A 72089-nucleotide genomic window follows, 5' to 3' on the forward strand; every position below is an offset into this window, starting at 1 on the left:
CCGAAGGGTGTCCCGGAATGATGGGGATATTCTTATATATATGCATCTTGTTAATGTCAGTTACCAGGTGTTCACCATATGAATGATTTTTATCTCTATGTATGGGATGTGTATTGAAATATGAAATCTTGTGGTCTATTGTTACGATTTGATATATATATAGGTTAAACCTATAACTCACCAACATTTTTGTTGACGTTTAAAGCATGTTTATTCTCTGGTGAATACTAAGAGCTTCCGCTGTTGCATACTAAAATAAGGACAAGATTTGGAGTCCATGTTTGTATGATATTGGGTAAAAACTGCATTCAAGAAACTGATTTCGATGTAACATATTTGTATTGTAAACCATTATGTAATGGTCGTGTGTAAACAAGATATTTTAGATTATCATTATTTGATAATCTACGTAAAGCTTTTTAAACCTTTATTTATGAAATAAAGGTTATGGTTTGTTTTAAAAATGAATGCAGTCTTTGAAAAACGTCTCATATAGAGGTCAAAACCTCGCAACGAAATCAATTAATATGGAACGTTTTTAATCAATAAGAACGGGACATTTCAGTTGGTATCCGAGCGTTGGTCTTAGAGAACCAGAAAATTTGCATTAGTGTGTCTTATCGAGTTTGTTAGGATGCATTAGTGAGTCTGGACTTCGACCGTGTTTTCTTTAAAAATGATTGCTTAACATTTTTGTTGGAAACTATATATTTTTAACATATGAATATTATGTGATATATTAATCTCTTAACGTGTTTGATATTATGTGATAGATGTCTACCTCTAGAACAAGTCCCATTGACTCACCTAATAATAATGAAGAGTCAAATGTAAATTGGAATGATTCGTGGACTGATTCACAAGTTCCCGAAGAGGAACCGGAAGAAGAGTCGGAACCGGAAGAAGAGTCGGAACCGGAAGAAGAATCGGAACCGGAAGAAGAATCGGAACCAGAAGAAGAAATAGAACCGGTGGGGGAAATAATAAAACGGTTAAGTAAAAGAGAATCCTCAACCAACCGACCAAGGTAAATTATGGTCAATGGTGTTTCCGCCAAAGAAGCAAAATATTGGGAGGATTACCAATTCTCCGATGAATCGGATTCCGACGAGAATTCCGATGATGTTATAGAAATTACCCCAACTGAATTTAAAAAGGCAAAAGAAAATAATAAGGGAAAGGGCATAAAAATAGAGAAATCTAATTCCAACCCCGATGAACTTTATATGTATCGTCAACCCCCGAAGTCCTTAAGTTGTAACAATGACCCGGGAACCTCTAAACCACCAGGTTTTTCTAAACCAATGTGGACAACGACGGCTCGTATTAGGGGAACATCATATATCCCTAGAAACTTGGCAAAACGAACCAAAACCGAACAAGAAGAAACGAGCGAGTCGGAATAAGATAGTTGTATTCGTGTGGTGTAATATATGTAATATAGTGTGCTTATGCTTTATGATATACGTAAAAATTGCTTGTATTAATAAGTATTTTTTTTATGAATCTAACTCTTGTCTATTTTACAGTATAAAAACACAAAATGGATAGACAACCCAATATTTTAAGAGACCTACCCGGAGACATGATTGATGAAATCTTGTCTAGAGTCGGTCAGAATTCCTCGGCACAACTATTTAAGGCGAGATCAGTTTGTAAGACATTCGAAGAACGTTCCAAGAATGCCTTGGTTTATAAAAGGCTTTCGTTCGAAAGATGGGGGATATCACATTGGGAAATCCATAAGTTACGATGTGTTTACTTTGACGCATATATTGCGGGGAACCCAAATGCTATTTTACACAACGGGTTAAGAAATTATTTTGACTCAGTATATCCGAATATAGGACTTCGTGATTTAGAAAAAGCGGCTAACATGCAACATAAAGAAGCATGTTATGCTTACGGGTTAGTAATGTTCGCTTCTCACCAAAGTGAGAACAAGAACATCGGGCTACAACTATTAAACAAAACGTTCCCACAAGTGACGGAGTCGGTAATTGGGGTAAGAAATGAGGTTTTTAGGTTATTACGAGACTGTTGGTCATTACGTAACCCTCGTCCCTTTGACGACGTTACAACACACTGTCTTATCAACGGCCATAACGGTTATGTTCCACAAGACCAAGGATGGGAAGTAGTCCTAGTAAAACCAGAATGCATGACTGGTTTCTGGACGTATGAATTACGTGTCTTTATTGCCTTTGCTGAACGACTTGTGTACTAGCTAGAATTATCTTCACAACTATCTTGTATCAAAGTTATTGTGTGCTATATTTCATGCTTTATGTAAAATAAGCGGTATTGTAAGTTTGTAAAATATTGTATAAAACTTTGAACGCGAAATATTATTACAATCAGTTTTTCATATAGAATTGTAGTAGTTGAATTGTATATTAGCTACTAAGTATGAACTTAACGGGTAGGTACTACCCAAATTTAAACTTATAAAACGCTAATATGAAGAAAAAGCTTTTATAAATGAGTTCATATTATGCTACGAAATACTATTAACTACTCTTAATATTCTATATGATTAACTTGTTCCATTTGACTATTTTGAAGGAAATGGCATCGACTACTCGACACACCGTGAATATGAATGAAGAGGAATTCTGTACTTTTCTAGCTTCAAACATAGCCGCAGTACAGGCTGCGCTACATACCAACAATAACCTTGGATCTAGCAGTACAGGAAATCGTGTAGGATGCACCTACAAAGAATTCACTGCCTGCAAACCTTTGGAATTTGATGGAACCGAAGGACCGATCAGATTGAAACGGTGGACCGAGAAGGTCGAATAGGTGTTTGCCATAAGTAAGTGTACTGAAGAGGACAAAGTGAAGTATGCTACGCATACCTTCACAGGTTCTGCGTTAACATGGTGGAATACCTATCTAGAGCAAGTGGGACAAGATGATGCGTACGCACTACCGTGGTCAGCATTCAAGCACTTGATGAATGAGAAGTACCGTCCCAGAACCGAGGTCAATAAGCTCAAGACAGAACTTAGAGGGTTACGAACCCAAGGATTTGATATTACCACGTACGAAAGACGATTCACAGAATTGTGCCTATTGTGTCCGGGAGCATTCGAAGATGAGGAAGAGAAGATCGACGCGTTTGTGAAAGGATTACCGGAAAGAATCCAAAAAGATATAAGTTCACACGAGCCCGCCTCCATACAACAGGCATGTAGAATGGCTCACAAACTAGTGAACCAGATTGAAAAAAGAATTAAAGAACAGACTGCTGAAGAGGCCAATGTGAAGCAAGTTAAAAGAAAGTGGGAGGAAAACGGTGATAAGAATCACCAATACAACAACAACAGCAATTACAACAATAATCGCAACAATTATCCCAACAATCGCAACATCAATCGCAACAACAACAAACGGCCCAACAACAACAACAACAACAACAATAACAGCAACTACAACAATCATCCCAACAACAATAATAACCGCAACAACAACAACAATCAGAAGCAGCTATGCCAAAGGTGTGAAAAGTATCACTCGGGGTTCTGCACCAAATTTTGCAATAAGTGTAAAAGAAATGGTCATAGCGCGGCGAAGTGTGAGGTCTATGGACCAGGGGTTAATAGAACGAAAGGAACAAATGGTGTCGGGACGAGTAATGGCGGAGCAAGTAGTGTCGGAGCAAGTTATGCCAATGTAGTTTGTTATAAATGTGGAAAACGGGGCCACATTATTAGAAATTTCCCGAACCAGGAGAACACGAATGGACAAGGCCGCGGAAGAGTTTTCAATATTAATGCGGCAGAGGCACAGGAAGACCCGGAGCTTGTTACGGGTACGTTTCTTATTGACAATAAATCTGCTTACGTTTTATTTGATTCGGGTGCGGATAGAAGCTATATGAGTAGAGATTTTTGTGCTAAATTAAGTTGTCCATTGACGCCTTTGGATAGTAAATTTTTACTCGAATTAGCAAATGGTAAATTAATTTCAGCAGATAATATATGTCGGAATCGAGAAATTAAACTGGTTAGCGAAACATTTAAGATTGATTTGATACCAGTAGAGTTAGGGAGTTTTGATGTGATAATCGGTATGGACTGGTTGAAAGAAGTGAAAGCAGAGATCGTTTGTTACAAAAATGCAATTCGCATTATACGAGAAAAAGGAAAACCCTTAATGGTGTACGGAGAAAAGGGCAACACGAAGCTACATATTATTAGTAATTTGAAGGCACAAAAACTAATAAGAAAAGGTTGCTATGCTGTTCTAGCACACGTCGAGAAAGTACAAACTGAAGAAAAGAGCATCAATGATGTTCCCATTGCAAAAGAATTTCCCGATGTATTTCCGAAAGAATTACCGGGATTACCCCCACAGCGATCCGTTGAATTTCAAATAGATCTTGTACCAGGAGCTGCACCAATAGCTCGTGCTCCTTACAGACTCGCACCCAACGAGATGAAAGAACTACAAAGCCAATTACAAGAACTTTTAGAGCGTGGTTTCATTCGACCAAGCACATCACCGTGGGGAGCTCCTGTTTTGTTTGTCAAGAAGAAAGATGGTACATTCAGGTTGTGTATCGACTACCGAGAGTTGAACAAACTTACCATCAAGAACCGCTACCCACTACCGAGAATCGACGACTTATTTGATCAACTACAAGGCTCGTCTGTTTATTCAAAGATTGACTTACGTTCCGGGTATCATCAAATGCGGGTGAAAGAAGATGATATTCCAAAGACTGCTTTCAGAACACGTTACGGTCATTACGAGTTTATGGTCATGCCGTTTGGTTTAACTAATGCACCAGCTGTGTTCATGGACCTTATGAACCGAGTGTGTGGACCATACCTTGACAAGTTTGTCATTGTTTTCATTGATGACATACTTATTTACTCAAAGAATGACCAAGAACACGGTGAACATTTGAGAAAGGTGTTAGAAGTATTGAGGAAGGAAGAATTGTACGCTAAGTTTTCAAAGTGTGCATTTTGGATGAAAGAAGTTCAATTCCTCGGTCACATAGTGAACAAAGAAGGTATTAAGGTGGATCCGGCAAAGATAGAAACTGTTGAAAAGTGAGAAACCCCGAAAACTCCGAAACACATACGCCAGTTTTTAGGACTAGCTGGTTACTACAGAAGGTTCATCCAAGACTTTTCCAGAATAGCAAAACCCTTGACTGCATTAACGCATAAAGGGAAGAAATTTGAATGGAATGATGAACAAGAGAAAGCGTTTCAGTTATTGAAGAAAAAGCTAACTACGGCACCTATATTGTCATTGCCTGAAGGGAATGATGATTTTGTGATTTATTGTGACGCATCAAAGCAAGGTCTCGGTTGTGTATTAATGCAATGAATGAAGGTGATTGCTTATGCGTCTAGACAATTGAAGATTCACGAACAAAATTATATGACGCATGATTTGGAATTAGGCGCGGTTGTTTTTGCATTAAAGACTTGGAAGCACTACTTATATGGGGTCAAAAGTATTATATATACCGACCACAAAAGTCTTCAACACATATTTAATCATAAACAACTGAATATGAGGCAGCGTAGGTGGATTGAATTATTGAATGATTACGACTTTGAGATTCGTTACCACCCGGGGAAGGCAAATGTGGTAGCCGATGCCTTGAGCAGGAAGGACAGAGAACCCATTCGAATAAAATCTATGAATATAATGATTCATAATAACCTTACTACTCAAATAAAGGAGGCGCAACAAGGAGTTTTAAAAGAGGGAAATTTAAAGGATGAAATACCCAAAGGATCGGAGAAACATCTTAATATTTGGGAAGACGGAACCCGGTATAGGGCTGAAAGGATTTGGGTACCAAAATTTGGAGATATGAGAGAAATGGTACTTAGAGAAGCTCATAAAACCAGATACTCAATACATCCTGGAACGGGGAAGATGTACAAGGATCTCAGGAAATATTTTTGGTGGCCGGGTATGAAAGCCGATGTTGCTAAATACGTAGGAGAATGTTTGACGTGTTCTAAGGTCAAAGCTGAGCATCAGAAACCATCAGGTCTACTTCAACAACCCGAAATCCCGGAATGGAAATGGGAAAACATTACCATGGATTTCATCACTAAATTGCCAAGGACTGCAAGTGGTTTTGATACTATTTGGGTAATAGTTGATCGTCTCACCAAATCAGCACATTTCCTGCCAATAAGAGAAGATGACAAGATGGAGAAGTTAGCACGACTGTATTTGAAGGAATTCGTCTCCAGACATGGAATACCAATCTCTATTATCTCTGATAGGGATGGCAAATTTATTTCAAGATTCTGGCAGACATTACAGCAAGCATTAGGAACTCGTCTAGACATGAGTACTTCCTATCATCCACAAACTGATGGGCAGAGCGAAAGGACGATACAAACGCTTGAAGACATGCTACGAGCATGTGTTATTGATTTCGGAAACAGTTGGGATCGACATCTACCATTAGCAGAATTTTCCTACAACAACAGCTACCATTCAAGCATTGAGATGACGCCGTTTGAAGCACTTTATGGTAGAAAGTGCAGGTCTCCGATTTGTTGGAGTGAAGTGGGGGATAGACAGATTACGGGTCCGGAGATTATACAAGAAACTACCGAGAAGATCATCCAAATTCAACAACGGTTGAAAACCGCCCAAAGTCGACAAAAGAGCTACGCTGACATTAAAAGAAAAGATATAGAATTTGAAATTGGAGAGATGGTCATGCTTAAAGTTGCACCTTGGAAAGGCGTTGTTCGATTTGGTAAACGAGGGAAATTAAATCCAAGATATATTGGACCATTCAAGATTATTGATCGTGTCGGACCAGTAGCTTACCGACTTGAGTTACCTCAACAACTCGCGGCTGTACATAACACTTTCCACGTCTCGAATTTGAAGAAATGTTTTGCTAAAGAAGATCTCACTATTCCGTTAGATGAAATCCAAATCAACGAAAAACTCCAATTCATCGAAGAACCCGTCGAAATAATGGATCGTGAGGTTAAAAGACTTAAGCAAAACAAGATACCAATTGTTAAGGTTCGATGGAATGCTCGTAGAGGACCCGAGTTCACCTGGGAGCATGAAGATCAGATGAAGAAGAAATACCCGCATCTATTTCCAGAAGATTCGTCAACACCTTCAACAGCTTAAAATTTCGGGACGAAATTTATTTAACGGGTAGGTACTGTAGTGACCCGAACTTTTCCATGTTTATATATATTAATTGAGATTGATATTTACATGATTAAATGTTTCCAACATGTTAAGCAATCAAACTTGTTAAGACTTGATTAATTGAAATATGTTTCATATAGACAATTGACCACCCAAGTTGACCGGCGATTCACGAACGTTAAAACTTGTAAAAACGACATGACGATATATATATGGATATACATATGGTTAACATGAGATTATGATAAGTAAGTATCTCCATAAGTATATTAACAATGAGTTATATACATATAAACAAGACTACTAACTTAAGGATTTCGAAACGAGACATATATGTAACGATTATCGTTGTAACGACATTTAAATGTATATATATCATATTAAGATATATTAATATATCATAATATCATGATAATATAATAATTTAACATCTCATTAGATATAATAAACAATGGGTTAACAACATTAATTGAGATCGTTAACTTAAAGGTTTCAAAACAACACTTACATGTAACGACTAACGATGACTTAACGACTCAGTTAAAATGTATATACATGTAGTGTATTTAGATGTATTAAAATACTTTTGGAAGACTTCAAGACATATATCAAAACACTCATACTTAACGAAAATGGTTACAGTTACTTTTCCATTCTTTTCTTTCATCAAGAATTCTAGTCGTATTCTTACCCGTATTATACACAGCTTCAAAACGTACTTACTATGAGTATATACCAATAGGAACTAGCATGGGATTCCACTCTTGATTATGTCATGTATGACTAATCAATTTTAACTTCTACCATGAGCTAGTCAACTAACTAGAACTCCTTTTAACCCCACTCACCACTCACCAATTACCACTCATCATTCACTCCATTCCACTTCCAATTCTCTTTCTAATTCTCTCTCAACACACACACACTATTATGAACGTATTTTTCCAGTAGTTAATCATCATCTTCATCAAAAATCACTTCAAGAATCAAGCTATAATCATCATAGGAAGAACACTTCAAGAACACTTCAAAAATCCCTTCAAGTTTACTAATTTACTTCCAAGCTTTCTAATCCATTCCAAGTAATCATCTAAGATCAAGAAACCTTTGTTATATACAGTAGGTTATCTTTCTTATTCAAGGTAATATTCATATTCAAACTTTGATTCAATTTCTATAACTATAAACTATCTTAATTCGAGTAAAAATCTTACTTGAACTTGTTTTTGTGTCATGATCCTACTTCAAGAACTTTCAAGCGATCCTTTGAAGCTAGATCATTTCTTATCACTTCCAGTAGGTTTACCTACTAAACTTGAGGTAGTAATTATGTTCATAACATCATTCGATTCATATATATAAAACTATCTTATTCGAAGGTTTAAACTCGTAATCAATAGAACATAGTTTAGTTAATTCTAAACTTGTTAGCAAACAAAAGTTAATCCTTCTAACTTGACTTTTAAAATTAACTACACACATGTTCTATATCTATATGATATGCTAACTTAATGATTTAAAACCTGGAAACATGAAAAACACCGTAAAACCGGATTTACGCCGTCGTAGTAACACCGCGGGCTGTTTTGGGTTAGTTAATTAAAAACTATGATAAACTTTGATTTAAAAGTTGTTATTCTGAGAAAATGATTTTTATTATGAACATGAAACTATATCCAAAAATTATGGTTAAACTCAAAGTGGAAGTATATTTTCTAAAATGGTCATCTAGACGTCGTTCTTTCGACTGAAATGACTACCTTTACAAAAATGACTTGTAACTTATTTTTCTGACTATAAACCTATACTTTTCTGTTTAGATTCATAAAATAGAGTTCAATATGAAACCATAGCAATTTGATTCACTCAAAACGGATTTAAAATGAAGAAGTTATGGGTAAAACAAGATTGGATAATTTTTCTCATTTTAGCTACGTGAAAATTGGTAACAAATCTATTCCAACCATAACTTAATCAACTTGTATTCTATATTATGTAATCTTGAGATACCATAGACACGTATACAATGTTTCGACCTATCATGTCGACACATCTATATATATTTCGGAACAACCATAGACACTCTATATGTGAATGTTGGAGTTAGCTATACAGGGTTGAGGTTGATTCCAAAATATATATAGTTTGAGTTGTGATCAATACTGAGATACGTATACACTGGGTCGTGGATTGATTCAAGATAATATTTATCGATTTATTTCTGTACATCTAACTGTGGACAACTAGTTGTAGGTTACTAACGAGGACAGCTGACTTAATAAACTTAAAACATCAAAATATATTAAAAGTGTTGTAAATATATTTTAAACATACTTTGATATATATGTATATATTGTTATAGGTTCGTGAATCAACCAGTGGTCAAGTCTTACTTCCCGACGAAGTAAAAATCTGTGAAAGTGAGTTATAGTCCCACTTTTAATATCTAATATTTTTGGGATGAGAATACATGCAGGTTTTATAAATGATTTACAAAATAGACACAAGTACGTGAAACTACATTCTATGGTTGAATTATCGAAATCGAATATGCCCCTTTTTATTAAGATTGGTAATCTAAGAATTAGGGAACAGACACCCTAATTGACGCGAATCCTAAAGATAGATCTATTGGGCCTAACAAACCCCATCCAAAGTACCGGATGCTTTAGTACTTTGAAATTTATATCATATCCGAAGGGTGTCCCGGAATGATGGGGATATTCTTATATATATGCATCTTGTTAATGTCGGTTACCAGGTGTTCACCATATGAATGATTTTTATCTCTATGTATGGGATGTGTATTGAAATATGAAATCTTGTGGTCTATTGTTACGATTTGATATATATAGGTTAAACCTATAACTCACCAACATTTTTGTTGACGTTTAAAGCATGTTTATTCTCAGGTGAATACTAAGAGCTTCCGTTGTTGCATACTAAAATAAGGACAAGATTTGGAGTCCATGTTTATATGATATTGTGTAAAAACTGCATTCAAGAAACTGATTTTGATGTAACATATTTGTATTGTAAACCATTATGTAATGGTCGTGTGTAAACAGGATATTTTAGATTATCATTATTTGATAATCTACGTAAAGCTTTTTAAACCTTTATTTATGAAATAAAGGTTATGGTTTGTTTTAAAAATGAATGCAGTCTTTGAAAAACGTCTCATATAGAGGTCAAAACCTCGCAACGAAATCAATTAATATGGAACGTTTTTAATCAATAAGAACGGGACATTTCAATTATTACTATTATTATAGTTATTATTGTTAATATCATTATTATTGTTAATTAATATTATTATTATTATTAATATAATTACTAATATTATTATTAATATTATTAGTATTATCATTATTACTAATATTATTAAATAAATTTATTATAATTATTATTATCTTTATTATAATACAACTTATTATTATTGTTATTGGTATTAATTATTATTTATCACTTATCAATATCAATTTTAATAAATTCACGGATTAAGAATTAGGTAACATTATCTAACAATATTTTATTATTAATAATAAAATATTATTATATTTAATTTATTTATTAATTAATTATTAATATTAAACCTAATTTATAAATACAGATAGATGCGTAAAGTCTCAAACAAATATTTTTTTCCTTCCTATTATTCTGTTCTGCCTGTGATAACCCTTCAATAAATCACGAGCTATGATTCTGTATTACTGAAAATTATTTGATTTCCATTATCCAAATCCATTGTAAATCTTTAGCTTCTATCTGATTTTTTTAAACAGAAATAGGAAGCTCGCTATCTCGGTAACTTCACCTTTTTAGCCAAAGTTTGATTTTGAATTTAATTTCAAAATCCAAAAATGCAGAAACGTTCTAATTCATTGCTTGAAAATTTCTTCAAAGTTACAAAAGCTAATTCGAAGAAACGATCAAGAATTTCGAAGTAAAAATTTTGAAAATAAAAAGTCAACAGATCGTTCTTCACCAAATTCGAAATCATTTTGATATTTCAAGTCCAATTGATGATTCCATTAGTTTCTATATATGTATATCAAACTATTCCGTGTTATAATTTTTTTTTGTGTTTATATTCGCTGCGAACAGCAGCACTCTTAAAACTTTTATTTATTTTATTTTATTTTTATACAAACAACCATAAATGACTACTGATTTTCAGATTGCGAATTATTTTAAACCTTAAACTAGTTAATATGTTTGTTAATTGGAGCTCTGGTCGACGAAGTATTTAGAAGAAGAAGAGAAAACAGGAAAACAGATAGAACGGGTTTAATTTAAATTAGGATAGAATAATATCAGAAAAATAGAAACGGTCTGATGGTTAGGGAGGTGTTCGGGTATTCGAGAGGTCTCGAGTTCGATTCTCGTTTGGGGCATTCTTTTTTGTGACGACCCGAAAATTTTTGACTAATTTTGAACCAAACTCTCGATACGATTTAATATCTTTGACACGATAAGAAAAGTCTGTTAGGTTGAGTCTCAAAATTTTGAACTATTTCATATATGCAATTACCCTTCAACTATCTCCGACGATTCACGAACCATAAATTGTAAATAAATGTGTATACATATAAATGTATATAAAAATACATGTATATATATAAAATAACTTAAAATACGTTAACAAACTATTATATGATAAGTTACGATTTAATAAAATTGGTTATTTAAATGTATTTATATATGTGAAGTATTGTTTTGGTTATGTCCTAAATGTTCGTGACTTTGTCTTTATAATTTCTATGTTTATAATTCATGAAATTATTGAGTAATGGTGGACACACTTGTTCACTCATTCCACCCACTAACTGATGCTCGTATCAATTATGGATTATTTTGATTGATATAAGATAAAGTGTTCTTAAATTATTGGTATACACTAATGAATTATTTATATTTACTAGCTATATAATTGTCTAGTCCAATTTTTCTTTTCCTTGTTCTACCAACTACACGACACACATGCATATTATATTTACTCCATTTTATGGTTGTGTGCTCAATTAAACCCAACATAAAAATCCACCACTTTTGGTCATTTAGATACTTGATTGATGCTATTCTGTTGTTGAACAGCCACAAAAAGCAAACTACTATCGATTACCACTCATTTAATCATCTTTTCACATTGGAAAATTTAGATAAAGGTCAAAACATCATTTCTTAATTTATCATCGGATGCTTATTTTTGGTTCAAAGTAGATAGAGACTTTTTGTTTTCCAATCCCAATCAATGGTCACCTGCTCCATGAATATTTATATAATATAATTATTGTATATAATTATTGTAGTTGGTTATATTTGTTTAGAACAACACCACAAAACACTATTCAAACCCATATATATTTAGTCGCATATTTTTCCATTATATTCATCATCATCATATTTACTTGATTGGGTTACTTAAACAAAAGACCACCTCCTCTATCAAACATCATCTTCATCAATATTTTTGCTACTAATTCATTTCATGTTTCGATCATCAAACTAACACCACCCTATCCGTCACCTTCATCTCTTGTAAACCTCCCATGAATCATCACCATAATAGGCCACCACCTTTATGCATTTTTTTTCCTTTTCGATTTGCTGTATATCGTGAACTTTCACCTCTCTCTTTTCATTTATCTCTCTTTTCTTTTCGGATGTGAGAAACCAAACCACGATCACTATCTTTGACCACATCTTCAACAAACTCATTTATACATCCTAAAGCCAAAAACCGTCACCTTTCACCACACAAGAACACTCGCATAATTCTGCTATTTCGTCCCTACTGTTATGCTTCGGTTTTCCTTTTATGGAGCATAAGCCTTTTAACAGCAGTAGGTTATACTCAATCATGAACATTGAGACAATTTGAAATTTTCGCTGTATAGGAGTACCAAGTACCCAATATATATTCAAGTATACATATTATGGTGATCAAATTATGAAAGTGCAAGGAAGAAAAGCATGAATTATTTATACAAATTATTATATTAAAAGCAAACTTGGGATCCATTGCTAGTGGATTAGTTTGCTGTCACATTCCACTTTATGAAAGAAAAGTGTCGAGTTTTTTTTTTCAAAATAATAAAAGGTATGGACAACAATTACTTGTTGGTCATCATGTTCCTTTATAGAATTCCTTCTATCGACGTATGCAAGAGCAAGGAAGGCTACGTTTTTTTTTTATCATTTTGGACAAGTCCCACTTGTTGAATATAAACAAACGTATGGTGTTAAAGATGAAAACTGTGCTCCTACACATTGTTGTCTGCCACGATTTGTTATGAGACCTCGTCTTTTTCTTTGGTTCCTAATCAATAAACAACAAAACTTCAACCATCATTTAATTATTAAAGATATTATAAAGACAAGATAATTATAATTAAGATAATAAGGAAAGTATGATGATGATTACAAATCGGTGATAATAACGAGTTGCAGATGTAAATACGTGTCCTTTATTCCTCTTATTAGCCGACACCAAATAAACCCTACCTCCCCCACTTGTGATAAAATATCGATGTATGAAGTTCTGTAAATCCATTTAAATCGTTTCCTAGCTACGTGGGTCTGCGATGCATGGGCCGTAATTATTATTGGGTTGTGACCCAACTGAGGTGGTAATCAAGGGGAAGAAGCAAACAGACGGAATTGTTATATAATTGTAATTCGGGAATAATGTTTGATGATGAAAATGGTAAAACAGATACGGGTTAAGTATATTCATGATACGAATGAAATAAGAAAAACAGATCAGATGGGTAGGGTGTGGTGTTGTTGAACGAGGGGTCGCAAGTTCGATTCCTGACATTAGCAGTTTTTATATTTTTGAAGCCTATCCCCTTTTTAAAGGTAGTATTATTACTTTTATTATTAGTATTATCAATATTATTATTATTATTACTATTAATATCAAAATTATTATTTTTATCATCATTATTAGTAAATTATTCATTTTATTAAAAACTATTAATTTTACAACTATATTATTATTAAAAGAATCATTATTAGTAAAACTATCATTTTATCATTTTTATATCTATTTATTAATATTATTATCTTTACTCTAACAATACTATAATTATAAATTTTTTTTTTGTAAAAGTATATTATCTACTATATTTTTATATGAAATAATAATAACTATAATGATAACTAAATTACCAATAGTATATAAAATATATATATATATATTAAGATATTATAAATAATAATATAAACACATATAAAAATATAAATATTAATTCTAATACATTATAAGTACATAACAATAAGTTACAATTTAATAATATAATATAATAAATGTTTATACAACTTATTCGATTACGATTATGCGTATTAATATATATACAATGATTTAGGTTCGTGAATCCGAGGCCAACCCTATACTTGTTCAATGTCGTCATATGTATTTTTACTACAAAATACACTAGGTGAGTTTCATTACTCCCTTTTTATATATATTTTTGGGCTGAGAATACATGCGCTGTTTTATAAATGTTTTACGAAATAGGCACAAGTACTAAAACTAATTCTATGTGAGTTTAAACCAGAAATATACCCTTAGCTTGGTAACATTAAACTACTTGTCTATGTACGGTAGGCGCGAATCCTAAAGATAGATCTATTGGGCCTGATAAACCCCATCCTAACTATGTGATGCTTTAGTACTTCAAGGTTATTTTAAACACACCTGATCTGGTGTACTTCAGAGGGTAAAACATGAATGTTAAGGCTTGTTACCGGGTGCCTACAACTTATAGAATACTTTTATACACTTGCGAGTGTACATATATTTATAAACGGAAATCTTGTGGTCTATTAATATATTGAAATGATTATTACGATAAACCTATGAACTCACCAACCTTTTGGTTGACACTTTTAAGCATGTTTATTCTCAGGTACGAATTAAGTCTTCCGCTGTGCATTTGCTCATTTTAAGGATATTACTTGGAGTCCTTCATGGCATATTTAGGACAGCACCTCGCAATGGGACCAGATGTTGATGACTTTGTCCAGGTGGGTAAGGATGGTTCTTCACAGGTGGTATCAGAGCGTTGATCCTAGCGAACCAGGTCTTGCATTAGTGTGTCAAACTGATAGTCGTTAGGATGCATTGGTGAGTCTGGACTTCGACCTTAGCTGTATAATATAAGTATTGCTTATCATTCCTAGTGGAAATTTACCTATTTATCATTCCTAAGTCTAGACACGTCTTACTGCCTCTATTGCATAGACAGTGTATAGATAAATTCATATCTTAGCGTATCTGTTACTGTAGACCTTGCCTGATATCTCTCGTAAATTTCTCCGTAATTCAAGGGATCCTGGTACTATATATATCTATGCATATTATGCGTTGAGAATACATCTAACTATCAATTGCTGTCACTAACTCTTCATATCAAAAATCTTTTCTGTGATTGCGTAAGATGGCCTCTACAAATCGACCACGTTCCTCCGACTCCGAAGACAGCGTGACAGGAGCACTCCAACCAATCAACTACCGTGATTACTGGATAAAATGGGGGTGGGTTCGCGACATACTCACCCTATGGAGAAGGGAAGAAAGTACTCCATATCATGAACCGAATCTACCACCTAACCTTGGAGTACTCGACCCGCTCACCGGCGAACCTGTTCGCAACACTGTTTATACCCTCTTTGCGAGAATTTTTCGTCTTGAGACTACCATTAATGGAACTAGAGGAGATATCCAACCTCCACCTCACACTGATAACCAGCCAGGGTTAGTAGAAGAAGTCAACGAACTTCGTGCCCGAGTAGTAGTTTTGGAGAATATGATGCAAAACTTACCAGCTTCAACAGCATCACCGGCACCAACAGTACCACCAGTATCAACAGCTGTATCATCAATAACACAAGCCTCAACATCTCATTATGTACCTCGAGCATAATTTTCGTTCTACGTATCGTTCTACACCCATTATCTTTGTTCTACATATCGTTCTATATCATTTATCTTTGTTCTACCTGACAATTATGTAATCTCTAATATTTTAGAGATTATATATTCTAGTTCTAACGGTAAATCAAATGAGTTTAATAACATATTAACTCATTAAATTCATGATTGCATCTGAAGAAAATATTTATGTAAATATGTTTTCATAAAGATTGTAATTAAAAATTCTTTTGTACAAACTATTAATGGTAAAAATATTTTAACGGGTAGGTAATACCCGAGAAATATTTAGATTTCACATTAATAAGTTACACTGTACATTCGACGAAGCTGATTCAACAGTCATTTACTATCCTACTTACAACCATCGATATACGTATCCGTTCACCGCAGAATAACCAATTTCATTTAATTTCATATTAGGATTTTGACCTATCAGAATTCAACAAGTGGCATAATGAAGAAAACATTTGACGAAATAAAAATATGATAGAAACAAACAAATTAACTACGAAAAACCTTGTTAAGAATCCACGCTAACTGTTCCTAGCTAACTAATTACATTTTATTTATCGCAGTTTATTTATCGCAATTTACATTCTCGCAATTTACATTCTCGCAATTTTATTTATCGTCATTTAATTTTTGTTATTTACTTTACGCACTTTATTTATCGTCATTTAATTTCTGTTATTTATTTTACGCACTTTAAATATCGGGACACGTATACAAAGTTTTGACATATCATATCGACGCATGTATATATATTATTTGGAATAACCATAGACACTCTATATGCAGTAATTCGGGAGTTAGCTATACAGGGTTAAGGTTGATTCTACAATAATATATATAGTTTGGGTTGTGATCGAGTCTGAGACGTATACGGGTCATGATACATATTAATTAATTTGAATATTATATATTAAACTATATATGAATTGTTGGACTGTAACTGTGGACTATCGACTGTGGACTAATAATATTGGACAATTAAAATGAATTAAAATATTGATTATAACATATGAAACTAAACAATTCTTCAAGTTTGCCACTTGATTTCATCTTAAACCTCATGTGTATCTTGACAATTCTAATTTGCGTTCAAACCTTTCATGATTCTTGAAAACACCTCAATCGAGAAGATGAACCAACCGCACTTCATCTACGGAAGAAAAGATCTATGCATATAGTTATGCACCTGAAAAACTCTTGGAACCTGAGTAAAGGTTTAACACGTATCTGCGCTAGCTCCTTTGGCGATGTTACTACTGAAAATCACTTTGCAATCTCTTTTCAAAGTAGCCAATTTTGTCACAGCTCCAGCAAGTCAACTTCGACTTTTCGTTCGAAATAACCTTATTAAAACTTTGATATATATGCGTGCTCTTTTATTGTTATCGGAGAACCTTTCATATTCCACCATATTACCATCAGCGTTTAATCATCTAAAAACACAATTCTCCTAAAATCACCTCGGTTTAATAACCGATGACCCAGATCTGTTAACTTTGAAAATGCTGACGAAGCAGCATGTTGTAGATGGTCTTAATGACCAAAAGTTGATGATAAAGAAGGAAGTGTTAGGAACGCTCGATAGAAAATTTGGTACTGAAAATCGGATTGAGCACACCATGAAGGAGTCTGTAGACAAATCACCAGGATTAAACCTGTACTTAACAAATCCAGACGATTCAGTATCTGACGAAATCTCTAGCTCCTTAATTAGTCTAAATCCTTGCGGACGAATTTTTTCATCATCTTCTGATCTTAAATATTTTAAATTCTAAGATATCATCGTATCTTTAGTTATAGATATCCTAGATATTTCTGAAGATAACTTCATAAATATATTTATTCGAAATTATCTATCTCTTCGTGCTATCCGTGTTACGTCATAAATGAAACTATTTTAGTTTCTAAATTTCTTTAAAATTCGAGTTTGAATTATGAATGATTTCCTAGAGAAGTGTTGGGAATTGAAGCATGAATTAGTATAATATAATGACGTCAGGCCAACGTGATTATATTACAGTAAGTCATGCTGAGTTTCTAATGAAACGTGATGATTCTCAGTACCATCATCATGTGCCATGTTACACAACTCTTTCATTCTATTTAACCTCTAAACATATCCAGAAAATATTTCCATGATATTTCTGTTCTTCCGTAATTCCAACAGTTGCTAATAAATCATTTTATTATATTTTCTTTCTGATTAGAAGATTTCCTTAAATTCCTTGAATTCCGGAAATTCACCATGACTACGTCAAAAGTTAAGACGAAACTTTTCACTCTTTTGTGATAGCTTCACTCGTACGCTTCGCATGATCGAATCGTTTTATCCATATTAATTTAAAATGATTAAACACTATTCATATTCGTCATGAAAACATTTTTATTGTCAACCATGACCATCCCACTTAAATTTCGGGACGAAATTTCTTTAACGGGTAGGTACTGTGACGACCCGAAAAATTTTGACTAATTTTGAACCAAACTCTCGATACGATTTAATATCTTTGACACGATAAGAAAAGTCTGTTAGGTTGAGTCTCAAAATTTTGAACTATTTCATATATGCAATTACCCTTCAACTATCTCCGACGATTCACGAACCATAAATTGTAAATAAATGTGTCTACATATAAATGTATATAAAAATACATGTATATATATAAAATAACTTAAAATACGTTAACAAACTATTATATGATAAGTTACGATTTAATAAAACTGGTTATTTAAATGTATTTATATATGTGAAGTATTGTTGTGGTTATGTCCTAAATGTTAGTGACTTTGTCTTTATAATTTCTATGTTTATAATTCATGAAATTATTGAGTAATGGTGGACACACTTGTTCACTCATTCCACCCACTAACTGATGCTCGTATCAATTATGGATTATTTTGATTGATATAAGATAAAGTGTTCTTAAATTATTGGTATACACTAATGAATTATTTATATTTACTAGCTATATAATTGTCTAGTCCAATTTTTCTTTTCCTTGTTCTACCAACTACACGACACACATGCATATTATATTTACTCCATTTTATGGTTGTGTGCTCAATTAAACCCAACATAAAAATCCACCACTTTTGGTCATTTAGATACTTGATTGATGCTATTCTGTTGTTGAACAGCCACAAAAACCAAACTACTATTGATTACCACTCATTTAATCATCTTTTCACATTGGAAAATTTAGATAAAGGTCAAAACATCATTTCTTAATTTATCATCGGATGCTTATTTTTGGTTCAAAGTAGATAGAGACTTTTTTTTTCCAATCCCAATCAATGGCCACCTGCTCCATGAATATTTATATAATATAATTATTGTATATAATTATTGTAGTTGGTTATATTTGTTTAGAACAACACCACAAAACACTACTCAAACCCATATATATTTAATCGCGTATTTTTCCATTATATTCATCATCATCATATTTACTTGATTGGGTTACTTAATCAAAAGACCACCTCCTCTATCAAACATCATCTTCATCAATATTTTTGCTACTAATTCATTTCATGTTTCGATCATCAAACTAACACCACCCTATCCGTCACCTTCATCTCTTGTAAACCTCCCATGAATCATCACCATAATAGGCCACCACCTTTATGCATTTTTTTTCCTTTTCGATTTGCTGTATATCGTGAACTTTCACCTCTCTCTTTTCATCTATCTCTCTTTTCTTTTCGGATGTGAGAAACCAAACCACGATCACTATCTTTGATCACATCTTCAACAAACTCATTTATACATCCTAAAGCCAAAAACCGTCACCTTTCACCACACAAGAACACTCACTTGCATAATTCCGCTGTTTCGTCCCTACTGTTATGCTTCGGTTTTCCTTTTATGGAACATAAGCCTTTTAAAAGCAGCAGGTTATACTCAATCATGATGTAACACCCGTTTTTCAGTTACGAGTTATTTCGAACGACATTCGAAATACGAGGCATGTAAGTGTATATTTGGATCCCAAATAAAGTTGGAGTTGATGTTCTAAAACCTTACCATTGTATAGTAAACCTCATTACGTTTCCAACGATATTTGATTCGTCGAAAACGGAGTTACGGTTTGAAAGTTACGACCAAAACAAGTTCAGTTTCAGACTCAGTTCATTGGGACTCCGTCCAGACTTTAGGACGCCGTCCAACAATGAAGGTTAGGACGCCGTCCAAGCTTTTCGGATGCCGTCCAGAAGGACTGATGGGCCAGCAGCTCTATTTTACTCAAATTAAAAGGGGTATTTGGGTCTTTTCACTTGGGGTCGGTTTGGGATCATCAAAAATGATCTAGAACTCCATTTGGAGCTCATTCTCACCCACACAAAACACTCTCATCTTATTTTAGAGAGAGAGGGTTAATTTAGAGTGAGAAAGCTTGGTTTGGTGAAGAAGATGAGCGTTTCGGGTCAAAGCTCGAGAGTTAAAGTTGTTCCTTTCATTCACGGCTACATTTTGGTAGTATTGGTAAGTCTCAACTCCGAATTTCATTGTTAAGATTCTTGTGTACATTTAGGGTTTGAGCTTGTTATTTGTAAAACCCTTTTAGATGATGAAGAGGGTTTATGGAAACCCACTATTTTGATATTTTGCGGGTTTTGGGTTGGTTAATGATTTAAGCATGTTTAAGGTTTGTAAGTGAGGTATAATCACTAGTATTAGTGATTTTAGGAGTGTTGGAACTTGTAAGACCCATTTGGGGGTAAAATGGGTGAATTTGGGTTATGTTGAGATAAGGAAAACCCTAATAGCTATGATCTAGGGTTTGGCCATATGAATTGAAGTTGTAAGTGTTAAATTGTGTTGATTGGTCATTAATACACTTGTAAATGATGGAAGAATTGTAAATGGGTCATGTTTGGCTAAAATGGTATGTATAAGTGTTGAAATGGGTCAAATGAGTTAAGGTTGACCTAATTGAGTGAAATGGGTGTGAAATACCCTAAGTTTGTGTTAATTGGTGTTAGTAGACTTACATCACTAGTTTTAGTAATTAAAGATGAGTCTTGGCCATTTATGGGCGGTTTTGGGTGTAAATGAGTTATTTAATGCTTTTGGGTCACTAAATGCTCGAGAGTGAGTATTGTGGTTAATTCCACAAGTTGTGAATTGAATGTGTACTTATGTATTAGGTACCTTGCTCGAAGCATACGGAAGTGCTAAATCACCACCGACGTGATAAGGTGAGTGGAATAATTATATGTGTAGGTATATAATGTATCTATTTGTTGTAGCATGAAATGTGTAGTGTCGAGGTGCTAAGACACCATGTTTCACGTGAAGAGTGTAGCATTGAGGTGTTAAGATGCCACTCAGGTGTAGCATCGAGGTGTTAAGATGCCACCTAGGAGTGTAGTGTCGAGGTGTTAAGACACCACTCCGTTAAATAATGAGTGTTGCATCGAGGTGTTAAGATGCCACTCGGGGTGATGTGCCGAGGTGTTAAGGTGCCACCCTAGGGGTTAGTGGTGCGAGGTGTTAAGTGCCTTAACGGATGTTATGAACACCGATGGCGTTTTCGCGAGCGCCGTTCCCTTGTACTATTGGTTAACCATGGTTATTTGTGTTGTAGCGTAAGCATATTATATTTGTTCATATTATATATGCTTTTGTTATGCTAGCTTGATTATTGGAGGTTATAGCTTGTAATTATGATGATAAGCTAATCGTGTTGCTAGCATGTATGCGGTATGTGTGTAAGTGTTTGCAAGTAGGTATATTATATATGTATGTGTATAATTATTGCATTCACTAAGCCCCGGCTTACCCCTCTCGTTGTTTACCTTTTTACAGGTATTTTGTTATGAAGCTAGCTAGTTGTTAGACTAGAGGCATAGGAGTGCTTGGGCTCGAAGGGGTAGCTTTTGGTTATATGGACGCGGATTGGGGATTTGGTAGTCCCCGAGATTATGCTCTTGGTATTGGGTTGGGTTATAGAGTCCTAATCCGTCTAAAGAGATAAATGGGTCGAAATCGCAACATTATTTGTAAAACGGGTCATTGTGGGCTCGGTGTTGTAAAACTTGTTTTTATGGTGGAAATATCTTAGTTTTACTTAATACGACATATTGTGAAATTGGTTACGTTTAAAAGTGTCGGGAAGCGGGTTTTCCACTCGCGTGTAAATAAAAACTGATCAGTACTTTTTAGTTCATTGGGATGCCGTCCCAAATCCTTGGACGCCGTCCCAGTTGTAAAAGCTGGACGCCGTCCAGATTTCTGGACGCCGTCCAGATGGGCAGTCACAGATTTTTTTTTTAAGTCGTATTTTTGGTATAACGAAGTCGGGTTGTTACAAGTGGTATCAGAGCATAGTCTAAGGGAATTAGGTGACCTTGGAATATGTGCCTAGTCTTAGACTTATTGGCGGTTGTGCGTTATTTGCGGGTCTTGTAGGATTACGGGTCGGATTGAGATTTTTTAGTGCCTTAGAGTAGGTGACTAACTAGGACTTGTTTTTGTCCAAAGTGTGATGATGTGGGGCCTTATTTCGTGAGTAAATTAGTGCCTTAGATTGCTAGTGCCTAATGTAAGTAGTCGAACTTGGACGTTGTTTTAGTGATTGTCACCTAGGTTGTAGGTTGACTTGTTGTTGCGGTGTACTTGTGTACATTTATTATTATATTGTATATAGGTGTATATATATATATACAGGTATCTATTTCGTGCGGTGTCCTAGGGACGAATCTATTGGAGAGATTCGAATACTTGGCGGTTTGAGTGATCAAGTTTGCGGTAAGGACTTTGGTCATTCGGGTACTAGGAAATATCGCGTGTTATTTTGTGTGAATGTTGCGTCAGTCCGGATAAAGTACTTTGCGTGACCATGTGAAAATGGTAAGGTACGCATTTGTAATAGTGACCGATCACCATTATTACGAAAGTGTATCTTGACATCAAGCATGACATGACGAGTACCGAACGGAGGAAACGTGGCATGGTTGGGGTAGATTCGGGATAAATGAGGAATCTTTATTGGTTCCTAAGTGATAGTTGTCTCGGGTGATGTGCTTGTAGTCGCATCGGGTTCGTTGCGAGTCGTGAAGTGTTACGACGGATTCGGTTAGTTAAGTGAGTGAGCCAACTCACGAGTTTGGTGCGTGCTTAGCCACCCTAAGTAGTGGGTGCATTATTGAGATTGTTATTGGTTTTAGTTACCCATCGTAACTAGGAAGATCGATTTACGTTTGCGTGTGTGCGACGAGGACTTGAATTCTGTAATGGAATGCGACAAGTCTAATGATTGTAGTTTTGAGTTACACTCGGTAGAGTGTGTGGTTAGAGAATCATGTTAGGATTCTTGTTGTGAGTCGCCTTGGAATTGGCGAATCGAGGAGTCTTCGGGTCGTTAAACTCATGGGAGTGGGACCCGTGTAATGTTGTTTGCGTTAGTGTGTTGTAGATTATAGGGCAACATTCCTAATGGAATATCCCTTGTAGTAGTGGTTTTATCGAGATGTAGAAGGGTGTAAGACTTGGTATCCCCGAGCATCTCCTTGTGTTAGATAAACGGCCTCATTAGGCTATATCGTTTGGACTTGTGGAAACTGCGGGTAGCGTGTGATCGCTAGGAACTTTCGATAAGACAATAAACCGTAAGCTTGTCGGGTAGGTATGACTTCGGGTCATTATTATAGAGAGATTGGTGACATCGGGTGTATGGAACCTAAAGATCGATTTTCTAAAATTCATTTGATTGTGGTGGGAGTCTGCATGACACTGCGTCAGGTGCCTTTTTATACCTGCTAGTGTAATGTTCAACTCCGGTAGTGGTGTGATCACTTTGTGCTTAGGGTGTCCGTGAGATACCCTCGGAAGCATCGGAGATTATAATAGTGATCGACGGGTGATGGTAATTCGACGGTTACGAAAGTCGAAGTTTAAGAGCATTGTGACGAATACTTCTTATGAAGTGACGGGTGAGCGAATCTTGTTGCTCTTAAGTGATAGACGGGTAGAGATGACCGGTGAGTCGGTGACGGACTTAATGGTCGGTTAATCCGAAGGATATGATGAAGTGTTGACATTGTGGTGGACGCAATTATGGTGTCGGAATTGGTCACTCTTCTCCATGAGAGTGAGCAATTGTTGAAAAAGTTCGTTGCGTGGAAGGGCAGGTGATCTCGACTGAGATGCACGACTGAGTAAGCGGAGTGACATATGCCTAGGCTTAGAGGCATATGTAGGACTTTGGTGGAGTTTGCTTTTCAAACAATTAAGGTAGTTAGTTGTGAATTGTGGTATGAATGTGCGATGTCATCGCGTGTACGACGTCTCAAGTGATTGTGCCTGTCGGCTCTGAGAGCTTAAAGTGAATTTGCGGAGAATTGATGTTTATGACCAACGGTGACAATGGTCAGGTGTGACGTGGAATTTCAATTCCGCGGGATGTTATCATCTTGGCGGTGAGAATAGGGAGATAAATCCTAAGTGGGGGAGTTTTTACTGCCTCCAGAGGAAAACTCCAGTGGTGTTATGTATAGTGAAATGTCGGAGCGTACCGTGCTAAGCCTCAATAGGTATTCGGAGTTCCTAACGAGGAAGAGTGACGGGTTGCTAATGTCGACTCGAGATCGTGCTTTACGATTGTGAGTTACAACTCGAGAATGTTATGCGTGAAGATTGTGATGATGGGATCGAAGGAAGTGTAAGACTTCCTATGTAAGGTGGTCGTGTAGTACCAATGTGCTGTATGAGACCAAATGTAAAGCTTGAGATCCCGGAGTGAGAGAATGAAGTTGTCGTTGCGGGTGCTCCCGTAGTGAAAAATCTGGGTTGTCGTGAAACCCGGACAGTATAATTGAATGAGAACAAGTTCGATATCGTGACGAATATCGTATTTTCCCTGTCGGGAAACGCAATCGTAGAGATTGTCAGTGGATTATTCCACTTTATGGACGAATGTGAGGCGGAGAGTGTCGATTCTGATTGTCTCACATCGAGACACGCGGATGTTGTTTGTTTGCGAGAGTGTGTTCCCTAGTAATGCGACTGTTAGTTGCATTGAAATGTCGAGACCATCCTTAACGGACGGTCTAGGTAGGAAAGTTCACCCGGCGTGGTGAATATTTTTGTGAGTCGTGTGGCGAATTGCGGAAATTTTGTGATGATGATTCGCCGTTGACGGGATTTTGGTATACGAATAGCTACTATGCTAGTACTAGGAAGCCGTGTTGTATGGTTCAGAGGAGAAACCCTATGACGATGTGTTGATGCTTCGTCTAATTCGTGGTGTATTATTGTTGTCCTGGATTAATCCAGTGACGGATTGGTCGTGTGCGGATTGACTGATTGAGTGATATGGTTACGGACGTAGCTTGTGGCGAGTTGTAGCCGAGAGAACTTGAAGGTATATGTAGTGATTTTCATATTTTCCTAAATGGAAATTCTGGAGGTTGAGTGTATGAGATATCGTTTATTGCGGTAGTGCACGCTAGTGATTATTAGCGTGTGGTTAGATCTTCGGATTTGTAGAAGATGTTATGGATGTCGGGCTTGGTTGTGTTTCGTAAGATCGTGAGGCGTGACGACGATGTTTGTCGGCAAATTGTTCTACTCTTAGGACGATTGTGAAGTGTATGGTATGAGTTTGGATACTCGGTGTAGGAGCAACGGTTACGGTTGTTTCGACTCGTGGGTTGATTACCCAATATTGTGGTATTATGATGCGTTAGTTCACGAAGCGAGGATTCGGATGAGTTTACTACTTGTGTGACTCCGCGTTGGAAGTGGAAATGTTCGTGGGAGAAGTGCTTAACTTCTAGTGTTTGTGCGGATCACGAGGACGTGATCCAATTTAAGTGGGGGAGAGTTGTAACACCCGTTTTTCAGTTACGAGTTATTTCGAACGACATTCGAAATACGAGGCATGTAAGTGTATATTTGGATCCCAAATAAAGTTGGAGTTGATGTTCTAAAACCTTACCATTGGATAGTAAACCTCATTACGTTTCCAACGATATTTGATTCGTCGAAAACGGAGTTACGGTTTGAAAGTTACGGCCAAAACAAGTTCAGTTTCAGACTCAGTTCATTGGGACTCCGTCCAGACTTTAGGACGCCGTCCAACAATGAAGGTTAGGACGCCGTCCAAGCTTTTTGGACGCCGTCCAGAAGGCCTGACGGGCCAGCAGCTCTATTTTACTCAAATTAAAAGGGGTATTTGTGTCTTTTCACTAGGGGTCGGTTTGGGATCATAAAAAATGATCTAGAACTCCATTTGGAGCTCATTCTCACCCACACAAAACACTCTCATCTTATTTTAGAGAGAGGGTTAATTTAGAGTGAGAAAGCTTGATTTGGTGAAGAAGATGAGCGTTTCGGGTCAAAGCTCGAGAGTTAAAGTTGTTCCTTTCGTTCACGGCTACATTTTGGTAGTATTGGTAAGTCTCAACTCCGAATTTCATTGTTAAGATTCTTGTGTACATTTAGGGTTTGAGCTTGTTATTTGTAAAACCCTTTTAGATGATGAAGAGGGTTTATGGAAACCCACTATTTTGATATTTTGCGGGTTTTGGGTTGGTTAATGATTTAAGCATGTTTAAGGTTTGTAAGTGGGGTATAATCACTAGTATTAGTGATTTTAGGAGTGTTGGAACTTGTAAGACCCATTTGGGGGTAAAATGGGTGAATTTGGGTTATGTTGAGATAAGGAAAACCCTAATAGCTATGATCTAGGGTTTGGCCATGTGAATTGAAGTTGTAAGTGTTAAATTGTGTTGATTGGTCATTAATACACTTGTAAATGATGGAAGAATTGTAAATGGGTCATGTTTGGCTAAAATGGTATGTATAAGTGTTGAAATGGGTCAAATGAGTTAAGGTTGACCTAATTGGGTGAAATGGGTGTGAAATACCCTAAGTTTGTGTTAATTGGTGTTAGTAGACTTACATCACTAGTTTTAGTAATTAAAGATGAGTCTTGGCCATTTATGGGCGGTTTTGGGTGTAAGTGAGTTATTTAATGTTTTTGGGTCACTAAATGCTCGAGAGTGAGTATTGTGGTTAATTCCACAAGTTGTGTATTGAATGTGTACTTATGTATTAGGTACCTTGCTCGAAGCATACGGAAGTGCTAAATCACCACCGACGTGATAAGGTGAGTGGAATAATTATATGTGTAGGTATATAATGTATCTATTTGTTGTAGCGTGAAATGTGTAGTGTCAAGGTGCTAAGACACCATGTTTCACGTGAAGAGTGTAGCATCGAGGTGTTAAGATGCCACTCGGGTGTAGCATCGAGGTGTTAAGATGCCACCTAGGAGTGTAGTGTCGAGGTGTTAAGACACCACTCCGTTAAATAATGAGTGTTGCATCGAGGTGTTAAGATGCCACTCGGGGTGATGTGCCGAGGTGTTAAGGTGCCACCCTAGGGGTTAGTGGTACGAGGTGTTAAGTGCCCTAACGGATGTTATGAACACCGATGGCGTTTTCGCGAGCGCCGTTCCCTTGTACTATTGGTTAACCATGGTTATTTGTGTTGTAGCGTAAGCATATTATATTTGTTCATATTATATATGCTTTTGTTATGCTAGCTTGATTATTGGAGGTTATAGCTTATAATTGTGATGATAAGCTAATAGTGTTGCTAGCATGTATGCGGTATGTGTGTAAGTGTTTGCAAGTAGGTATATTATATATGTATGTGTATAATTATTGCATTCACTAAGCCTCGGCTTACCCCTCTCGTTATTTACATTTTTACAGGTATTTTGTTATGAAGCTAGCTAGTTGTTAGACTAGAGGCATAGGAGCGCTTGGGCTCGAAGGGGTAGCTTTTGGTAATATGGACGCGGATTGGGGATTTGGTAGTCCCCGAGATTATGCTCTTGGTATTGGGTTGGGTTATAGAGTCCTAATCCGTCTAAAGAGATAAATGGGTCGAAATCGCTACATTATTTGTAAAACGGGTCATTGTGGGCTCGGTGTTGTAAAACTTGTTTTTATGGTGGAAATATCTTAGTTTTACTTAATATGACATATTGTGAAATTGGTTACGTTTAAAAGTGTCGGGAAGCGGGTTTTCCACTCGCGTGTAAATAAAAACTGATCAGTACTTTTTAGTTCATTGGGACGCCGTCCCAAATCCTTGGACGCCGTCCCAGTTGTAAAAGCTGGACGCCGTCCCGATTTCTGGACGCCGTCCAGATGGGCAGTCACATATTTTTTTTTAAGTCGTATTTTTGGTATAACGAAGTCGGGTTGTTACACATGAACATTGAGACAATTTGAAATTTTCGCTGTATAGGAGTACCAAGTACCCAATATATATTCAAGTATACATATTATGGTGATCAAATTATGAAAGTGCAAGGAAGAAAAGCATGAATTATTTATACAAATTATTATATTAAAAAGCAAACTTGAGATCCATTGCTAGTGGATTAGTTTGCTGTCACATTCCACTTTATGAAAGAAAAGTGTCGAGTTTTTTTTTTTTAAAAATAAGAAAAGGTATGGACAACAATTACTTGTTGGTCATCATGTTCCTTTATGGAATTCCTTCTATCGACGTATGCAAGAGCAAGGAAGGCTACGTTTTTTTTTATCATTTTGGACAAGTCCCACTTGTTGAATATAAACAAACGTATGGTGTTAAAGATGAAAACGGTGCTCCTACACATTGTTGTCTGCCAAGATTTGTTATGAGACCTCGTCTTTTTCTTTGGTTCCTAATCGATAAACAACAAAACTTCAACCATCATTTAATTATTAAAGATATTATAAAGACAAGATAATTATAATTAAGATAATAAGGAAAGTATGATGATGATTACAAATCGGTGATGATAACGAGTTGCAGATGTAAATACGTGTCCTTTATTCCTCTTATTAGCCGACACCAAATAAACCCTACCTCCCCCACTTGTGATAAAATATCGATGTATGAAGTTCTGTAAATCTATTTAAATCGTTTCCTAGCTATGTGGGTCTGCGATTCATGGGCCGTAATTATTATTGGGTTGTGACCCAACTGAGGTGGTAATCGAGGGGAAGAAGCAAACAGACGGAATTGTTATATAATTGTAACTCGGGAATAATGTTTGATGATGAAAATGGTAAAACAGATACGGGTTAAGTATATTCATGATACGAATGAAATAAGAAAAACAGATCAGATGGGTAGGGTGTGGTGTTGTTGAACGAGGGGTCGCAAGTTCGATTCCTGACATTAGCAGTTTTTATATTTTTGAAGCCTATCCCCTTTTTAAAGGTAGTATTATTACTTTTATTATTAGTATTATCAATATTATTATTATTATTATTATTATTACTATTATTAATATCAAAATTATTATTTTTATCATCATTATTAGTAAATTATTCATTTTATTAAAAACTATTAATTTTACAACTATATTATTATTAAAAGAATCATTATTAGTAAAACTATCATTTTATCATTTTTATATCTATTTATTAATATTATTATCTTTACTCTAACAATATTATAATTATAAATTTTTTTTTGTAAAAGTATATTATCTACTATATTTTTATATGAAATAATAATAACTATAATGATAACTAAATTACCAATAGTATATAAAAAATATATATATTAAGATATTATAAATAATAATATAAACACATATAAAAATATAAATATTAATTCTAATACATTATAAGTACATAACAATAAGTTACAATTTAATAATATAATATAATAAATGTTTATACAACTTATTCGATTACGATTATGCGTATTAATATATATACAATGATTTAGGTTCGTGAATCCGAGGCCAACCATATACTTGTTCAATGTCGTCATATGTATTTTTACTACAAAATACACTAGGTGAGTTTCATTACTCCCTTTTTATATATATTTTTGGGCTGAGAATACATGCGCTGTTTTATAAATGTTTTACGAAATAGGCACAAGTACTAAAACTAATTCTATGTGGGTTTAAACCAGAAATATACCCTTAGCTTGGTAACATTAAACTACTTGTCTATGTACGGTAGGCGCGAATCCTAAAGATAGATCTATTGGGCCTGACAAACCCCATCCTGACTATGGGATGCTTTAGTACTTCGAGGTTATTTTAAACACACCTGATCTGGTGTACTTCAGAGGGTAAAACATGAATGTTAAGGCTTGTTACCGGGTACCTACAACTTATAGAATACTTTTATACACTTACGAGTGTACATATATTTATAAACGGAAATCTTGTGGTCTATTAATATATTGAAATGATTATTACGATAAACCTATGAACTCACCAACTTTTTGGTTGACACTTTTAAGCATGTTTATTCTCAGGTACGAATTAAGTCTTTCGCTGTGCATTTGCTCATTTTAAAGATATTACTTGGAGTCCTTCATGACATATTTAGGACAGCACCTCGCAATGGGACCAGATGTTAATGACTTCGTTCAGGTGGGTAAGGACGGGTCTTCACATTTTTAGAACAAGCTTCTAAGGTAGTTTTTCATTATCAAATTATTATTATCTTTATTATTATTATTATCTTTATTATTATTATTATTATTATTATTATTATTATTATTATTATTATTATTATTATTATTATTATTATTATTATTATTATTAATGTTGTTACTAGTATTATCATTATTAGTATTATCATTATAATTATTATTATAAATATTATCATTATTAGTATTATGATTATGATTATGATTATTATTATTATTATCATTATTAGGAAAACAATACAACCTATCATTATTATCACTAATATTAGTATTATTACCGTACCTATAATTATTGTTATCATAATAATTATTATTAATGTTATTATTATTATTACTATTAGCATGATTATCATCGTTAATATCGATTGTTAAAAACTTTATCATTATAATCATTATCACTCTGTTAACATGAAAGCTAATACTGATATTATTATTAATATTATCAATATCATTAAAAAAAATTTGTATGATTATGAAAATAGAGATTTTAAAAATAAATATACTGTTTACAAGAAAATTATAAATGAAATATCATTATTATTATTATCACTGAGCGTTATCAATATTATTACAAATAGATATTCGTATATAAAATTACATTACCATAATATTAGTAATACATATCTAATACATATCACTATATTTTTTTTTATTAAAAATGATACTAATTAAGTTATAAAAGAAATCAATTAATACCTAAATATATTTCTTATCATATAAAAACCCTAGTATAAATTTTTTTATTAATAACCTGTTATAAAGAAAGATAAATATTAGTTATATAAAATATATAAATTAAAATATATTAAATTTAACTAAATAACATATAATATAACAAGCATATTATTAATAATAATATATATAAACTTGCTCGATTACGATCATATGTGTTAATAGATATACAATTGATATAGGTTCGTGAATCCGAGGCCAACCCTTCATTGTTCAGTATCGTCGTATGAATATTTTTACTACAAAATATCGTATCGTGAGTTTCATTTGCTCCATTTTTAAATGCTTTTGCAATATATATTTTTGGGACTGAGAATACATGCGATGCTTTTATAAATGTTTTACGAAATAGATACAAGTAATCAAAACTACATTCTATGGTTGGATTATCGAATCGAATATCACCCCTTTTAGCTTGGTAGCCTAAGAATTAGGGAACATATACCCTAATTGACGCGAATCCTAAAGGTAGATCTACGAGCACTAACTCCCCCCATACTGAAAAATGGTATGCTTTAGTACTTCGAGTTTATATTATACAGATGGATTTATGTTTTGGGGATATTCTATATGCATGATGTTAATGTCGGTTACCAAGTGTTCAATCCATATGAATGATTTTTAAACACTTGCGAGTGTATGATTATTGAATAAAGGAAATCTTGTGGTCTATTAAAATTATGGAAATGATTGATTACGATAAACTAATGAACTCACCAACCTTTTGGTTGACACTTTAAAGCATGTTTATTCTCAGGTATTAAGAAAATCTTCCGCTGTGCATTTGCTCATTTTAAAGATATTACTTGGAATCATTCATGGCATATTTCAAAAGACGTTGCATTCAAGTCGTTGAGTTCAATAAAGATTATTATTAAGTAAATGACAAATTAGGTCATTTATAAGTTGGATATTATGAAATGGTATACATGCATGTCAATTTTTGATGTAATGAAAGGTTGTCTTTTAAAAATGAATGCAATGTTTGTAAAATTTATCATATAGAGGTCAAATACCTCGCGATGTAATCATATGTTGTTGTATTCGTCCTTTTAGATTAGGACGGGTCGCTTCACCATCTTTGTTCACATTCCCAAAGGGGAAAGAACTAAACTCGATCCTTGTGCTGAAAAATGTGTCTTTGTCGGCTATGGGGTATATCAAAAAGGGTATAGATGTTACAGTCCTAAAAGGAAACATATGTTCACCTCTATGAACTGTGATTTCTTAGAAACTGAATACTTCTATACCAAACACACAAGTCAGGGGGAGTCCGAACCTAGTGACACTGTGAGTTGGCTAGATCTACCATCATCCGAAGAAGTGACTCATAGTAACCCACCGGCCAATACTACCGATAATGATCTTCCCAATCAGACCGAGGTCAGTTCTGAATCCTTTGAAACTAATGATACAAATCCTGAAAATGAAGTGAATACATTTGTATAGGAAAGAACAGATCAAAATGAGGAACAATCTGACCAACAAACCGAGGAACAATCTGACCAACAAAATCAACCCGATCAACAAACTGAACCTGAACTCAGATCACCACGGGAACAATATGTTCTTCCTCCAAGAGTTAATCGGGGAATCCCACCAAAAAGGTATTCTCCCGAAAGAGAAAATCCAAGATCAAGGTATCCAATGGCAAACATTGCAAAAGGTAATCTATCACAAGAAGCAAAGCAATTCAATTCCGCGATATACTCTGAAGAAATTCCTACCACCGTTGAACAAGCTCTAAAATCAGCTAACTGGAAGAAAGCAATGGAAAATGAAATGGAAGCCCTCATGGCTAAAAATACATGGGAGAAATGCATTCTTCCAGACTCAAAGAAACCTGTTGGAAATCGATGGGTTTTTACCATCAAACACAAAGCCGATGGAACTATTGAAAGATACAAAGCTCGACTTGTAGCTAAAGGATATACTTAGACTTATGGGGTCGACTACTCGGAAACTTTTTCTCAAGTAGCCAAAATTGATACAATCAGAATCCTTTTTTCAGTCGCAGCAAACAAAGATTGGCCTCTCCATCAACTCGATGTTAAAAATGCCTTTCTACATGGAGAACCCAAGGAAGAAGTCTACATGGAAGGGCCTCCCGGATTTACCTCTGATTTTAAAGAAAGGGAGGTTTGTCGTCTTAAAAAAACTCTTTATGGTTTAAAACAATCCCCTAGGGCTTGGTTTGGGCGATTTACTATAGCAATGAAAAAAATACGGTTTTAAACAAAGTAATTCAGACCATACTCTGTTCTTAAAACGAAGAAACAATCTTATCACATGTCTCATAATTTATGTTGATGACATGATTATCACCCGAAACGATCAAGAGGAAATTTCAAACTTAAAAACAAATTTATTTAAAGAATTTGAAATGAAGGATTTGGGTAGGCTTAAATACTTCTTAGGGATTGAAGTTTTGAGATCCAAACAAGGGATCTTTATTTGTCAAAGGAAATATATACTTGACCTTCTTGCTGAAACAGGTTTGATCGATTGCAAACCGGCCGATACCCCTATGATCCTAAATCAAAGACTATACATGGAAGAGAAGGCTAAATTAGCTGATCGGAATCAATACCAAAGGATCGTAGGAAAACTCATTTATCTTGCTCATACTCGCCCAGATATTGCTCACGCTGTTGGAGTTGTTAGTCAATTCATGCATCAACCTCAACACCAGCATATGCAAGCCGTATGGAGGATAACTAAATATCTAAAGGGAACCGCGGGAGATGGAGTTCTATTCAGTAAAAACAATCACCTAGAAACGGAAATTTATACAGATGCCGGGTACGAGGGAGAGAAAGGAGATAGAAAATCAACATCCGGATACTTCGCTCTGATCGGGGGTCTTAGTCACATGGAGAAGCAAGAAACAAAAGGTTGTAGCCTTATCAAGTGCCGAAGCAGAATTTAGAGGAATTGCTCGATGCGTAACCGAAGCTTTATGGATTAAGAAACTTCTAACAGAGATCGGATTTCCTCCTAATGCCCCCATCAAGATTATGTGGGATAACGAAGCAGCAATAGCTATCTCCGAAAACCCTGTCCAACACGATCGAACCAAACATGTAGAGATAAACAGACATTTCATTAAAGAAAAGCTCGAAGCCGAAATTATCTCCCTACCCTCTGTTCAATCCGAAAACCAGCTGGCCGACATCTTAACCAAGTCTGTCAATGGAAGACTCTACAGAGAAATACTCTCCAAGTTGAATGTCGGAAATTCCACTATTCAACTTGCGGGGGAGTGTTAGAAATAAAAAAGGGTAATAAATATTGAGATTTTGGGATCAGATCAATGTCATCATCTCTCTCTATGACAGCAAAGCATACACTGGAAGATCACAGCCAGCCAACATTCCAAAAATATGAAATGGGCCAAAAATATGAAATGGGTTGCTGTAATTAGGCATATAACCGTTAGTCACCTTGTGTATAAATAGGGACTCTTGTAAGATTGTAAAATATCAATTCAAGCTTTATCTTTACAATAAAACGATCAATACTCATCTCTTTCATTTTGTTCAAATCGAAACACCAATGTCCATTTACATGATAAACATCATAAACGTCTAATGAACTAGGGACTTACCCATTATATGCATTAACATTTATATTACTTCAAGTATCAAGTACGAAGTACATTTTTTCTGTCATCGTAATGAAATGCGAGTTTAGTATAATGAGTCGTGCTTGATTGTTGCAAAATGATAAATATGTCACCACATTTAGATGTGCCGGTTTATCTTATTACCATACGTATTACATGTCGATTTGTAATGTACATGAGAACCGTGTGTCATTCTGTACCATGTGTTGTTTGTTTTGAAGATGTGTGGTTTAAATTTGCAGATTATGATATTCAAACAACTTTACCGCTTGAAAGTTGTATGCCAAAAATCCACTTATGTGATTGCTGGACTCAACCTGTGTGCAAGGAAGTTTACTTCACACGTATTGAATTTTGATAGCATCTTTGACTTGATTATGTAGCTAAAAATAGAGAGCAATGGTGCACCAACATTTCTATGTTTTGCAAGTATTAAATGTGTTAGGTAAAAATAATATTTGGAATTAAGTTGTAAATTTGATGAGTAAAAGTTCAGTCTAGAGAATTAAATTTCCACAAGTGTTTGAATATGTAAATTCACATAATGATTATTAGTATATATAGTTTGTATATATCATTGATATTAATTTTGATAAATTGTTTATCAAGTTTATGGGTTATCAAACCCAACAAAGCAAACATGTAAATTTCAAAATTACAAATTTCCAGACCTAATCACAAACACCATTTCATAATATCCCATGAAAACTTATACTCTGTTTCTTTACATTTCCAGGCTAAAACTACACATTTAATTGTATTTCCAAAATTTAAAATCCATGTAAAGTTGTACTCCAATATACATGAAAACTTACATCCAGAAATAACATTATCATAGATATCTTCTAGGCATATACTCATTAATTCTGAGAGGGAAACTATAAAACTCTTCGTTTCTTCCGTCACCTTTTCGATGCTGAAACGGGACCCACCAAGGTACACCTCTGTCATCATGCGAATCATGTGCATCCAGTGTGTTATCCAATATCGTCGCTACAATCATTGCCACCGTTGGAGGTGATGAGAATATAGTGTTTAATATATCATTGAACTGCAAAAAATCATTAAAAAAAAAAAAGTTATTAAGGTATCTTGAATGAAATTAATTAAAAATAGAGAAGAATAACAGATAATGCTTACCCATCCACCATTAGAATGAACAGGCCCATAACCCGTGAGTTTATCGGTATTCATAACAAAATATTGGGATATTGAAATTCCTAGGAATAGAGATAATCCCAGTATGTAGATATTTCTCATAGAATTAATGTTTGTAAATTGAATAAATGTAACTCCAACAGCAGCTGGCAAAACAATTAGTCACTTGTTATATATAGGCAAAAAAAATTGTTTGAAATGAGTTAAATTACTAGAAAAACACTCACCAACAAGACCGTACAGAACACAATAAATGGCTGCAAATATTGGAAGAGGGATTGATGCAAAGAATGCCCCAAATTTTCCTGAAAATTATTTATATACTTCTACTTAGAATATAAGGATTTTGCTAATGACAGCTCTAAGGGTTGAATTGTATAATACTCTAATGCACGTTAATGCCAGCCGAACGTGCATAAAAGGGTTGTACATGACGGTTACATATTGACATTATAGTGGTGGTTAATGAATTGTACATTACTGTTACGCGTTAACGAGTGTCATTAACAAAATCCATATAATGTTTAAGTAGAGGCTTTGCAAGATAATGTTCGGGGAAATGATTTTGAAAGAAAAATGCAAACCGAATATGGAGAAGAAGAACATGAAAGCAGCAGAAACTTGAACCACTCTTCGACTTCCAACGTGAGTTAGCCCAAGAAGTCCAACATTTTCTCTGCATTGCAATACGCAAATACATGAATATATATGAAATGCGACTTCAAATTGAAATAACTAGGTAACTTATTTCAAACGCAAACCCAAACACGTATAAATAAGACAAAGAGTCATTACACGGATGCAGTATTCCCAACAATGGAACCGAAAAACCCGTCAAGTAGATGGCCAAAACCCTTCAATGAAAAAAAAACGAGAATTATATCCATGTTTATCCTCATACGGTCATACCACATTATTAAATATACAAAGTTAAAAAAAGATTGACAAATTACAAACCTGAAAACCAATGCTTCGGCTAAGGACATGTGCCGGAGGGGGTGTCGCACCCGCAAAACGAGATGCGGCAATAAATGTCCCTGTTGACTGCAAAAAAAAAAAAAAAAAAGAATTAAAGAATTGAAGAAAATAGAACGAGGAAACTTCATTCGTTGTAACAAGATAAAGGCACGAAATCAAGATACCTCTATGCTAGAAACAAGAGCGGCCCCCATCATTCCAAAAACGTGACTTGCTCTGAATATAGGAGGGCCCCATTGAAACGGATACGAGAATCTTATCCTATATTTAGTAATAAAAAACTGGTTAGTAAAAACGACTTCGTGAACAGTTGTTAAAGTGCATAAGTGGTATTTACCAATCAGCAGACTCCATAAGATAGGACCGATCCGTTCTGCAACTATGTTTTGTTTTCTGACCGACAGTATTATAAGCACCAGCTACAGTGATGATAGCAGCAAAAGCCCAAACAAGTGCAATGCAAAAAAGCAATGCAAATCTTTCAAGAATAGGGTCAGCGCGATGATGTAGCCTCTTCAAATACTATAATATAAAATAAAATGATATAAAAATAATGCAAAAATATAAAGATAAATACATACATTATAAACTAACATAAACATAAACATACCTGTTGAAAGACAACCAAAAATATAAGCATGGGCAGGCCTATTTCCACACAGTTTGCAAGCTGTAACATTATATATTGTATAACTACGATTATAAGTGTGATTAAAAAATTGCGGGATTTAAAATATAAAGTATTTCATATAAGAGCATAGTTGTACCTCGGGAAATCCCCTTTCAAATAAACCGAGACCAAGTGTACAGACATACGCAACCACGATAACAGGACTAAATAGCCTATAGTAGAGCCCAAAATGAAATATCTAAATTAAAATAATTATAGAAAGAAAATTAAAGAAAAAAAATGATCAAGCAAACCATTACTTTGTGAACTTTCCCCAAGCCCTGCCAAATCCGATTATTATATTGAGAAACGAGGATATTATTAAGGCCCCTTGAATAGCCCTCATAGTGTGACGAAATCTCTATCATCCAAAGCATAAAATTGGTTAACTTAAACAACAACCCCATAATTGTAATAACAATTTTTTTTTTAAAGTGACTAATTAGAAACCTGATGCTCAGAAGAGAAATCTTCGTCTCTTAAATCGTTTATAATTGAAAGAACGGGTAAAAGATAAGCAAAAGACGGTCCCATAACTGTAGGAAGCCTGCTACCGATTAAAGTTTGCAAAAGGGTGTTCAAACCCGACATAAATAATACGGTTTGAATTACATCAGCCTTATCACGCTGCAATAACGAATAAAGCAACAAACTTTAGTAAGAATAAGAACAAATTCAATTAGCTTAAGGTTTTATATTTTTTTTTTTTTTGGTAAGCGAGGAAACCCTCCTATGAACGAGCACATTGGCTCCCCCATAGAAGGTAAAACCTCGGGTAATCAAGCCCCCCGAGCGCGAGACCTGGTACCGGGTGAATTGCGCATTATGCGCACCCTCTAGTCACACTCCCTTTTTGAACAATTTGGCATAGCCAGGAATTGAACCCGGGTGGTGTGCTTCATTGAGCAACTCGGTGGCCACTCAGGCAAGCCTGCGTGGTTAAGGTTTTATATTCTTCTTGCAGCTTAATTTTTCAACCTTTATTGAATGAATTATGGGCTTACAAGAATAGAAATGAAAAAAGACTCACATTATTACCACCCATTTGAGGAACAAACATAGTAGCAATCATAACAACACTTCCCAGCATCACAATATAGTGTTGGAATCCAAGCAAAACAGTTTGGCCTGTTAAAAATATTAAACAAGCAACATGAATCATAAAGTACAGTCAAAGTTACAGTTACAGTGATTAAGTAATTTTAATTTAATAGTAAGAATAAGAATAATAATAAACTTAAGAGAACAAGTTTTGGAGGTCAAACTCAACATTCCATTACAATAGTTTTATATTAGCTTCAAAAGTGACATGGATTGATTACCAATTAACAAAAATAATATATCATCCTGTATTATTATATACATCACTATTAAGATTAAGATATTAAGATTAATTTCTGCATACTATCAATTAGTTTCAGGTTAAATCTTAAGATGGTCTGACCTCAACTCCACAATAGTCAAAATATAATACTACTTTTTTACTCTAAAACAGAGGGAACACTCAATTTTCTGTTGATGTTCTAATATTAGTGAAAGTAACATTAAAATTAAAATTAAGAATTATAATACAAAAACCAAAAAGAAAGAGTGAGGGATATACCATAAACACCCCCTTTTCTTTATTGCTTACAAAAAGGGGTTTTAAAAAAGGAATCAAAATTGAATCAAAGAAGCATATAACACATGTACATAAGCGGAAAAAATAAACCAAGAACAAGATTGCAAAAAAGGTTTTTAAATCAATAAAGATTACAACTTTATGCATAAAAATTCAATCTTTTTAAGATTTAAAGCCGAGAAATTAATAAAAATTCAAGATTTAAGAAAGTAAGACAAACCCCATGAAGGATTAGAGTGGATGCAATAATTAAGTTGGGTAAGCTGTTCAGCTGGTGGGAAAGCAGGTCCTCTTGCAGCACCTAACGGCTGGTGAATTGTCGGTACCGGTGGCGCCGCCACCGGTGGGTGGTGGTGGTGGTGTCCGTTTTCCACCATTATTATCTTTTGTGGTTCAGTTTCCGGCTGCCGAAATTCTTGAATTGTAGTGTTTGGTACTCCGTATATGGAATTTGATAGAAAAATCAAGTCTTTTAAGGAATACAATAATATAATATAATATTGCTTTCTCTAACATGTGATGAGAGAGAGAGAGAGAGAGAGAGAGAGAGAGAGAGAGAGAGAGAGAGAGAGAGAGAGAGAGAGAGAGAGAGAGAGAGAGAGAGTGTGTGTGTGTGTGTGTGTGTGTGTGTGTGTATCAAATATGTGTGTGTAAGAGTGTAACTTAATCCCACTTCTTGTAGTGTTTTTGATAATTACAGAGAAATTAGATCTTTTATATGTATGGTAAGAATATTAATAAGTTGTACATTGTGCAGCTAAAAAGGTACATTCTTTTTATTTTTGTTGGGTCCACCAAAATTTTGATAAACCCCACAATTGACACAGGTTGACTCTGACAATTCACCCTTGTAAAATTTTCATTTAAACTTTGGAGGATGATGGCAAAAGTTGTAGAAAAGTTTATTAAAGTGGAAAATACTTTTATGAATTTCTTTTATTTAACATCTCTATCTCTACATACAAAGGTAACAACAACACAAGCTTGTATACAATATTCAGTTATTACAAAAATATTCATCAAACATAATTCTACAAATAAACCTTTAACAATATTGCGAACTGAACATGAATTGAACTGAAATGCGAATGAAAAAAATGGAAGAAAAAAAAATCATCATATACACTATTGAGTCATCCTTAATTTGTTCATGTACAAACTAATTTCCGACTCAAACTAACTCATTAACCCTTTGATGGATGTGTATTCCATACTCTTTAAATCTGTTCTAGAGTACCTAAGATAACTACCACTTTCAACTTAGTAAATCCCATACACTAAAATGATTTGTCGGATCACACTAAAATCACAACACAATTAAACCATAATTCGATTCATTTGTACATAATGTATATAATACTCCAAAAACAGAAATGTCTAGCTTTATAGTCGTAAATCAAGATCAATAAATAATTTAATCAAACAATCTATTTTCTGTTTTTCACCATTTTATCATTACTTTTTATAGTATAAATATAATATAATCCCTAATCTTATATATCTGCAACTAAAAACAATTTCCTGTAATATACTCCATTCATATCATATACTTGTATTAATAAATAATCAATCAAAATTATAATGTCCTTTACCAAGTCACCATCAAAATTAAGTATTGTTTGGCTTGCTTTTTATCTTAATCTCACATCAACCCAAAAGTTGAAGTCGACGTACTAATAATTATTATCTATTTAATTATGATTTTCTCAAAATCATAAATTTTTTTTTTTTTTTTTTTTTTTGAAAGGCTAGGTAGATTTTATAATTAAGAATAAAACAGTACACGAAAAAAGACTATCAAGGAGCTAGACAATTACACGAACCAACACACAACCGCAAAAAAAGGACGCACGCACACACAAAGGCACGAAACTAAAGAAGACACACAATCACGAGGACACGACACGACATCTAAATTACTATGTTTCCGAGTCCGATGACGCGCAAGAAGAGCAACACGAGCAACAACAACCAATATCCTCTTCCGAGTCATTCATCACATTCTCGATAAAATATCTATCGTGCCACCGAAAATTATCTCGACGTCGGTTACGCTTCATATTATTCATACCCCACACATGTTTAATAAAATGACTTTTGATCAAAGGATGAACTTTTTTTCTTTTAACACGAAACCGAGCTACTGCGGTAAAAGCAGGACAGAGGGGTACGTCCTGCAAGTCGGCATGAACATTTCCTATTGGGCTAGGGTCACCCACGTCACGGTCATCTAAGCCCGGGTCTAGCCCGTTTAGGGCCTGATTGTCCATAGCAAATTCACATGAAGAGTCTGGCCTAACATGAGGAACTAGCCCAGTTTAATGTTTATTCTGGGAACTGCACGAATGGGGAATCGGATAAACAGGCACACGCGTGCCCTTGCTTTCCTCGAACACATCACCATCACCGTTGGAAATTACATCAGAAGACATCGGCGACTGTAAATTTTTGGGCAGTGAGTCGCCGCCTAATTTGACATCCGGTGTGGATGTTGAGGCTAGAGGGTCGTCGGACTGTGGCGGAACTACGTTATCACCATTTGAAGATGTAAAAGACTTGCAATTGATACAAATTTTGACAATGTGATTGAATAGTTACTACGATCTACTTTTTTTTTTTAACGACAAACTCACAAACCCTACATAATTTTACACGAAACTCATAACTTCAAGGTCAAAAGGCTTAGGCCATAAATTCAAGGTCAAAGGGGCTAGGCCAACGACCCTTTAATACTACGATCTACTTGAACCACATGTTGACTCACAAATGACTCAACCCTACCAACATTGAACAAACACTAAGACCATTTGTAGTGGTAACTTATGTTGTGAGTTCGTGTTGTGCACTTTTTGCACCTTTTTACTGACTATAATGTGTTGTGTTATTGAGTGGAGTAGTGGCGGTGTTTGTAGCGACCCGACCAAATCATGTTTGACGGCGCCGTCTACTTAGGTCCCGTTACGTGGTCATAAGTCTTTAAAACAACGTTTGACCAAAAGATATGTCGCATTCATTTTAAATGCAAAGATTGTTCAAAGTTTACGAGAATAGTTCCACCACAAGTTACGATACAAAGTTTTAAGTACAAATGACACTTATGCGACACAATTTAAAAGTAGTCAAAAGACGCTCCATGTATGCATATATACTCGACATCCAATGCAAGTATCAAAATAATGAGCGGAAGCATGTATCATGTATCGTTTGTGACAACCCGGAAATTTCCAACCAAATTTAAACTTTAATCTTTATATGATTCCGACACGATAAGCAATATTTGTTAAGTTAAATTTCAAGAATTTTAAACTATGTTCATACATTCATTCAACCTCGACCAAGTTCCAACGATTCACGAACCATTAAACGAATATGATTATATATGTATATGTGTATATATATTATAACTTGAAACGTAAACAAAATATTAGATTAAATACTTTATATGATTGTATTTGTTTCAAAATGTTTATCAATGGAATTAGAAGATAAGATCAAATGATTGAATTATCAGATATATTAAATTATGATTACAAGTCTCTGTTGAAAGGCCCACGTTGATTTGAGAAATCTTTTCATTTTAACAATATTCGGAAAATGATAAATTGATTTATAAATATGAACAAATTGTCAATCATTGAGAACTAGACAAAGGATAGTGGAAGATTGAATCTCATAAAGACTCGATTGATCTATTTAGTTTCAAACGTACAAAAACGTTTTCAGTTTAAAAAGAACTTTATTATTAAAACGTATATAACTTTTATAAATATCTAGAACCACTTTTGACAACTCATTACTTAACTAGTATGATAAAGATAACGATATTTATATTTTATTTTATTAAATATATATAACGATTTAAATTAATATTATATATATTTATACGTGTATTATACGTACATAGTTTATACTTTTACTATACTTAAACTTTACCTTTACTTTACTTTAACTTTACTTTAACTTTAATAATTCATACTTTAATAATTCACTTTAATAAGTCATACTTTAATAATTCACTTTAATAATTCATACTCTAATAATTCACTTTAATAATTCATACTTTAATAATTCACTTTAATAATTCATACTTTAATAATTCACTTTAATAATTCATACTTTAATAATTCACTTTAATAATTCAAAAATCTATTATAAATAGAATTCAATAGGTTTCATTATTTCATAGAAACTTGAAAATAGTTTTCTCTAAACTCTCTCAATCGATTTACATATATATATTTACTCCGTATTATCTCAAGATATTATTAGTATACATAAAATATTACGACGGAGTGCTGTCCGAGTGATTTCGAAGTTGTTTTTTCGAGTGGGATAGGATTAAGGAAATTATGGGTTATAGCTATGGAGGTGATTGAGTATGGTTCAGGGGTATGCTCGTGAGGTCAATATAGTGTTTATCATCTCCGTTGCGTTTACGTACCTTTCCTGCAATATTGAATCTCAATATTGATATGTTCGTGAATCCGAGGCCAACCTTGCACTTGTTCAATGACGTTATATGTATTTTTACTACGAAATACAGTATGGTGAGTTTCATTTGCCTTTTTTTCCCTTTATATTTTTGGGACTGAGAATACATGCGCTTTTATAAATGTTTGACGAAATAGACACAAGTAATTGAAACTACATTCTATGGTTGAATTATCGAAATCGAATATGCCCCTTTTTATTAAAGTCTGGTAATCTAAGAATTAGGGAACAGACACCCTAATTGACGCGAATCCTAAAGATACATCTATTGGGCCTAACAAACCCCATCCAAAGTACCGGATGCTTTAGTACTTCGAAATTTATATCATGTCCGAAGGAGGATCCCGGAATGATAGGGGATATTCTTATATGTATCTAGTTAATGTCGGTTACCAGGTGTTCACCATATGAATGATTATTTTTGTCTCTATGCATGGGACGTATATTTATGAGAACTGAAAATGAAATTCTTGTGGTCTATTAAAATGATGGAAATAAATGATTATGATAAACTAATGAACTCACCAACCTTTTGGTTGACATTTTAAAGCATGTTTATTCTCAGGTGTTAAAGAAATCTTCCGCTGTGCATTTGCTCATTTTAAAGATATTACTTGGAGTCTTTCATAGCATATTTCGAAGAACGTTGCATTCGAGTCATTGAGTTCATCAAAGATTATTATTAAATCAATTTATAGTTGGATAGTGGATATTATGAAATGGTATGCATGCCTGTCAATTTTCGATGTAAAGAAAGTTTGTCTTTTAAAAACGAATGCAATGTTTGTAAAATGTATCATATAGAGGTCAAATACCTCGCAATGTAATCAACTATTGTGAATCGTTTATAATGTATATGAACGGGTCCTTTCAGTTGGTATCAGAGCGGTGGTCTTAGCGAACCAGGTCTGCATTAGTGTGTCTAACTGATAAGTCGATAGGATGCATTAGTGAGTCTGGACTTCGACCGTATCTGCATGTCAAAAGTTTTGCTTATCATTTTGTGTCGAAAATTAACTACTTATCATTCTCAGGAAATTACCTGCTTATCATTTTTAGTCTAAGACACGTCTTGCGGTATTGATTGCATGAATAGTGTATAGACAAAAATTCATATCTTAGCATATCTGCTAAATCATATCTTATTGTATCTGTTACTTTAAACTTTGCCTGACATATCCCGCAAAGTCCTCCGTAATCTACGAAATCTTTTGATCTATATATATATATATATATATATATATATATATATATATATATATATATATATATATATATATATATATATATTCTATGTAATTAGAATACCATCCGTTAGCCAAAATCATTTCATATCGGAAAAAAAAATCCTTTATCCAATCGTACGAAATGGAATTCGTCATCAGTTCAAGTCACTCAGATTCCGAAATGGAATCCCATTCAAGCTCCGAAAGCAGTGTGACCGGAATAGATCAACCAATCAGTCATCACCTATTCTGGATGAATTGGGGATGGGTTCGTAGCCTCCTCAATCATTGGAGACAAGAAGAAGGTGATCCCTTCCATCCACCACATTGCCCTCTTGATGAAGAACCTGAAGCACTTACCGGCGAACCTGTCCGAAACACCATTTTCTCGCTCATTTCCAGAGTATCTCGTCACGATTATATATTACATCAAATTTTAGATTTTATTTATCCGCTCGTCCGAACCGACAATCACCCCGGTGTAATAGAAGAAGTCAACGAGCTTCGCGCTCGGGTAGTGGCTTTGGAGAATATGGTGCAGAGATTACAAACACCAGCAGCAGCATCAGCAGCATAACCAGTACCACCATCATCAACGCCAACAGTACCATTACCACCTCCAACCACAACCGCGTCGTAAACCTCAACTTCACAATCTGTCCCACGAGCATCAACGTCATACGCACCATAGATACCAAGGAGTACCAACAACAATAACTGACGAAGTATTAATTCATAACTTCCTTGGAGAAACATTCCGCGGCGATTATGTAATCTCTAAAGTCTTAGAGATTATCTAATCTAGCCCTAACCATAAATCAGTTAAGCGAACCAAAATGATGGAAGGAAGAGTAGAAACCCTGACAAAAATGGTGTATGATTAACAAGCTAAACTTGCTTTACCAACAACATCAATAGTACCATCAGCGTTACCAGCATCGTCAGTACAGTCAACATCCGAATCAACAACACCGATAACATCACAAACTTCGTCAGTTCAAGAATCACTGTGGACATCATTACGAATCAATAACGTTTATATTGTATCAACGAGTTATGAAGAATTAACTCATTTCCTCTGAAGAAATTATATGTATATTATATATATATATATATATATATATATATATATATATATATATATATATATATATATATATATATATATATATATATATATTGAAATAAATCTTTCAGTGCTAAGCTATTGTGTGTGAATCTTAACTACTCGGTTAATTCATATTACAAATACGCAATAATGTACGTCCTTCGGCCGCAACTTAACCAGCGTTAACTACAATCTCTGTCGCAATTCAACAAATTCCAATTCATAATAAATCAAGTATATATTTGATTTTACACTTTCATCATCAATGTACCCGAAAATTTTCAGATAACATCATTCGTACTTTGCGAAATTCACAAGAATTCCACGAACCGAACACCATACATCAACAAATAACGAAGTATTGATTCATAATTTCAATGTCATTAAAGAAATACTGCGTAAAAGTTATGTACTTTTTAAAGCATTTAGGGATTATTCAATTCTAGTTTCAACCGTAAATAAAATGAGTTTAATTTAACATTAACTCATTAAATCTATGTTACATCTGAAGAAAATATACATATATATATTTTCATAAAGACTGTAATAAAATTCTTTTGTACAAAATATTAATTGTGAAATTTTTTTTTAACGGGTAGGTAATACCTGAGAGATATATAAATTCACAATTAATATATTACATTCTTCGAATCTGATTCAGCAAATCATCCATTATACTCCCTACTTTCACAACAATATACATTCTTTTATAGAAATCAAAACAACCATACTCATTCAAAATTTAATTACATATTCTGATTTTGAAATCTCAAAATTCAACTTGAGATATGACCAAAATCATCACTCTTAGATCCTTACATCTTTCACAAGCTATATTTTGGCTTCAAAACTGTGTTAGAACATCAAATGTATGTTAACGATTACATTCTGTGTTCAAACCCTTCGAAAATTTCTGAAGACACTTCGAATGATGAGTAATCGAGATGATGATCCAACCACATGTTACCCACAGTTATGTACCCGAAAAACTCTTGAAACCAAAGTAAAAGTTTAAACAACGTATCCGCGTCAGATTCTTTAGCATTTATTAGCAAAAATAACTTTACGACTCCTATTCAAAATAGCCAGTTTTATCACAGCTCCAGCAAGTCAACTTCGACTTTTCAGTCAGACTAACCTTATTATAACCTTGAGATATACACCATCGTTATCAGGGAACCTTTTACATTCCACCACATTATTAACAGATGTATCAACAACTTCATTACCCTTTGACTTTAGCCTCTCCAAAAAGTCATTATAATTATTCATTGAAACCCCATCATTTACTCATTCGCATCTTGTAATGAGAATTTTCATACGAATCATTGGGAATTAGCAATCAGTATTTTGAAATCTCGCAGCATGTCTACGCCAACAGTTATATGTGTATATATAACGTCTATCTTCTGGACTTAATTTGAATGTGAAGTTTCTGAAAAACACTCCGAACTATGAATTGGTTCTCCGAAAATGGAAAAAAATGTTGATGAAGCAGCAAAAACTATAAACGACTTTAAATGGTAAAAGTTGGATGATAATGATGAAGTGTGCTGGCAAAGCGCAGAAAAAGAGAAGTTTTGGAACTGGAAAACGGATTGAGCAAAGTAAGAAGGAGGCTGTGGACAAATTACAAAGACTGAACCTGACTTTAAAGGATCCAAATGATTCAGTACCTGCTGAAGTCATTAACGAATACCTTGCTCCTGACTCTAAACCCCTGCGGACAATATTCTTCATCATCCTCTGATATTAGAAATTCTAAAATATCATCATATCTTTCATTATAAATATCCTCCATATTTCTAGAACGTGCCAAACATTTTTCACATTTGGGACAAGGAGGTCAGAACCTGACCACGGCATATGCCGCGCCGCGGCCAGAGGTGTCGCGCCGCGACATTAGGCGTGGCCTGGTACCTGGTCAGTTTCAAATGTTCAAGTCTTGGTCAAAACTTCAAACAACCATAAAACGCAAACCGTAAACAACTAGAAGGCGTATCTTATACCGCTGGAAAGCTCTTTTGACAAGGAACACAACTAAACATGTATCATCAATCAAAAACATCATTTTCAACAACCGATTTCTCGTCAAGTGATCAATAAAAGTCTATTTTCAAATTTTCAAGTTCATCAAATGCATTTTGAGTTTCGGAAATCCAATTCTCACATATGATATGCCGTTTTGAAGGTAATGAGGCATACATTACAACTAAACACTAACAATTAACATTCCATGGCATTCAAGCATCCAAAAATTTATGTCAAGAACCATCAAACCCTAGTCAAACATCTTAAAATCAATAATCATGCTTTTGAAGTTTTCTTAATCAACCTACACATCAAATTGAAGCTAGTGATACTAGGAACACAATTAGAACATGAACTTTTAACCTCTAACAACATATGATCATCCAAAATTCAAGAACAACACACCAAAATTCAAGTTCATGCTAGTTATACTAAAACAACGAGATCGAGCATACAAATTACATACACGACATCACAATGAGCCATAGACACTAACTAACACCATTTCAAGCCAAAAACACGAATTTAGAGAAATCTAGAGTTTTAGAAATGTTACCCAAACGAGATGAAGTTGGTACCAAAATGAAGAGGATGAAGAGAGGATCACGAATATGTAATTTATTTTGTTGTAAGCCTCCTAGATCGGATTTAGATGATGATTGAATGAATTTGGAAATGGTGTGTGTGTTCTTGCTAGAGAGAAAGAGAGAGAGATGGAGATGATAATGAATGAGTGAAAGGGGTTTGACCCTTTGACCTAGTCAAGGGTTTGGTCCCTTGTCAAGTTTAGTCCCTCAACTTTCGTTCGGGTGCGTGAATTACCTAAACGAGATAATTTAAAACGCGTATCAACGGAAGATGTTATAAACATATAACGGAGTTTAAATTAGTATAACGGAAAAGTAGACGGAAAAAGGCGGGATGTTACATTACCTACTCCTTAAAAGAAATTTCGTCCCGAAATTTAAGTAGGCGTAGTAGTCGTTGCTTCTTCCTCGAGATCTTGCGTTTCTGAATTCACGAATAGATGAGGATACTTCCTTTGCATTTGATCTTGTCTTTCCCAAGTAAACTCGGGTCCTCTTTTGGCGTTCCAACGGACTTTAACAATCGGGATTCGACTTTGTTTCAATGTCTTGACGGGGGTGTCATCAATTTCAACCGGTTCCTCCACAAAATGAAGTTTGTCATCAATAGTAAGTTCCTCGAGAGGGATGACGATATCGGGTTCGGCAAGACACTTTTTCAAGTTAGATACATGGAAGGTAGGATGAACGGAACTCAGTTGAGGCGGAAGATCTAAACGATAAGCAACGGTTCCAATACGCTCCAAGATTTCGAAAGGACCAATATACCGCGGATTTAGCTTCCCGCGTTTCCCAAAACGGATTACACCCTTCCAAGGTGCGACCTTTAACATTACTCGGTCACCGACTTGAAATTCTAGATCGTTGCGTCGTTTGTCGGTATAGCTCTTTTGACGACTTCGGGCCGTCCTAAGCCTATCTCGGATTTGAACGATTTTCTCGGTGGTTTCGTGAATGAGTTCGGGTCCGGTGATTTGCACGTCGCCTACCTCGGCCCAACAAAGAGGTGAACGACATTTTCGGCCGTATAGCACTTCAAAAGGTGCGGCTTTAATACTCGCGTGATAACTATTGTTGTAAGAGAACTCGGCGAGGGGTAAGTGCTTGTCCCAAGCTTTTCCGAAATCAACCACGCAAGCTCGTAACATGTCCTCTAAGGTTTGAATCGTACGTTCGCTTTGTCCATCGGTTTGAGGATGATATGCAGTGCTCATGTCTAAACGCGTTCCCAACGCTTCTTGCAATGTACGCCAAAATCTAGAAATGAAACGGCCATCTCGGTCGGAGATAATCGATAAAGGTACACCGTGTCGGGCTACGATTTCCTTAATGTAAAGTTGTGCAAGTTTCTCCATTTTGTCCGTTTCTTTCATGGCAAGGAAGTGTGCGGATTTGGTGAGACGGTCAACAATAACCCAAATGGTATCATAACCGCCCGTCGTTTTTGGTAGTTTGGTGATAAAATCCATCGTTATTCTTTCCCACTTCCATTGCGGGATCTCGGGTTGTTGAAGTAGTCCGGACGGTCTTTGGTGTTCGGCTTTGACTTTGGAACATGTCAAACACTTGGAAACATAAGTAGCTACGTCCCTTTTGATGTTCGGCCACCAATATAGCTGTTTAAGGTCGTGGTACATCTTATTGGCACCGGGGTGAATCGAGTATCGTGACTTATGGGCTTCATCTAAAATAAGGCTTCGTAGGTCCCCATAACTAGGCACCCAAATCCTTCCGGCGTAATATCGGAGTCCGGTCTCCCTAATTTAGAATCGAGAGACGAGAATGTTCAAGAGCTCGTGTGAAAGGTTTTCATCCTTGAGAGCCTCATCTTGGGCTACCCGAATTTGGCTATTAAGGTTTGTGTGGATGGTGATGTTTAAGGCTCGGACACGAAGAGGCACCGCTCTTTCTTTTCGACTTAATGCATCGGCTACTACATTTGCCTTCCCGGGATGGTAACGAAGCTCGCAATCGTAATCGTTTAAGGCTTCAATCCACCTTCGTTGTCTCATGTTTAGTTGCTTTTGATCGAAAATGTGTTGAAGGCTTTTGTGGTCGGTAAAGATAGTACTCTTGGTTCCATAAAGATAGTGTCTCCACATTTTAAGTGCAAAGACAACGGCTCCGAGTTCGAGTTCGAGATCATGTGTCGTATAGTTTCGTTCATGAATTTTGAGTTGTCGAGAAGCATAAGCAATGACTTTCGTTCGTTGCATCAATACACACCCAAAACCATGTTTCGAGGCATCACAATATACAACAAAGTCATCATTGCCTTCGGGAAGTGACAAGATAGGAGCGGTGGTTAGCTTTGTCTTCAAGATTTGAAACGCGGATTCTTGCTCGGTCGCCCAAATGAATTTCTTTCCCTTGTGAGTTAAAGCGGTTAGAGGACGAGCAACCAAAGAAAAATCCTTGATGAATCTACGGTAGTATCCGGCGAGACCCAAGAATTGACGAATGTGAGTAGGAGTAGTAGGAGTCTCCCATTTGCTAATGGCTTCGATTTTCGTTGGATCGACTTTAATACCTTGGTCACTCACAACATGACCAAGAAATTGAACTTCCTTTAACCAAAATTCACACTTGGAGAATTTGGCATAGAGTTGTTCTTGTCCTAAAAGTTCAAGCATAAGTCGGAGGTGTTCCTCATGTTCTTCTTCGCTTTTTGAATAGACCAATATATCATCGATGAACACAATAACGAATTTATCGAGATACGGTTTGCACACGCGGTTCATAAGATCCATGAACACCGCCGGGGCGTTAGTGAGACCAAATGGCATGACGAGGAATTCATAACTACCATAACGAGTCCGGAAAGCGGTTTTGGAGACATCTTCCCCCTTAACCCTTAATTGATGATAACCAGAGCGGAGATCGATTTTCGAATATACACAAGACCCTTGTAGTTGATCAAAGAGGTCATCGATGCGAGGAAGAGGATATCGGTTCTTAACCGTCAATTTATTTAGTTCACGATAATCAATGCACATTCGTAGGGATCCGTCTTTCCTTTTAACAAACAAAATCGGAGCGCCCCAAGGTGAATGGCTAGGTTGGATAAAACCACGGTCAAGTAGTTCTTGGATTTGACTTTGCAATTCTTGCATTTCGGATGGAGCAAGTCTATACGGTGCACGTGCTACGGGTGCGGCTCCCGGAATAAGATCGATTTGGAATTCAACCGGTCGATGAGGTGGAAGACCCGGCAATTCGTCGGGAAATACATCGGAAAAGTCACTAACAATTGGCACATCATCGATATGCTTCTCATCGGACTCGACTTTCTTAACGTGGGCAAGGATCGCAAAACAACCCTTACGGAGTAGTTTTCTAACTTTAAGGCACGAAACGAGGTTGAGTCTGGTGCAACTCTTATCGCCATAAACAATCAAAGGTTCACCATTCTCGATAGGAATTCGGATTGCGTTAAGATCACAAAGGATGTGAGATTTCGTTTTGACTAACCCATTCATACCGATTATTACATCAAAGCTTCCTAGTTCTATGGGTATCAAGTCAATTTCAAATTTCTTACCCAAAATGTTTAACGTACACCCCCGGTAATATGTGTCGGCACTTAATAGTTTCCCGTTAGCCACTTCAATGGTATAAGTGGTATCTAATGGAAGAGGTGGAGTGCTAAAAGAATGAGTCAAAGTCTTGGATACAAAGCATTTATCGGCACCCGAATCGAATAAGCAAGAGACATAAGAATTGTTGAGAAGGAACGTACCCGTGACAAGTTCAGTGTCATCCCGGGCTTCCTCGGTGTTGATGTTGAAAGCTCGGCCGCGAGTGTTGGGGTTATCTTTCTTCTTTGGGCATGCATTTCTATAATGACCCGTTTGGCCACATTCGTAACAAGTGCCCGTCTTTGGTGCATTGGGCCACTTTCGAGCGACGGGAGTGGCACTTTTACAATCGTTGGCCTTATGACCAATTCCTTGGCACCGATGGCAAATTAGCTTACTACATTCGCCAAAGTGATGTTTGTTGCATTTGTTGCAAAGAGGTAGATTTCCGGCATAACCCTTCTTGCCGTCGGAGGTGAAAGATTTCTTGGCAAAGTTGTTGTTGCTTGATTGGGGAGCTTCCCATTTTCTTTTGTTGTTACCCGACTTGTCCTCGGCTTTAGGTGCCGGTACTACGATTTCGTCCACTGTCTCTATCAATTTGCGGGCCATGTTCAAAGCTTCTTGATAATTAGGGGGTTTGGATGACATTACTCCGTGTTTGATGCTCTTTGGGAGACCATCCATGTAAAGTTCAACCCTTAAAGCTTCGGGGTTCACAAGATTTGGGCACATCAAGGCTAGTTCGGAAAATCGTTGATTATAAGCCTTGAGATCATTTCAGATCGCCTTTAAAGTTCTTAGCTCTTGTTCGAGCCTTCGGGTTTCTTCACGAGGGAAATATTCGACAATCATCTTTTCCCTCAAGTCGGCCCAAGAGAGGGCGTGAGCTTCATCGGTACCCACCGATTGTACATAAGTATTCCACCATGTAAGAGAGACACCGGCGAAGGTGTGAGTGGAGTATTTGACCTTGTCTTGGTCCCGACAACCGCTTATGCTAAAGACGGCTTCCGTTTGCTCAAACCATCGGGTGAGCATGACCGGTCCCCCGGTTCCATCAAAAGTGTGAGGTTTGCACCCCATGAAAGCTTTATAGGAGCATCCCTCGTTTGAGTTACCGGCTCCATTGTTGTTGTTGTTGTTGTTGTGGTTGTTATTATTATTGTTGTTGGATGAGTGACCGGCCATGGCCGCATCTACGGCGGTAGCTATCATCCATTCGAGAGCTTGTTCGGGAGTTTCATTGCGGCGTACACGACGAGGAGCCATTGTTCCTTCAAGACACAAGAATATCATTGATTAGTATTCTCAATAATACTAACCGTGATATAGAATAAAGATAAAGAGAAGTTTTTCCTCGACTCGCCTTAAATTCTTTATGCCATAATGTCGGAACGTTCATATGAGTCACCGTAATATAATCCCGGAAATTATATTACCCTGATTCATATGTGCATTCGACATTATTCTATAAAGTCAAGGTGGCGTGTCAATCAAATTAAACAACGTGAGATTAAGATGAACTAAGAGTAGATCTGAGTAGAAGCGTTCGAGTATAAATGCACAAGTAGTCAAGTAATTCCTACTTCAAGTCTATATGCCGGTTGTAGTCTAGACTCACCAATGTACCCTATGACTCGGGGTCGACACCAATGAACTCTAAATCCCTACAACCAACGCTCTGATACCATCTGTAGCGACCCGACCAAATCATGTTTGACGGCGCCGTCTACTTAGGTCCCGTTACGTGGTCATAAGTCTTTAAAACAACGTTTGACCAAAAGATATGTCGCATTCATTTTAAATGCAAAGATTGTTCAAAGTTTACGAGAATAGTTCCACCACAAGTTACGATACAAAGTTTTAAGTACAAATGAAACTTATGCGACACAATTTAAAAGTAGTCAAAAGACGCTCCATGTATGCATATATACTCGACATCCAATGTAAGTATCAAAATAATGAGCGGAAGCATGTATCATGTATCGTTCAAGGACCTGAGAAAAACATAGAAATCTGTCAACGAAAACGTTGGTGAAATCATAGGTTTAAGTAAGTAAGTACAAGTGAACCACAAGATTTGCATCAATGAAATAATAGTAATACATTCCAAAAGTTTGTTTCACGAGCACCCAATTATCAATGCTTAACATTTCCTTCCATTGAACCCCATCACTTAGTGCTAGAACATACACTGTTTCTCGAAAATATATTTAATTCGTAAACGGTAGCGAACCGTTTGAATGAGGGTTTGTCAAACCCATATGGATCCATACAACATAAGTTCTCGCTTACACCCGGCAAGTGTAACTAATGATAATCGAATTAAGGATTTTGTTCTAAACTCGTATGTAGAATGTTTGTTTTCCTGTACTTGTGTTCACTTAGTAAAGAAATGTTTATGTTTTCTCATCCCAAATGTAAGTTCAAAAAGAGTAAAAGTGGACTATGATCTCACCTTGAGTGCACGAGTAGTAAAGTACTTCAACAAGTAACGTGTGCAAAGAACAATGCTAATCTTGACCTAAACAATAGGTTGTATCAATAACGGTAAACACGATAGGTCAAAGATGTTCAATTAGTCCTATGGCTCGTTACGACTCGATTATGTAGCATGTGAATCAAATTGTCACGTTTCATGCAAGATACAAGTATAAAAGCATGTTAGAACGATTGCACAACCATTTGGTTAAGTTTGATTAAAAGTCAACTTGGTCGGGTCAAAGTCAACGAAAAAGTCAACAGGTTCGGGTCGGGTCCCGAACTATTTTTCTGAGGTTTTTAATCATATATGAGCATGTTAGAACAAGTTTCCTGTGAATCGGAGGTCTAGAACGTGCCAAACATTTTTCACATTTGGGACAAGGAGGTCAGAACCTGACCACGGCATATGCCGCGCCGCGGCCAGAGGTGTCGTGCCGCGACATTAGGCGTGGCCTGGTACCTGGTCAGTTTCAAATGTTCAAGTCTTGGTCAAAACTTCAAACAACCATAAAACGCAAACCGTAAACAACTAGAAGGCGTATCTTATACCGCTGGAAAGCTCTTTTGACAAGGAACACAACTAAACATGTATCATCAATCAAAAACATCATTTTCAACAACCGATTTCTCGTCAAGTGATCAATAAAAGTCTATTTTCAAATTTTCAAGTTCATCAAATGCATTTTGAGTTTCGGAAATCCAATTCTCACATATGATATGCCGTTTTGAAGGTAATGAGGCATACATTACAACTAAACACTAACAATTAACATTCCATGGCATTCAAGCATCCAAAAATTTATGTCAAGAACCATCAAACCCTAGTCAAACATCTTAAAATCAATAATCATGCTTTTGAAGTTTTCTTAATCAACCTACACATCAAATTGAAGCTAGTGATACTAGGAACACAATTAGAATATGAACTTTTAACCTCTAACAACATATGATCATCCAAAATTCAAGAACAACACACCAAAATTCAAGTTCATGCTAGTTATACTAAAACAACGAGATCGAGCATACAAATTACATACACGACATCACAATGAGCCATAGACACTAACTAACACCATTTCAAGCCAAAAACACGAATTTAGAGAAATCTAGAGTTTTAGAAATGTTACCCAAACGAGATGAAGTTGGTACCAAAATGAAGAGGATGAAGAGAGGATCACGAATATGTAATTTATTTTGTTGTAAGCCTCCTAGATCGGATTTAGATGATGATTGAATGAATTTGGAAATGGTGTGTGTGTTCTTGCTAGAGAGAAAGAGAGAGAGATGGAGATGATAATGAATGAGTGAAAGGGGTTTGACCCTTTGACCTAGTCAAGGGTTTGGTCCCTTGTCAAGTTTAGTCCCTCAACTTTCGTTCGGGTGCGTGAATTACCTAAACGAGATAATTTAAAACGCGTATCAACGGAAGATGTTATAAACATGTAACGGAGTTTAAATTAGTATAACGGAAAAGTAGACGGAAAAAGGCGGGATGTTACAGTGTTGTGTTAGTGAAATGCAGATGTGACATTTAATTTTGTATTTTTCTGTTTTATTTAATTTGTTTTATATTATTTTTATTATTAAAAGTGAAAATAAATATTTCTCATATTAATAAAAACACATAAAATTAATAACCTTAAATAAATAAATAAAAAGTACATAAGTAAAAATTCTATAATAAAAAAAAAATTACATAAATTAAATTCATAAAATAAAAAATGAAATAACATAAGTGGAACTAGGCATTCGGGTGATTGTCGATGTCCAAGTTATCTTTTAATTGCCTAGGAACCAACTTTTTTAGATTTTGAAGACGTATCACGTCATCGGGGTTTTCCATTTGAGACGATGATCTCCCCAACAAATCAATTTGTGTGAGCGCGGTTTGCATAGTGTAATACTCCTTGAAAGTGTCGATCGCACTTGTCTTTTTTGTTGCCACATGACCCATTTGTCACAAGAAAGTGTCGGACGAGTCGGGATCATGTGAGATTTTCATTGTGTTGAGTGTTTGAAGTGTTTTGAGTGTTAGACATTTTTTTTAAAAAAATGAGATGAAATAGAGAGTGTTTGAAGTTAAAGTGTTGAATATTGTGTGTTTTTTGGTGAGTAAAATGGAGATGTAAATAAGTAAAAATAAATTAAATTAAATTTTTTTATTCAAACAATCTATTCCAACAGACTAATTTTTCACCCACTCACCCTCTGCCACATGGCCAAAACGTGCGTTGATCAAGCCGTTGGACCCTTCTCAACGCCTGCCGGCAACGCCGCGATACAGTGATTGGGTGGCGTTTTGGTACTGCCACATGGGATACAACGTGAAGCGACCCGTCCTAATTCATCCGGACGAAGTCCATATCGATTATAAACGATTCACAACAGTTGATTACATCGCGAGGTATTTGACCACTATATGATATATTTACAAACATTGCATTCATTTTTGAAAAGACAATCTTTCATTACATCGAAAGTTGACAACATGCATACCATTTCGTAATATATCTTACTATAATAGACTTAATAATAATCTTGATGAACTCAACGACTCGAATGCAACGTCTTTTGAAATATGTCATGAATGACTCCAAGTAATATCTCTAAGATGAGCAAATGCACAGCGAAAGATTTCTTTCGTACCTGAGAATAAACATGCTTTAAAGCGTCAACCAAAAGGTTGGTGAGTTCATTAGTTTAACATAAATAATCATTTCATAATTTTAATAGACCACAAGATTTCATACTTCCATTTCTCATAATCATACGTCCCATGCATAGAGACAAAAATATCATTCATATGGATTGAACACCTGGTAACCGACATTCACAATATGTATATAAGAATATCCCCATCATTCCGGGATCCTCCTTCGGACATGATATAAATTTCGAAGTACTAAAGCATCCGGTACTTTGGATGGGGCTTGTTGGGCCCGATAGATCTATCTTTAGAGTTCGCGTCAATTAGGGTGTCTGTTCCCTAATTCTTAGATTATCAGACTTAATAAAAGGGGCATATTCGATTTCGATAATTCAACCATATAATGTAATTTTAAGTACTTGTGTCTATTCCGTAAAACAGTTATAAAAGCAGCGCATGTATTCTCAGTCCCAAAAATATATATTGCAAAAGCATTTAAAAAGGGAGCAAATGAAACTCACAATAATGTATTTTGTAGTAAAAATACATATGAAGACATTGAACAATGTAGGGTTGGCCTCGGATTCACGAACCTATATCATTCATATATCTATTAAGACACATACTTGTAATCGAACAAATATATTTATTTATATTATTATTAGTGATGTAATTTATATATATAGTAGACTAATAGGTTCATTATATATATTTTCATTATATATATAGATATATTAGTATAGTTAAGTTATGTGTATTAAATATATATTTATATATAAAATCTTTATTTTTATGTTTATAATTTTAATAACGTCTTTAAAACTTTTATTTTTCATAATCGTAATTATTTTAATAATAATGACATAGATAATACTGATATCAATAATAATGATAGTTTTAGTAAAAAAATAATACTAATAATAATAATGGTAATTTTTAATAGTTTTAATAGAAATTTTCAGTAATTATACAATATCACTAATATTAATGTTTAAATGATAAGTCTATTAATGATACTTTGTAATATTAATAATAATGATGATAATACTAATAATAATACCTATGTGGATGATAATAATAACACTAACAATTATAAAATGTTACAAGTACTAATATTAATGAAAATAATAATAATTTGTATCATTCTCATAATAATAATAATAATCATAATCATAATAATAAATTATAGTCTTTATAATAATACTTGTATTAGTAATAATAAGTGTTCTAAAAATAACCATAATAATAATAATCACAATACTAATAATAATAATAATTTTGGTAATGAAATCTACCTTTCAAAGCCTTTCTAAAAGGATATGCCCTGAACCGGGTTTGAACTAGAGACCTCCTGCTCACCTGCAAACACACTTAACCATTCTCTCTGTCTTGTTTATTTGATTTATAAGGCAACCCAAACTATATATCTAGTATTTCATTTAGCCATGTTCATCATCTTCTTCACCAAGTTTAAAATCAAACGGGGGCAAAAACTCAACAACAATCGAACGGGATTTCATTTATGACTTGTAAATAACATGAAACAAAAAAAAAATGTGTTCATGATATAAAAAAATGAGAAAAAAAAACAAAAAAAATCCTACTGCTTGCTGGTAGCCAAAAAAAAAAAATTTTGTTTTCAATTTTGAGTTCGTTTTGGACAATCTTTACAACATGAAACATGTTTCAAATCATTCCTAAAATCTATCTAAATCATCAATTGAACTTAAAACATCAAAACAAGCTCTAATTTCTCCAAGAACAAAACAGTTGACTTTTGACAATTTAACTTTGACTCGCAAATTCGAATTCGTTATTAAGAATTGAAACTTGAGATTTTACAGGAAGTTTAAGTAAATGATTCCTAACAACTCTGCATTTTTAGTTTTTGAAATTTGTTTCGAATTTACGTTAGTGTATATTACTGTGAAGAACTCAACAACTCAAAAATTAATTTTTAGATTAAGAGTGTTATAGGTTATGATTACAACATGAATTGTGTTGAAAATCATTCCTATAATATTTATGGATCATCAAATTAACTGGAGATATCAAAACAAACTCGAATTTGATTCAAGAACACTTAGTTGACTTTTAAAACCCAAAACTTTGACTCTCAAATTAGAGATTAAAAGAAAGAATTGAGGATTGAAAACTTACAGATAGTTTGATTAGATCATTCCTAACGACACTGCATTATTAGATTTTGAGAATTCACTTGAAATCGAGCTTTTGTTAAATTGAACCAAGAACAGAGCACGACTTGTTTTTTTAAATTTATTTGTTTTAGTTCTCTCTCAATTGTGGATGTATAGATATACTGAATGATTATTATGATTGAAATAGACTTGTAACAACATCCGACAGGAAACAAAATTAGATACAGTCTCGATGGCTATGTGTAACAAACTGGTATCTTTTTTTTTCTATTTTTTTTATAAATTATATAATAATTACAAGATATATTAGTAATAATAAATAATAATACTGATTAATAATAATAGAAGTACTAGAAATACCAATATAGTTAATAATATTACTAATAATAATAATATTATTGTTAATAGACAAGTATAATAAATGATAAATAATAATATAAAAATTTTAATGATAAAAATAATTAATAATTCTAATAATAATAATAATAATAGTTCTTAATGATAATATTAATAATAAAATCTAATAACAATACTAATAAATATAATAATGATAATAAAAATAATAATAATGATAATAATATCAATAATAATAATAATTGTATTGATAATAATTATTAGTAGTAATATTAAGAATCACAAAATTTATAACTTTAATAAGTTTACTAATAATAATCAAAATAAAACGATAATAATAATAGGTTTATTTATACTAATAATAATACTACTTATCATAATATTGTTGATAATAATAATATTAATAATTTTGATAATATAATAACTTATGTCAAATTTCATATATACTTTATATAATAATATTATTGATACCAATATTGATACTAATAGTGAAATTAATGGTAATGATATTAATATTACAAATATAGTACTATCAATTATATAACTTATTGAATCTTTAATATTTATAAATTACAATATATATCATATTAATTATGTATATATCTAACAACCAATATCCCAACTTACGTTATATAAACAAAGACATTTTAATAAACAAGTTTTATTATATCGAAAAATGTTTTCGCACGTTTGAAAATAGATCAATCAAGTATTATGAAATTCATTTCTCCATTAACTTCTGTCTGACACTAGATAAGTGATTCTTTGTTCTCATTTGAAAATCACTTTACCATTTATTCCGAATACCGTTAAAAAGAAACGATTTCTCAAATTAACGTGGGCCTCGTAACAGAGACTCGTAATCATAATTCAATGTATCTGATAATTCAATCATATGATATTATCTTTTAATTCCGTCAATAACTATATTGAACAAATATTGAAACAAACACGTTTATGTAAAGTATTATACATCTAATATCTTAACGTTTTCAATTAATAAGTATATATTATATATACATATCTATATACACATAAATGTTCGTGAATCGTCAGGCATGGTCAAAGGGTAATTGATTACATGAATATAGATTTCAAAACTTTCGAGACTCAACATTACATATTTTGCTTATCGTGTCGGAAACATATAAAGATTAAAGTTTAAATTTGATCGGAAATTTTCGGGTCATCACAGTACCTACCCGTTAAAGAAATTTCGTCCCGAAATTTGATCGAGGTCATTATGGCTAACTATAAAAATGTTTTCATGACGAATATGAGTCGATGGATCGAGTTTTATCATCATTGAGTAATATGGATAAAAATAATTCGATTATTCGAAAAGTACGAATGAAGTTATCACCAAAGAGTGAGATAGGAAAGTAAAGATTCATCTTATCTTTTGACAGAGTCAAGGTGGAATTTAGAAAATAAGGTTCGTCTTAACTTTTGACGTTGTTTTGGTTGAATTCTGAAATTCAAGGAATTTAAAGAAAATCTCCGAAATCTAAAAGATTTGATTCTTCGGCGAATAAGGAAATTAAGATCTCTATAATTAGATACGGTGATCTGCCTTGATTACTCTGTCTGATATTTCCACTATAATTTAAGCTCTTCTGTTCCATTATTCTCACCATTCCTATACATTCTTTCTTAGTTCATACATCCAAAAGATTGTAAAAATGCTTAATCCAGTTCTAATCCTTGATATTTTCCTAATTATTATTTCTGCCATCTTCATTTTCAATCTTCCACTAAAAAAAATCTGTTTACTTCTACTATTACCTTGGGGTGATACTATTCTTAATTATACCGTGTCTTTTTATTGCTATTCGTATTAATATGCGCGGTTTGTAATTTCTGCGTTGTTGTTGGATTTTATATTTTCCCTTATATTTCAATGTCCCTGCTTTTGTCTCCTATAATTATTGTCATCCACAGTTAATGCGTTCTCTTATTTGCTGCGATTTATACCCCCTTTCTTTTTCGGAGCTTCATGCTTTTGTTTACTTTTCGCAAGTAATGGTCCAGAATTCATAGGTATGGAGTTTCGAATTATCATAATATACAAGATAGAAAGGAAAGGTAGTAGCACGATTTTATTTGTCAAATTACCAGAATATCCGAAAAAGACCGAATCATCAAGAAAATATTTTCTTGATATTTTTGAGGTTAAATAGAATACAAGAGTCGTGTAACATGGCACATGATGACGTTATAGCCTGTGAATCATCACGTTCCATTAGAAACTCAGCATGACTTACTGTAATATAATCACGTTGATCAAGTGTCATTATATTATACTAACTCATACATCAGTTTCCAACATTACTTCAATAACATTCATATTTCAAGCTCGAAAGTTTACAGAATATAGAAACTAGCAGTTTCTATATGATGTAACACTGATAGCATGAAGAGATTAATGATTTCAGATAAGAATAGTTATAAAAATATCTTCATAAATATGGAGGATATTTATAATGAAAGATAAAATGATATCTTGGAATTTCTAATATCGAAAGATGGTGAAGAAAATTTGTCCGTAAGAGTTTTGGAGTAAAAAACAAGGTATTTGTTAATGACTTCAGCAGGTACTGAATCATTTAGATTCTTTGAAGTCTAACTTATTCTTTGTGATTTGTTTACGGCTTCCTTCATATTTTGCTCAATCAGTTTTCAGTTTCAAACTTTTTCTGAGCTTTGCCAACCTACAATCCTTTATCATCAACTTCCGACGATTAAGGTTGTTTACGATTGTCTACGGTTTCTGCTGCTTCATTCAGCTTTTTCAACATTCAGAGTATTTGATTTGTAGACTGAGTGCTTTTCAGGATTTCAGATGAAAGATCATAATTCTAAGAGATAAATGTTATATGTTTACATATAACTGTTGATGTGGAAACGTTGCGAGGCTCACAATACAGATTTGCTGATTCCCGGTAATTGGTATGGCAATTCTCGTTACCAGATGCGGATTAGAATATGATGAGACTTCAATAGATAAATGTAGTGATTTGTCGTAGAGATTTAAGCCAAGGAGCAACGAGGTTGTTGGTACGTCTACTGATAATATGGTGGAATATAAAAGGTTCCCCGGTAACAACAAAAGAGCACGCATATATATCAAGATTATAATGAGGTTAATCCGAATGAAAATCGAAGTTGACTTGTTGAAGCTGTGACAAAATTGACAAATTTTGGAAAGGGATTGTAATGTTATTTTCGGTAATAACAACGCCAAAAGAGCTAGCACAGATATGTGTTAAACATTTACTCAGGTTCCAAGTGTTTTCAGGTGTATAACTATATGTATCAATCTTTTCTTCCGTAGATGAAGTGCGGTTGGTTCATCCTCTCGATTGAGGTGTTTTCAAGAATCATGAAAGGTTTGAACGCAGACTGTAATCGTCAAGATACAAATGAGGTTTAAGATGAGACCAAGTGGCAAACTTGAAGAAATGTTTAGTTTCATATGTTATAATCAATATTTTAATTCATTTTAATTGTCCAATGTTATTAGTCCATAGTCGATAGTCCACAGTTAACACTCCAATAATTCATATATAGTTTAATATATAATATTCGAATTAATTAATACGTGTCGTGACCCGTATACGTCTCAGACTCGATCACAACTCAAACTATATATATTATTGTAGAATCAACCTCAATCCTGTATAGCTAACTCCCGCATTACTGCATATAGAGTGTCTATGGTTATTCCAAATAATATATGATGTTTTCGCTAGGTGTATATAAAATAGCTTAAATTTTACTAGGAAATACTATTAAATACGATACAATTTTACACAAGATATTTATTTATTTATAGAATGGATATACCTAAACCTTGCTACAAAACTTATAGGCAGTGTACCTAATCGTACAGTAGTGTAGTTTTTAGTAAGTCCGGTTCGTTCCACAGGGAATCTTTTAAACAAGCTTAACGCTATATTAGTTTAATTTATAAAAATACGAATATATATATAAGTAATATTATTATTTTAAAAGGGGGGTTTTTACCGTTTAATGACCGGTTTATCGATTTTAAAACTTTATTCGCAGTTAAAACAAAATGTAAAATATTAAATAAATAAAAGACTTAATTTAAAGCGTAAAGTAAATAACGATAATGAAATTGCGATAAATAAAAGTGCGATAAAATAAACTTGCGATAATTAAAAAGTACGATAATTAAAATTGCAATTAAATATAATAACAATAAATAAAAGTACGATAATTAGAAGTGCAATTAAATATAAAATAAAGGAAATTAAATATGAAATAAAAGAATTATGCTTATTTAAACTTTCCGTAATCATGATGTTTGACGTGTTGATTTTAGTTTTATGCCCATGGGTTAATTGTCCTTTGTCCTGGATTATTTAATATGTCCGTCTGGTTTTTGTCCATAACAGTCCATCAGTCATAAATATAAAGTGCGAGTGTCCTCGTCAAATTATCCTTATACCCGAAGTTTAAATATTCCAACTAATTGGGGACTTAAACTGTAACAAGATTTTAATACTTTGTTTAATAATTACACCAGGATGTCGACTGAGTGTAACCCAAGGTTTTAATACTTTGTTATCAATTATGCCAAGTGTCCTTGTACATAATTTCACCCCTGTTTTAATAATTCTAGTGGCTATTAATCCATTCCCATGTCCGGTTAAATGAACGATTATTCGTACATATAAATATCCCGCCCATCGTGTCCGATTGAGTGTATCTGGTTATTTATAGGGACGTCCAATTGTAAATCTTTATATTAAAATTAACAAATAATCATTTAGTTAAACAAATATAAAGCCCATTAATAGCCCATAGTCTAATTTCCACAAGTATCGTTCTTTTGTCCAAACCCCAATTATGGTACAAAGCCCACTTACCCAATTTTAATATTTTTAGCCCAACATCATGATTACTTTGGATTAAATAAGCATAATAATAACTTAGCTACGAGACATTAAATTAAAAGGGTTGAACATAACTTACAATGATTAAAAATAGCGTAGCGTTACACGGACAGAATTTCGACTTACACCCTTACAACATTTGCTAACATACCCTTATTATTAGAAATTAAAATTAAAATTAAAATATAAATATATATATATATTACGTATATATTTAGAGAGGATGGATATATTGGATGGAAAAATGGTGCACCAAAGCTCGATTTTTATAGGCCTGTGATCTGGAAAAGGGGCTCATGCGATCGCATGGATTTATGCCTTCCAGGCCATGCGATCGCATGGCCAGCTGGGGAGAGCCACTTTTGGTTGTTTTCTTCTGCCGACGTTTATTTAAATATAATATAATATATATATTAATTTTAAGAATTAATTATATATTATATTATATTCATATGCATAGTTGACTTGTAATTTTTAGTCCGTTGCGTCGAGCGTTGAGAGTTGACTCTGGTCCCGGTTCCGGATTTTCGAACGTCCTTGCGTATAATTTAATATCTTGTACTTTTCGTTTTGAATCTTGTACTCTTGTAATTTTGAGACGTTTCTTATCAATAATTGGAACCTCATTGATTGTATTTTGTACTTTTGAGCTTTTTGGTCGTTTGCGTCTTCAATTCATCGAATCTGTCTTTTGTCTTCACCTTCTATTATTTAAACAAATATCACTTGTAAATAGGACAATTGCAACTAAAAGCTTGTCTTTCTTGAGGAATAATGCTATGAAATATATGTTCGTTTTTAGCATTATCAAATATTCCCACACTTGAGCGTTGCTTGTCCTCAAGCAATATAGTCTTGAAATACTAGAATCACTTCTTTATTCTTCACACTTTGTACATCAGTGATTTCTTTACGGCGGTATAAACAATGGTAGTAACGATGTGGTTTACAGTCCCACATGACTATAAAATTTAGATCCATTAAGGAAATTGGATCTTTATGAAAACATTTGATCTTTTGAAAATTAAATCTAGTTTTTACCCTAGATAAGTTTTTCGGAATAACCCTTCACCGGTGTTTGCAAAATATTTTTGTGGGCTTGGTGGGTTTCAGATTTGAAAATTTTAGCTCAAAACTTGTGGTTTTGTGTCACCCACTTGCTAACCTTGTATTAGGAAAGCAACACATCCAGTATACTTGCTCCGTATATTACCTTTCAGTAAACTACCGTCCGGTTATAAAGGAAAGCGTTGAACAAGCAACTGTTAAGGCAATGTCCCCTGACATGCTTTTAATTATGGTCTATAACGTGTCGGACACAATTACTATCCTTTGTAGGAGCAATAGTAAAGCTCACCCTTATGATTTTTCGGTCTGGCACAAGGTCCTGTCTTCGACCATGCTATGCAACCACCGTTCTTACGGTTGACACCCGATTTGGTTCAGATGACCTAATGAATTCCAGGTGAATTCCTAGGATTTTACGTTCAATGGTAATGAACGCATTGAAAATGGGTTTTCAGAAAACAAATCGGTTTATAATTTGATCAAAATATTTTCTCGTTCAAGCTCGAGTTTAGATATCATTGAATTCCATGAGTTTGAATTCTCAATCTTTAAGGTCAATCTCTAGGATTGAGTAATATTAGGCTTAAAAGCTGATTTTTGATCTTTTAAGGAGATTATCCTTTCTGGGGATCTGATTTATTAGTCTTATCAAGCTAATTTGCACGGTGCCCCCCATTGTACGAGATAAATCCTTCTCATGGTTAGGATAAATCTGACCACTTGGCGACCCTGTTTTATGCTGAGGTCCGTGGATTTCCTGGTGATTTTAGAGATGACTTTTCTAGATTTTTCATCAACCTACAGCTGGTCTGGACGACAACTTCATGACCTAAATCAAGAAGCGCGTGTCTTTTTCGAAAGACTTTACTTCCTTTTAACGATGGAATTGATTCATCGTGTAGATCCATCTCTTCTTTTCTTTCATCGGGTAAAACAGTTAATTATCGTCCAAAACAAAAGTATTTTCAATTATTTGTACAAAAATATGTGATATGTATTTTGAATAACTCGGTGAAAATTTCCCACACTTGGCTTTTATTTTCCTTTTTATTGTCCTCTATTCCATTTTAAATGAATTTTAATATTTTGGTTTGTTTCTCAATTTATGTCCATTCCGAGGTAACAATAATTTCGGTGTTAACACCTAATTTTATCGTTCATAAATATGTATAAACATGATTTTGAGTTCATTTAATTGAAAAAATTTTAAATTTTTTTACTAGAATTGGATAGTCAGTATATAAGACTAGGGCTGTTCTTTATTATCAGAGAGCACTAGATTCTTATACAACTACTACTTTTGTAACATCCCGTCTTTTTCCATTTACTTTTCCGTTATACTAATATAAAGTCCGTTATATGTTTATAACATCTCCCGTTGATACGCGTTTTAAATTATCTCGTTTAGGTAATTCACGCACCCGAACGAAAGTTGAAGGACTAAACTTGACAAGGGATCAAACCCTTGACTAGGTCAAAGGGTCAAACCCCTTTCACCCATTCATTATCATCTTCATCTCTCTCTCTTTCTCTCTAGCAAGAACACACACACCATTACCAAATTCATTCAATCATCATCTAAATCCGATCTAGGAGGCTTACAACAAAATAAATTACATATTCGTAATCCTCTCTTCATCCTCTTCATTTTGGTACCAACTTCATCTCGTTTGGGTAACATTTCTAAAACTCTAGATTTCTCTAAATTCGTGTTTTTGACTTAAAATGGTGTTAGTTAGTGTCTATGGCTCATTGTGATGTCGTGTGTGTAATTTATATGCTCAATCTCGTTGTTTTAGTGTAACTAGCATGAACTTGAATTTTGGTGTGTTGTTCTTGAATTTTGGATGATCATATGTTGTTAGATGTTAAAAGTTCATGTTCTAATTGTGTTCCTAGTATCACTAGCTTCAATTTGATGTGTAGGTTGCTTTAGAAAAGTTCATGAACTTGATTTATGATTTTGGTGAATTTGGGTTAGGGTTGATGAACTTGAAATGGACTTTTGATGCATTGAATGCCATGGATTATTATTGGTAAGTGTTTAGTTGGATTGTATGCTTGATTACCTTCGAAACGGCATATCATTCATGTAAATTGGTTGCCCGAATCATTGAATTGCATTTATGAACTTGTATGCGGTTAATGTTAAGCATTAGATGCGGTTTTGGTTGTTGTATTAGGTAGATTGATTGATGAAATGTGTTTAGTTGTTTTCCTCGTCAAATTACCTTCCCAACGGTATAAGATACTTGTCTTGATTGTTTGCGGATCATAAATGGTGATTGTTTGAAGTTAGGTTCGTGCATAAAACTTAAAAACTGCCAGAATTCTCTGCACAGGTAATGGCGCGGCGCGCCATATACCCGCGCGGCGCGCCAAAGTGGTCTGTCCAACTTTGTCAATTTTCGAATAATGTTTGCTATGCTACGCACCTCCGATTCACATGTAACTTGTCCTAACATGCTCATACATGATTAAAAACCTCAGAAAAATAGTTCGGGACCCGACCCGAACGTGTTGACTTTTTCGTTGACTTTGACCGACCAAAGTTTGACTTTTTGTCAAACTTAACCAAATGATTATGCAACCTTCCTAACTTGTTTATATACTTGTACCTTGCATGAAACTTGACAATTTGATTTCACATGCTACATAATCGAGTCGTAACGAGCCATAGGACTAATTGAACATCTTTGACCTATCGTGTTTACCGTTATTGATACGACCTATTTGTTTAGGTCAAGACTAGCACTATCCTTCGCACACGTTATTTTGTGAAGTACTTTTCGTACGTGCACTCAAGGTGAGATCATAGTCCCACTTTTACTCTTTTTGAACTTACATTTGGGATGAGAAAACATAAACATTTCTTTACTAAGTGAACACAAGTACAGGAAAACAAACATTCTACATACGAGTTTAGAACAAAATCCTCAATTCGATTATCATTAGTTACACTTGCCGGGTGTAAGCGAGAACTTATGTTGTATGGATCCATATGGGTTTGACAAACCCTCATTCAAACGGTTCACTACCGTTTACGAATGAAATATATTTTCGAGAAACAGTGTATGTTCTAGCACTAAGTGATGGGGTTCAATGGGAGAAATGTTAAGCATTGATAATTGGGTGCTCGTGAAACAAACTTTTGGAATGTATTACTATTATTTCATTGATGCAAATCTTGTGGTTCACTTGTACTTACTTACTTAAACCAATGATTTCACCAACGTTTTCGTTGACAGATTTCTATGTTTTTCTCAGGTCCTTGAACGATACATGATACATGCTTCCGCTCATTATTTTGATACTTGCATTGGGTGTCGAGTATATATGCATACATGGAGCGTCTTTTGGATACTTTTAAATTGTGTCGCATAAGTTTCATTTGTACTTAAAACTTTGTATCGTAACTTGTGGTGGAACTATTCTTGTAAACTTTGAACAATCGTTACATTTGAAATGAATGCGACATATCTTTTGGTCAAACGTTGTTTTAAAGACTTATGACCACGTAACGGGACCTAAGTAGACGGCGCCGTCAATGACGATTTGGTCGGGTCGCTACAGATGGTATCAGAGCGTTGGTTGTAGGGATTTAGAGTTCATTGGTGTCAACCTCGAGTCATAGGGTACATTGGTGAGTCTAGACTACAACCGGCATATAGACTTGAAGTAGGAATTACTTGACTACTTGTGCATTTATACTCGAACGCTTCTACTCATATCTACTCTTAGTTCATCTTAATCTCACGTTGTTTAATTTGATTGACGCGCCACCTTGACTATATGAAATGATGTCGAATGCACATATGAATCAGGGTAATATAATTTTCGGGATTATATTACGGTGACTCATATGAACGTTCCGACATTATGGCATAAAGAATTTAAGGCGAGTCGAGGAAAAACTTCTCTTTATCTTTATTCTATATCACGGTTAGTATTATTGAGAATACTAATCAATGATATTCTTGTGTCTTGAAGGAACAATGGCTCCTCGTCGTGTACGCCGCAATGAAACTCCCGAACAAGCTCTCGAACGGATGATAGCCACCGCCGTAGATGCGGCCATGGCCGGTCACTCATCCAACAACAATAATAATAACAACCACAACAACAACAACAACAACAACAATGGAGCTGGAAACTCAAACGAGGGATGCTCCTATAAAGCTTTCATGGGGTGCAAACCTCACACTTTTGATGGAACCGGGGGACCGGTCGTGCTCACCCGATGGTTTGAGCAAACGGAAGCCGTCTTTAGCATAAGCGGTTGTCGGGACCAAGACAAGGTCAAATACTCCACTCACACCTTCGCCGGTGTCGCTCTTACATGGTGGAATACTTATGTACAATCGGTGGGTACCGATGAAGCTCACGCCCTCTCTTGGGCCGACTTGAGGGAAAAGATGATTGTCGAATATTTCCCTCGTGAAGAAACCCGAAGGCTCGAACAAGAGCTAAGAACTTTAAAGGCGATCGGAAATGATCTCAAGGCTTATAATCAACGATTTTCTGAACTAGCCTTGATGTGCCCAAATCTTGTGAACCCCGAAGCTTTAAGGGTTGAACTTTACATGGATGGTCTTCCAAAGAGTATCAAACACGGAGTAATGTCATCCAAACCCACTAATCATCAAGAAGCTTTGAACATGGCCCGCAAATTGATAGAAACGGTTGACGAAATTGTAGTTCCGGCACCTAAGGCCGAGGATAAATCGGGCGGCAACAAAAGAAAGTGGGAACCCTCCTAATCAAACAACAACAACTTTGCTAAGAAGCCTTACACCTCCGACGGCAAGAAGGGTTATGCCGGGAACCTACCTCTTTGCAACAAATGCAACAAACATCACTTTGGCGAATGTAGTAAGTTAATTTGCCACCGGTGCCAAGGAGTTGGTCATAAGGCCAACGATTGTAAAAGTGCCACTCCCGTCGCTCGAAAGTGGCCCAATGCACCAAAGATGGGCACTTGTTATGAATGTGGCCAAACGGGCCATTATAGAAATGCATGCCCGAAGAGGAAAGATAACACCAATACGCGCGGCCGAGCTTTCAACATCAACACCGAGGAAGCCCGGGATGACACTGAACTAGTCACGGGTATGTTTCTTCTCAACAATTCTTATGTCTCTTGCTTATTCGATTCGGGTGCCGATAAATGCTTTGTATCCAAGACTTTGACTCATTCTTTTAGCACTCCACCTCTTCCATTAGATACCACTTATACCATTGAAGTGGCTAACGGGAAACTATTAAGTGCCGACACATATTACCGAGGGTGTACGTTAAACATTTTGGGTAAGGAATTTGAAATTGACTTGATACCCATAGAACTAGGAAGCTTTGATGTAATAATCGGTATGAATTGGTTAGTCAAAACGAAATCTCACATCCTTTGTGATCTTAACGCAATCCGAATTCCTATCGAGAATGGTGAACCTTTGATTGTTTATGGCGATAAGAGTTGCACCAGACTCAACCTCGTTTCGTGCCTTAAAGTTAGAAAACTACTCCGTAAGGGTTGTTTTGCAATCCTTGCCCACGTTAAGAAAGTCGAGTCCGATGATAAGCATATCGATGATGTGCCAATTGTTAGTGACTTTTCCGATGTATTTCCCGACGAATTGCCGGGTCTTCCACCTCATCGACCGGTAGAATTCCAAATCGATCTTATCCCGGGAGCCACACCCGTAGCACGTGCACCATATAGACTCGCTCCAACCGAAATGCAAGAATTGCAAAGTCAAATCCAAGAACTACTTGATCGTGGTTTTATCCAACCTAGCCATTCACCATGGGGCGCTCCGATTTTGTTTGTTAAAAAGAAAGACGGATCCCTACGAATGTGCATTGATTATCGTGAACTAAATAAATTGACGGTTAAGAACCGATATCCTCTTCCTCGCATCGATGACCTCTTTGATCAACTACAAGGGTCTTGTGTATATTCGAAAATCGATCTCCGCTCGGGTTATCATCAATTAAGGGTTAAGGGGGAAGATGTCTCCAAAACCGCTTTCCGAACTCGTTATGGTAGTTATGAAT

General features: G+C 34.9%; 1 protein-coding gene across 1 annotated transcript; it reads right to left on the reverse strand.

The window, feature by feature from the left end:
• Positions 1-35618: 35618 nt before the first annotated feature.
• Positions 35619-39936, reverse strand: LOC139857683 (nucleobase-ascorbate transporter 3-like). The gene is made up of 14 exons (XM_071846505.1): positions 39598-39936; positions 38787-38884; positions 38207-38383; positions 38017-38117; positions 37854-37929; positions 37697-37756; positions 37424-37608; positions 37251-37347; positions 37066-37152; positions 36904-36962; positions 36693-36784; positions 36336-36413; positions 36091-36254; positions 35619-36001 (listed from the first exon to the last, which is right to left on the reverse strand). Exons 1-14 carry the CDS (start codon positions 39752-39754, stop codon positions 35783-35785), a joined length of 1650 nt encoding a protein of 549 aa, XP_071702606.1. The 5' UTR covers positions 39755-39936; the 3' UTR covers positions 35619-35782.
• Positions 39937-72089: the final 32153 nt, after the last annotated feature.

This window comes from Rutidosis leptorrhynchoides, chromosome 7 (genome assembly GCF_046630445.1).
Source record: "Rutidosis leptorrhynchoides isolate AG116_Rl617_1_P2 chromosome 7, CSIRO_AGI_Rlap_v1, whole genome shotgun sequence".
Lineage (NCBI taxonomy): Eukaryota > Viridiplantae > Streptophyta > Magnoliopsida > Asterales > Asteraceae > Rutidosis > Rutidosis leptorrhynchoides.

What these genes read in the sequence shown, in the direction of transcription:
- LOC139857683 (XM_071846505.1), bottom strand. Translation starts at nt 39,754, where the DNA reads ATGGTGGAAAACGGACACCACCACCACCACCCACCGGTGGCGGCGCCA. An exon ending in CTCAAATGGGTGGTAATAAT is followed by an intron (nt 38,384 to 38,786) that starts GTGAGTCTTTTT and finishes TCGTTATTGCAG; the next exon opens with CGTGATAAGGCTGATGTAAT. An exon ending in TTGAAAGGGGATTTCCCGAG is followed by an intron (nt 37,757 to 37,853) that starts GTACAACTATGC and finishes ATAATGTTACAG; the next exon opens with CTTGCAAACTGTGTGGAAAT.